This window comes from Lissotriton helveticus, chromosome 6 (assembly GCF_964261635.1).
Source record: "Lissotriton helveticus chromosome 6, aLisHel1.1, whole genome shotgun sequence".
Lineage (NCBI taxonomy): Eukaryota > Metazoa > Chordata > Amphibia > Caudata > Salamandridae > Lissotriton > Lissotriton helveticus.
This window is the reverse complement of record NC_136067.1, coordinates 132,432,059-132,504,147: the sequence shown is the minus strand read 5'-3', so window position 1 is coordinate 132,504,147 and position 72,089 is coordinate 132,432,059.

The window sequence follows — 72,089 nt, the reverse complement described above, 5'->3', positions numbered from 1 at the left end:
GAGTCGCTGATGGGCCCCACGCTTGGGACGCCAATAGATGAAAAGCAGCCCCCTTTGAGACCCCTGAAGCTGCTTGGCTTATCACCTTTAATTCACTTTGCAATTGTATTAAAATAACGAGGCAGGCGCTGGAAACGGGAAGGCAAGAACAAGGTTTATTTACTCTAGAGGAGAGCACGTCTACCGCAGACACCGGGATGTCTCTCAGGGAGGTGTTCTAACTTCAACTCTTCAACAGGCTGCTTTTATACAGTGTTTCGACAATATAATCTTTATGAGCGATGTCATGTAGGCTTGGTACCCCGCCCCGGACAAGATGCCATACATTTCGAACAAGTTGGTTCGTACCCTCCCAATCATAAACAGTCGGACATATGATCTTTATCAGGCAGCTGGCCTTTGCCTCAGGGTCGGGAACATGTGAGACTGGTCAGGGTTTAACGTCCTTTACTGTTGATGGGAAAACAAGTTCCATTGTCTATCGGGAGGTACATTCTTTGGGGTGCAATAAACCAGGTTAGTGCGGGACCTTTTGGTGTCTACAATCTTTGGTTACATGCACAGGGATGGGCAGGAACAAGGAATGCAGAGGTTTGCGGCGGCAATAGAATGTCGTTCTTAAGCTAACATCAAACGTGGGCATGTCCGCTAGATTATGACCCTTAGCACACATATCAAGTCGGTCAGAAGGTTATACAGATACTTGTGGAAGTGCAGGTGAAACATGGGTGAACAACAGAACACAAAATGGTCGCGGTCGATCAAAATGGCTGCGGCCTATGTGTGCGCAAAAAAAAAGGGACCATTGGGCATGATGGCGCAGGTAATGTTCACGATTATTGGCCCAGGTTTCACATTACTGGTGTGATTGTACCATGTGGGGTATTCTTCCCAATCAGGAAGGGAAGGAGCATTACACTTTTTAGACGTAGCCAATCCAAAGCAGGTGGTTTGTGAAATAGTCTAATTCAAAAACAACATATGGTTCGGGATGAGACCTCCACGTTGCAAAGCCTCAGTGCTTTGCACTTGCCAACATTTAGAATCCCAAACATATTTAAGATCAATAGTATCTTTCCACAGCTCATAGCCCCCTAGTGCTAACTGGTTGATAAAGGACTTTGAATACAATCATTTTGTGTGGGTGAGTCTAACTTTGGAAGAAGACTTAGCAGTCATCTTAAAATAAAATGCGTCTTGATTAGATTGAATAAAATCAGTAAAATAAGTAAACTTTTTCAAAAGAGTTTTTGAGCTGCCTTCAACAGGAGTGGGACAATGCTCCCATTGTGTATAATTAACCACATTACTAAACGTGTTTGCTTTGTGCAGAAAATGATTGCCATAGTGTTGGTAGCAAAATAAGTCAGCATAAATTGCGGAGTCTAAGTACAAATCTTCAGTATCAAAGGCAGCATAATATTTCAAATCAGAAAACGAAGCCTCTACGGCTTGTACATCCCAATCATCAGAGCGAATGTTTTGTTTAACCACATCCCCCATTGAAATATGAAGTATATTAGGGACATTAATAACCTCTGTGGGTCCGTGGATTTGAGATTTAACATCACCTCACACAATAGCATCTAAGACAGGCCAAACAGTGATATTCACAAAGGTCTGGTCCCTCTTCATGATGTGTGATGAGGAGTGGGGTGCCAACATTCCATCAATCAGTCTAATTGTAGATCTTTCTTTAACATAATGTCCATTTACAAGACTAAAAAATACACCACAAATCCAATTGACATGAACAAAAAAATAGTAAATAGCACCAGCCAAATGTAAGTCCAACGGGGAATCAAACATTTTTTTTTAAACCAAACAGCAAAAATTGAAAGTTTAGATGGGGACTTTGATGAGGTAGAGTCAGTGTCAAATGAAAAGCGAGACTGATTAGCCACACATGTCTGCAAATCGGGCATCAACAAATCTGTGGGGTAAGTATACTCAGTATCATCAAGAGGATCACCAGCCAGTGGATTCAATAAAGGATTCGTGACTGTATTCATTTTGATGGCAACGTCAGGCCTGGTGGTAGTTGCCGGAGCCAAAACAGAATTTCTCAGCATTGCTGGACAAGAGACCGCAGGTGTCATACTAAGAAGAATCGGCCACTCTGTGTAGATTGACATTGTCAATGGAGATGTACCTGTTTTCCTTGTGACCAGGAAGTGTAGGTAAAATGACTGTTCTTGTACCCTGCACACTAAGCACAGGAACTGAAGCACTTTATGAGGGGTCGAACTCCTTCTTGTTCTCAACCTTCTCTCGGACCAGCTCACCAACTCGGGGTAGCCAGCCATCCACCAGAATCTGAAGCGCATCATAAGCTGTGGAGAGCAAGTGTTCCTTAGCAAAACTGTCACACGTCTTTTCTAGATTTTGTAAAACAGCACATTGTTCATCTACGTCAAAGGGTGCGGCAGTCGCCACCAGGTCTAGACCCTCAAGGTCCGGATCAAACATTTTGATGCCAAAGAGCATTTTGTATGGGGTCCGCCCACCCAGAGATCTTCTAGGGAGACTATTAAGTGCACTTTGTACGCTATTGAGATGGGCTAGCCAGTTCTGGCCAGTACCTAAAACGCTAGCTGTCAAGGATTGCTTTAAGTCATAGTTCATTCGCTCCACAACACTATTGCCCTCAGGCCTATATGGAGACGAAAATTTGACTTTGACCCCCAATGAACGCATGGCATCCTTGTACGCCTTAGAGGCGAACGCTGGACCCTGGTCTGAGTGAAAGGTACCACATGCAAAAATTCTCACAAAGACACGCTAATCCCTTACGACAGTTCGAGCATCAGCACTCCTTTGCGGCCACACCCTAATAAAGCGTGTGCACGAATCAACTGCAAATAAGATGTACTTATATGCAGTATCAAAGGAGAAAGGACCGCAGTGATCTAAGTAAATGCACTCAAGTGGTTTTTTAGATATGTAAAACTGTGTCTGGGGTGGGCATGCAGCAGTTGAAGGTTTAATCTGCTGGCAAATGTCACAATGAAAGACATAATCACGCATTTCTTTGTACAATCCGCACCACCAGTAACGCTGTTTTTTTTTTATCCTCATTTGCCTCCTCAAGAAAGAAAGAAAACCCATTCCACTTACACCAGCAAAATGAAGAATTACCAGAGGGGAAGGAGAGAGGAGACACCTGCTTCAGAGTTAATTCCGCCCTGGTTTTTAAAAGCTTAGTCTTGCTATCACTCCTCTGCAATCCCTCGTGAGCCGAAGCACAAATTGGGAAGCAAGAAAGGAGAGCAAACCAGACCAGCCGTACCGGGCTGGTAAGGCATAATCATTGGATATCAGCATTTGTTTGTTGCTCACACCACTCAAAAACAGGAGACCAAAAGTTATGCGTTTTAAAAACCTTCATGTCCAGACTGGCCACATACTTAACAGAAGACAACCAGTCAGAAAACCTGGGAGGGGATACGATAGCCACTGCTTGCAAATTTCGCTACGTTCTAATAACATAGAGTAAAAAAACAGCCTTGACTTGTCCTCTGTGGATCCTACAAGGGAGTCTTCACAGCCAAAAATAATCGAGAGAACGCTTACCTTAATGTCAGACCCCAACATTGAGGACAGAGCCTTACTTGCATCAGACCAGAAAATCTGGATCGCAGGGCAGTCTACAAACATGTGCACGTCGTCTTCTTTTGCACTATCACACTGTGGATAGGCCACATCACCTCCTCTCCCGAACTTTGACCTCTGCAGCGAGCAATACGCTCTGTGGATGGAGAAAAGGAGATTTCTCCTTAGGTGCGCAGGTTTTACAATTTTCAAAAGCGTAGACATTGATTCTTGCCACTTATTTTCCAGCGAAAACTCCGGCAAGCATCTTCCCCATAATTCCGTGGGTAGTGTAAAAACTCCGTCCTCCAGCTCAACCAGCAGCCAGTAGATCGTCCTAAGCTCTTCTTTATTAGGTGTCTCATCCAGAAGTCTATCCTCCAGTTCATTCATATTTCCTATTCCCAGGCGTGAGTCCTAAAACCAACTCTGCATTTGTATATATTTAAATCTAGATACTTGTTGATATGACAGGAGGTTGCACATCTCCCAGCTAATTAATTGTGTAGCCATTGTGATATGATTCCAGTTCGTTAGACCTGCCTCTCTCAATGGCCTGGCCAAAGCATTTTTTGTCCATTCTGGTGAGCCTGGTGAGTGCCTGATAGGGGCCATAGAACTATAATATGGTATTTTAAGCGCTTTTCCGAACCCTCTACCAGGTCTCCACCAGGCCTCTCAGGATCTTCAGCCTAACTTTCTTGAAGTATTTGGGGTCCGCATATTTAAACATAAAATCTTGGCTGCGTCCTGGCTCCTGTCTTGACATAACTCCCAATTTCTGATAGTGTGGGTGTGTTTAATAACATTTTCCCATTCTTTAGTAAAAAAGCTCAAGAATAAAAAAGCAGGTCTGGCAGTGCTAAGCCACCTTGCTCCACCCTCCTTCTTAATTTCTTCCAAGCTATTCTTGGGCCTCTGCTTGACCAAATAAAACTGCTGATTTGGCCTTGCAGTTTTCTAAGCGTTTCACTTTCAAAGGGGAGAGGGATGGTATCAAACAAGAATTTTAGCTTGGGGAGGGTCATCATTTTTTAAAAATTAACTCAGCCTAGCAGAGTGAGTTGAAGATGTGCCCAGATTTTTAAAAGCCCATTAATCTCTTTTTTGCCTTTTCCAAATTTATTTTTGTAACTTTAGAAATATCCTGTGGGATCATAACCCCCAGATATCTCATTACTTCTTTTTTTAGCAACTTCCCCTGAATCTAAATTCCAGGACATAATTTCAGTCTTGCTTTTATTTATGTCATATCCTGATACTTTCCCAAAATCGGCTGTTAATACCATCATTCGACTTAAGGTGTTTTGGATATAGGTTGTGTAGATTAGAATATCATCTGCATATAAACCCAATTTCCTACTCCATCCTGAAAATTATAATGGTATAATCTCCGGGTCTTCCCTGATTTTACTGGCCAGGGGCTCTATGTATAGTTTGAACAAGAGTGGTGATAAAGGGCACCCCTGCCTTGTACCTCTGCCAATAAAAACCGGTGCCGTCAAAGAACCGTTGATCGATAGTCTAGCTTTTGGGGACCTATATTGCTTCCAATACTCTACAAAAACTTCTGGCCCAGGTTGGCTGATCTTGCAATCGCCTGCAAAAAAAGCACAATTAACCCGGTCAAAAGCTTTAATAGCATCTAAAGCTATGACCGCAAGTAGCAGCCCATAGGTAGATGCAAGATCTATTGATCCTATCAGAGAAAACAGTAGCTCCTTCAAAAACCTTCCACAAATAAAACCTTTTTGGTCTGGATTGATCAACTCTGCTATGGAACCGTTCAATCTATCGGCCAGTACCTTCGCAAAAATCTTATAGTCACAGTTTAATAAAGATATTGGCAGATACGAATCACAGTTAGTCGAACATTTAACAGGCTTCAAAATTAGGGAAAAATTTGCATCAGTCCATGAGGCTGGCATTTCTGTCCCATTAATAAAAAAGTCATTAAAGATTTCTAAAAGTATGGGTTTTAATGTATTAGCCAGAGCTTTATAAACTTCAAGGGGTAGACCGCCGGAGCCTGGAGCTTTCCCTTTTGTTCCCTGTCTCAATACTAAATCAATTTCCCCTTTCTTAATTGCCTGGTTCAAAAGCCTGTTCTTTTCGTCATTGAGGAGCTTTCTTGAGCCCTGTTCTAACCAAGCTCCAACTTCATCTTGAGAGGGATTTTGATCTTCCTGGTACACCCAACTGTAATACTTATGAAAGGCCTGCTCAAACTCCTCATCGTCCCGAGTAAGGACATCTGTGCTATCGCATTTGACCTGGTCAATTTTGTTCCTCACGTGTTCTTTTTTTGCCTTCTAACCCAACAATTTACTACAGCCTTCACTGTATTCGAAGTGGGCCAGCTTACTTCCATACCATTTTGTTCTCACCCTTTCATGTAAAATTGTAGCCAAGCTAGCTTTTACCGCCTGCAATTTTTGTAGTAAGTTCTCCCTGGCTTCTTCATCTATTCTAGGGTAAGTCAGGTCTTTCTCTAAAATCCGAAGCTGTTTCTCTGCTCCTGACACCTCCTCATAGTAACATCGCCTTCTTCCAACCGCTATTATCCCTAATCTGCCTCTAAAAGGCTTTATAAGCGTCCCAGATGATTCCAAGTGAGGCTGACCCTTGATTAAAATGAAAAAACTCTTCTATTTCTCTGGTCAGTGTTGCTATCTCGTTCTCATCCTGTAAAATAGTGCGATCTAGGCTCCATCTAGGTTGGGAGGCTTTATCATATAGTTTTAAATGTAGGATTACTGCCGAGTGGTCAGACAAATGGACACCCATGTGTTCAATCTTGTCAATCCATTCGGTCAAATTGCTATCAGTAAGAAAGTAGTCTATCCTAGACTGATGTCTATATTTTTGGTTATAGAAAGTGAAACCCTTTCATTGTCCCGCCTTCTGCCTCCAAATATCACAAAGGCCCAACTGGGTCATTATTTGTTTGATGAGCATTGACATTTTTGGATTAACATAGGCTCTACTGTGCGAAGTCCTGTCTAAATTGTGATCTAAAACTGCGTTAAAGTCTCCTGCCATGATGATAGGATCTGACGAATCCACTAATTCTGCTAATAGACCCTCCAAAGGGGAAAGGTCATCCTGATTGGGGCCATAATATCCTACTAAAATAAAAGCATAACCTGAAACCTTTGCCCTGCCCACTAACCATCTTCTGCTTTTATCCGAGACCTGGGCATCAAAAACCAATTGCGACCCTTTCTTTGCTGAAATGGCAACACCTTTTGTTACAGTCAAGTGTATTGGGTCTCCCAAGCTACTTGGGAGACCCATCTTTGGCGCCTAAAAAGCTCTAAGCCCTCCTTTTCTGGTAAATGTGTCTCCTGTAATATAATAATCTGGGCTGGGCAGTCTTTTAGATATTGTAAAATTGTGTCCCTCCTTCCTAAGACCATTCACATTCCAAGAAAGGATTTTTATTACTTCTCTTCTCTTTTCATCCATCTATCTTGAAGGTAAAAGAAATGTCACACAAGGGTAAGAGGAAAAAAGCAAGACAAGAAAAGAAGCTAATAGAACAAGAAAAAAAGAAAAAGGTCAGAACTTATCAATTCTGATGGAAGAGAAAAACGTTTTTGAGGCAGCTGAGGTTTTTTTTCCCATTGCTCCCCACCCTGTGCTCCCCTCAAACACCCGCCTCCACCCCCGGGAAAACCCACCTCCACTACTACATGGCTCATGGCCATATGGGTGTTCCCCCCTTGGAACGAACGTGTGTAAGAAAAAGCAAAAGGAAAATAAATTAAATATTATTTCCACTATAGTATGAGTTTGCCTGTAAATGTACGTATTAGGAAGAGACTTTACTCAACATTAGTATATACACATAAGTTTTGCTATAAGGGTAGAGCCCTAGCAGTGCTTAAATCCCATAGTAGAGAGACCTAGCTCCCTGATTGGAGACTTTTAATAAAATCATCTAGTTTTTCTACAGAGTGAAAAATGTGCATCTTGTTATTTAGCATAACCTTCAAATAAGCGGGGAAACTTAGCTGAACTGACGCGCCGGACCGTTTCAGGCTATCGATCCTTTGCCCCATCTCCCATTGCCTGTTAGAGGTGATAACAGAAACATCTGACCTGACTCCAACCACCTCAATATAACTCATCCCCAGGGCTTTTGAGAGAATTTTCTCTTTTAATGAGTAAGTCAAAAAATGTAATAGATTTTTCCTGGGCTTTGGCCTATTTGCGTTGAGTCTAAAAGGATCCCTGTGAACTCACTTTAAGTCTCTTGCTATTTCCTCTTCTGATTCTTCCAACTGTGGTTTATTCTTAATCAGCTTTAAAACATAAGATTTAATATCCTCCCCTTCTCAGCCTTCAGGCACCTTCAAAATCATCAAGTTATTACGTCTTTGAAAGTTTTCCAACCTTTCCACTCCGTCCAGATCCTCCTTTTCAGCGACCTTTAATTTATCAATCTCAGCACAATTTGCCTGCACTGTTTCCCTAAGCTCTATGACCTCCTTCTCTAAGGTTGAGGTTCTGCAAGTAAGGTCGTCAATCTTTTTTTCCATATCTTTTTTTCCATTATTTCGCAGGCCTTTTTTTATCTCTAGCTGGTTAGACTCAGATATCTCAAATCTATTCTTAATTTCCTCTGATAGTGCTGCTAGGAGTGTGCTCACTGACAGATCTTCATAGTTGGGTGGCTTAAACTCTTTTCAGACTTTTTTCCTGGTCAGTGTTACCTTGTGGTCATCCTGATTCATATCCTATCACCTCTGGGCAAACTGGGGACCCTTCAGGAAAAGTTAGCTGCCTCTCGGCCTCATTCTTTGACCCCGCCATCTTATCCTCACCCAAAATTAATATTTTTAGTAGGACTCTGAAATAGGTTTTGAGAGAGGGAGTCATTTTAACTTTAAGATCTTACGATTTCTTCTTTTGTACGTGCTCTTGTGAGGTTTTCCTATGTTTTGTTTTGGAAGGGGGGAATCGTTTTCTTCACTATAGCTTTCTCAACCTCCTCACACTCCTCACACTCCTCCCCTTCTTCTCCCTTCCTCCCTTCCTCCCTTTCACGTCCTTTTGCCACCTATCTAGTTTTCGAAGTGCCTCTCTGCCTTTCTGAGCTTCACCTTCTTCCCACCTGTCACCTTTGGCCTCCGTCTTTACTGTGCTTCATAAGGCATACCTAGTTTTTGTTTCTGCTGACATGCTTGCCAGCACGCCTTCAAATGTCCCCTTCCTCCTACCTCTTTTGATCCCCTTCTCAGTACAGCTGGGCCGGGGTAGCACGGTGTCCTTTACTTTGCCAAATGCACTCCTTAACTCGCAGCCTTCTAGGAGACCTTCTTCGTCTAGAGTGACATGTCCCTTTGCGCTGGCACCACTATCTTCTACACTGCGAGGGGCTTCACCTCCAGCCCCCCGGAAGGAGATTTTCGCCGCAGCTCCTCTCCCCCTGCGGAGCTCCAGGGCCGCCCTCCGCCAAACCTGTCCCCACGCCGTATTGTCAGGAGAAAAGCACACTGAGCTCCTACCAAGCCCTCACCCCACCTTCTCTTTCACCCTGAGGCCGAATGCTTCAATCCATACGAGGGCCGGAAACCGAGCCGCGAAAAGATCCAGATAACAAAACCGGCAAAACCCTCCTGGTAGGAATTAATCTTTTTTTACGAGGTGCTTCGTCTCATCTCTTCCTTTTCTGGTGGCAAACCTCAAAATATTCCAATCCTATGTTGCGTTCATGCACTACCGCGACCTGCTACTCGCCGGCCGCCATGTTTTCCACCAGTAACGCTGTTGTAAAACAGATACAGTTGCAGAGATGCCGGCATGAGCAGAAGCCATACCCTCGTGAGCGACTGTTATCAGAGAGGACCTGCGGTCTGGGTTTGGAATCAATCTGTCACCAACGTCATTAATTCGAACATAGGGAACTTTATCAGGACTTAAATAATAAGAGTATTTGGAAGGGAAACCTCTAGGGTAATTACTTCCTTTCTCTGTTGCTGCAATAGCTGCCAAGTAGTCATCATCAATCATACTTTTGGAACGTGTAACTGCTGCTACTACATATGCCGCTACTGCGGTCTTTGCTCCCTCATCAGCAAGACTGTTGCCAACAGCGTGAACTCCGACGCGCTGATGACTAAGAGTATGTATCACAAACAAGAGTGGCAGCCGTTCTTTAAGCTCATCCACTCGAACACAGAGCATATTGTGTTTAATTGTGCCACCTTTGAATTCATGATATTCATTCTGAGCAGAAAAGAATAAATTGTCATTGCAAGATTGAACACAGTAGTAAGAGTCACTTACAATCAGAGTAGTCACACGAGGGTCAGAGTACTCCAGTGCAAGCAACAGAGCACATTGCTCTGACAGTTGTGCGATACAGTCCCCTAATGTCTGTGTATGCACGACATCAGACTTGAACTCTCCATTCACCATAGTACCAATCACTATTGCGCAGGTCGATGAATACACATGCTTTGAATCCGTCTCTTTCAGCACAGTGTGTGCGAAACTAGGGAGGATCACCTCCTCCCCTTGCGGAGAGGCTAAAACGAAAGGTGGGGGCCGATCGGCCTCCGCCAACAAAATGTCATAGGTAGTTGTTAGATTCTCCCAAAATACACCTTTTATAGTACGTTGTATGTCACCTTCAATTAAAAGGACTATTTCATAAAGCCTTTTAGGGGGAGCCACCCTGGTGTCAGTTGTTGCAACAGCAACAAACGTGTCAGTTGCTGTCACCTTCAGAAGCGAACGCAATGCTTCCTGCACTATGGTAATTTCCGCCGTGCTGTCTAGCAGCGTCAGCGCCCACTTCAGGTTCCGAAGCTGTGTTCTCACTATCTGTGGCATATCTCGCTGTTAAAGCTGCAACTTTCAATTTCTGAAACTGGGGTCTTTGACGTGGAAAGTCATCCTGCTTGCCTTTAGCGTCCATCTTGCGGGGCTGCTCACGGCTTTGTTGGGCACTCCGACCTCTGCCGCCGTCTCCTCCACCGGTGGGTGAGACCGATCTATCTTGCAAAGAGCGAGGAGAACGTTGAACAGGAACCTGAAAATGATCAAGTGACTTAATAGTAGCGCAGTCGCGCAAATCATATGTGCGCTCAGTATACGCAGGTATTGGTGATGCAGGACGGGACCCCTGTTTCTGTTGCTGTTTCCCCAGTTTCTTATTCTTATTCCAATTCTGCTTTGGAACATTGGGGTGTTCGTCTTTGTCAGATTTTGCCGCCTGAGTTTGCTTCTGCGCTGGTTTGGCAAAAGGCTTAACACCCAAACTATTTAGGCCAATGGTGTTATATGCCGCCGTAATAATTTTTGGTAACTGACGGGGTTGATCGGCATTGGGAACATCGCATAAAGCATTCGACACCTGGAAGCTCATCGCATCTCCCTTGACATTAGCAGGGATGAGATCGGAAACTACGTCAAACACTTCCACGAGTCTCATTCCCAATTCAACAGCAGCCTCCGCTCCGTGTTCATCTTGTAAACGCTTAATGACAGAGGGTAGGAGGACAGCCATGGACGGAGTGCCGAAGCACTTAGCACAGACTGTCGCAAAAATCTTGCCCCTGGTTTCACAATCTGGAACCTCCGGTATTAAGTCTTTCTGCAAACTAATGGTGAGAATCCTGTATTTTTCAACAGGAGTCGTGTTAGGAAATACCACTTCCATTTGGTCAAATTTCTCAGCAAGCCGAAAAGGCATATCATCCTTATCTTGGGGGCGCTTGCCCATAACCGAATTCACCATGACGGGATCCAACTGGACGTGCCGCAGCGCCAGGTGCCCCCACCTGGATATTGTGTGATACATATTGCACTAAAGCCCGGTGCACTCAAACCAAAGAGGTATAGAGCACACACAACTTTTCTATAGTGACTTGTTAATAATGCAGATGCGGTGTGTAACTGGCCAAAACCGGCAACGTGGCCCAGGAATAGACAAAGGGCTGAACCACCATTAATGATTGGGGAAGTGCGTCATCAAACCAAACGCGATGCTGCCAAGCAATTAATAGGCATCTCCAGAGTCCTATACAGGGTGTAGGGTGGACACACGGCTATGGAAGTGTAAATGTGAAACAAACCGGTACCTGCATCTACTGCAGGAAAGGTAACACATGAGTAGAAGAGATCACATGGGTATGCTGCCTCAGCACTCACCACAAAAACAACTGCCAAGCCATCCACTGTGATGCCACACGTCAGCCAGTGATTGCGGAGAGCCACCCTACTGTGCTGGGGGATGTCAACGTCAGCCATAAGGACACGGAAAAGAGCAAGAACAATGCAAATGAAATTTAGCACAACTGGGTAGTAATTCAATTAAAAAACGTTTTAAATTATCAAGCTTGAAAAATCTATTTAACTATAGGTAGGTTAATCCATCACCACTGTCAACCGGAAACAATAGTGAGGGCGTTGTGGACTGATGTAAGCACTACTCGAGAGTCTCAAAAGAAGACCACTGCGTTAGGTGCGCCATGTTGCAGGCATTCTGCACATACACAGAACTATGCACAGAGACCCAGGACCTCAGTGAATTGAGGTGGACCAAACAACTCACCTCAGTACCTAGAACCCCTAACCGACTAGCATCAGTGCCTCATTAGCTCTTCATCCTACAGCAAAGGTACCAATGATTAGGCAACCCAGAACGTCCGACTTAGGTTACTCTCAGGAATGGTGGGAATCAAGAACACTCTTTCGTTTGTTATTCTCATACCAGTCCACAACAGGAGTAAAAAGAGACACAGGAAAGTTTAACATTTTTATTTTAACGATGTGCTCTAAGAAGCAGTATTTTTGCTAACACAAGCAGACATACGATTAGAAATAATATGATTAGCATTGTTACAGTTCCATAAAACACAAAAGGAGAAATCATATTATAATGATAGTGGAAATAGGTCCTATAGTGACTAGTATGCCACCCTCCCTTGCTAGGAACTATGTTTTATAAGATATAGAAGGTCTCTTAGGCTTGAATAGGGGACCCTATACCTCCAAGATCAGCAGAAGTGAATCACATCAGGATCTGCAAAAGCTCTTTCTCTCTGGGAAACAGATTTTCTCCAAGTGCCTCAAATCATGCCTACAGTGCAATATTAAAGGCGCCATAATCTTCATTATGTGCAGCTGTCTGCATGGTATGTTTAAAACGTGAGCCGATCAGCCAGAACAACAGCTACATTGTTATGACAACCTTGGAGGCTTTAGCACACACTGTGCAGACTAGGGTCAAGATGTAAGTCTAGGGATGTTGAAAACTAGCCATTCTCATATGAAGACATTCACGAAGCCTAACTTACAACAACAGTTATATGCAATGCCATGTGCAAAAGCAGCAAAAGGATGAAATGGCATTTAAACTTCTAATAAGCTTATGCTAACATAGCAATGAGCACACATAAGGCCCTGCCTTCACTACAATACTAGGGCACCAGCCCTATGCCCATCAAATATGTGTCTACTTATTTCAGTCAGGCAGGTTGAAACACTTTTACATTTGCAGCAATTTTAATACAATTTTCTGTTTAGGAGTATTCACTGCAGGGTCTTCAGCTAAATCCACATACATAATGTGAATCCCCTTGTGTACTGCAATGCAACTCCATGAGAAGTTGAAATGCACATCAGCTTCCCTTGATGGTCTTGTCAGAAGCATCCATCTTCTGCCCTGTAAGACATTTGCACAAAAATATACTTGTCCTTCTGTGCTTAGCTCCAATTACAGTCGTACCAGAGATGATCACAATCACAGTTTCCCTCACATTTTTTACAATGTTTGCTCCCATTTATGATTTTGAGCATTCAATTTAATTCAGTTAGTTTCGGTGACCAGGCTTCACCGGACGTAATTCATATAACAGTCTAGAAGACATCACACATGCGTGTCACTGGTGAACTCTAAACTATTAAACCACCAGCAGCTGAATACCCTCATGGGTGACAAGTAAGGCTTAACAAATCTACTTATTGATTAATTAATTGATCCCCAGCCATAAGGGCCTTAGATAAGGGGATGAGAAAGGTAAACCCTCAAGATTAGGTGTCTGAAAAATAGTTTGATTTCTCCATTTGGCTCAAGTGTCCCAGGTAGCACCGAGGGAGGGTGTTCCCGGGGAGACGTATAATAAATATCATTTAGGGTTCCTTGAACCAGGGATCACTCAACCTCAACCAAGGGATACATTATTGGAAAAGAGGAAAAACTGATCAACTAAGCCATATGAAACTAATATCCAAGGGCTGCCATCCTAAACACATACAGCATAAGCATCTTGAGTTTGTGAATTATGCATTGTGCATGTTTACATACATTATGAATGTGCTCAGATACAAGTCAGTTTTACTCGTAAAATAAATATTGGAATGGACACAGTACTTTTCATCACATCTTACATGTATACACAGTGTACATTATCACACATGGTAAATGCATGCAACTGTTCAAGAGTAATGACATCAATTTAATAAAAGAATGCTGTGCTGCATTAAAAATTGGATAAGTATCAAAACAGTGATGGATGGAATGCTTAAATAAATCTCAGTCAATGGTAACCACCCGAGCTGCATCCCATTCATTCATTATTTTGCACATGAGTCTGGTAAAATTCTAACGGCAGAACCTTTGTGTCTGGGATACTGCCAATGGATGATAAAGCCACTCCTTGGGCTGAGGTACGGTATTAGCATATTACCGCGCTGAGCCGGTTATGATAAAAACATCCTTGTTTGCTGATTTTCGGAAGAATACGATTGTTTATTTAAGAAATGTTCGCACTTCGGATTTAAAAGGGTCAGAGCAGGGTGTTCTATAGTGGGAGTGCATCTATAACCACGTCAAAATGCTTATTGTGATTTGCAGAACAAACGGCTATTGGTGAAATGTCTATACCACTAGGACCCGTGGTTGTCCAAGCACTGCGACAAGAAATAAAGTGCTGGTTATCTGATAAAATGTACGGAGCAATCCGGCTATTGATGAACTGTGTATACAGCTGGGATCAGGTTTGATTCATTCTGACAAATTACGAGACGCCACTCCAGCCGGTAACGCGTATCTTAACATAGATAGCCGGTATTTTATCTTTTGCCACCGCACCTGGACAATTACGGGTCCCAGCTGTATACACAGTTCATCAATAGCCGGATTGCTCGGTACATTATATCAGATAACCGGCACTTTATTTCTTGTCGCAATGCTTGGACAACCACGGGTCCTAGTGGTATAGACATTTCACCAATAGCCGTTTGTTCTGCAAATCACAATAAGCATTTTGACGTGGTTATAGACGCACTCCCGCTATAGAACACCCTGCTCCGACCCTCTTAAATCCAAAGTGCGAACATTTCTTAAATAAACAATCGGATTCTTCTGAAAATCAGCAAACACGGATGTTTTTATCATAACCGGCTCAGCGCGGTAATACGCTGATACCGTACCTCAGCCCAAGGAGTAGCTTTATCATCCATTGGCAGTATCCCAGACACAAAGGTTCTGCCGTTAGAATTTGACCAGACTCATCATCACGGCTTTTTGTCTTCAATATCCGAAGATACAGGTATTGAAACATGATGGTAGTGTCCTGAGGAAGACACATTCAATGTGTCGAAATGTGACGGAAACCATCTCCCTTCTGTATCATTGGGAACATTATCAACACAAATTGCATGTACAAATGATATATCCATTGAAATAAATATTTTTATTGTGTTTTTTAATTCATCATTATGTCAATGAATTTTTTCATGGTACTTTTGTTAAATGTATTAAATTGAATTCTCTATGTTACTCCAGTGCCTTATTATTACTTATTATTGTCTTGTTTTTTTAACTTTGCCAGCACTTGTAGGTTGCCTGGGTTTTTTATGTGCCATATACTGTTTGCCCTGACCCAGGAACTGTATCCTTATCAGGGGGTCCTTGTTTTCTACACATTCATTATTTTGCACACCATGCCACCTCAGTTTGGACACAGCTATATGCAAATCGGTCTTGACCCAGCTCCCATAAGAACAGTCCAGCCCAAACTGCCAAGCTGGTCCTCCCTAAATTGGAACACAAGCAATCCAGGACACCTTTTTCCTCACTTATGGGCTCATCAGCCAGGAAAAGCTGGGCTCCAGTGACACAGTGTGCAGGGGCTCCATATCTGGGCAAACCCGTCCCACTTAGGGTGACAAAGTAGGTTTACAAAACAGTGATTGGTGGAATGTTTGAGCATCTTCACCGAGTGGATTGAGCCACTGGTAATCACTCAGGCTGTATTCCAATCCATCATTATTTTGCACACCATTTCACCTCAGTTTGTATTCAGCTATATGTAAATCAGGCTGGACCCTGCTCCAAATGTGGGCATTTCTAAATGTGCATGAGCTTGCTTATTCCAAAAAAAGCATTGCAAGTGGAACTGGAGGGTTCTCTGCCTGCAACAGCAATTGGTAAAATTCGTGGATCAGGACGGCACAACTCGTTATGAAGGATGATACATACCATGTGTATTTGTAAAGTGCATGTTCACCCCTAATGTGGTATCTTGATGCTGAATAACAGATGTTTATTGTTACCCAACTCAATGGCACTCATTTTATTGACCTCAGATGGATGCAAGGCTGAGTGGACCCACCGGGAGTTGAACCTGTGACCAGGAGGTCGAACACAGGCCCCTGCGGTGGATGCATTAGTCCACTGAGCCACCACCCACAGATGAGAGGGGTTAAGGGCAGATAGACCATTGTTCAAGCAACGCCTCATCATAAGTAACCACCTAGAAACTGGGCCCGAACTCAAGAGTGTCCACTCTTGCCCAACCCATGCCATGCTATTTCCCAGCTGAACTCTACCAATAATCACCACCCTCACCATTCCAGAACACCTCATGTAGCACTTTTCTTCTCTGCACTGTAAAGTGCCTGCATTGAAACTGTATCCCCTTCCCCCATCACCTTTTTTTGCGCTACCCACTACAAAACCTCCAGCAGGTGCAGCTCTCTGTTGCTTTGTAGCTAGGTTGCTGCTCTATAAGTCACATACATACATACATACATACACACATATTATGCAATATGATCCCATCAGTCCCAATCAAGGTCGAACTGGGACTGAAAATATGGCTGGTCTCCAAAATAAAAGTCTCTCCCATCAGCAAATAAGATAGTTCACAAAAGTGGCCCAATTTGCAGGTCGAATCAATTTTGAGCTTGTAACGAAACATTTTGTAGTTGTTTTGCAAGGTATGGGAGATTGCATGCATTTGCGATGGCCGCAGCCACTGTTTGTGGTGATATGAAGTCATTACCGGCACTGATCAATCAATTTCACCCTACATGCTATAACTATGCAGATGACATGCAAGTACTTCTTAAACTGGAAATCCCCAAAGACATTGGAAACTCACCTATTTTCAGTTCTCAGAGAAGTGGATCAATGAATGACATTGAGCAATCCCAAATTGAATGCTTCTAAAACAGAAAAACTCACATGTGGCGATTGGAAAAATTATGACCCACTCGCCGCTTGGCCTGATGATCTGGGAACCCCACCTAAAGTATCAAAGAAAGTGAGAAACCTCGGATTTACCATAAACTCAAAGCTATCAAATAAGTGCCCAAGTGGACAAGCTAGCAAGATCAAGTTTTGTTACAATAAAAACTCTGCATTGCTTCTTCCTATACTTGGGATTTTCACACAAGATCCAGGCTACTAGCTGCCTTGTTCTGTCAAAACTCAATTACGCCAATAGCCTCTACAACGGATCACCTTTAACAACTATGAAAAGACTACAGTTTACTTAAATATGAATTCTGCTGCCACACTACTCTTGCATATAAAGCCTCAAGTCCACAGCTCCCCTGCCTTGAAAGGCACTGGTTACCGGTTACCACAAGATCCACATTCAAGCTGCTTTGTATCACCCACAAAGCAATTCATGAAACAGGACCACTCTTGATCAGGAATAGAATCATAAAATACATTCAACAAAGGAACCTCAGATCAGATTGTCACCTTGCCTCAAAATACCACCATACAATAAAAAACCCATAGGTGGCACATCCTTCTCTGTTTAGCCAAACCATGGAACTCTTTACCCCCAAACATAAGATCCACAGATAACTGCCTTATCTTCAGAAGTCTACTAAAGGGCTGGCTCTTCCACACATAACCACCATACTCAAACATAAATATACAGCATATCCCTCTGTATATAAGGATTTATTTGGACTATAGATGTGTACCAACATATGTGTATTGTTTTGTATAAAAGTGCATAATAATTATGTTTTGGGATATTCGCCAGTCCTGCTAAACAAATGTACATATTACTTATAGTTATAATATTCCATGTTTAATATGTATATAGGTGACTGCATAGAAAGTAAATCTTTTATCATAACTATTTACCTGCAACTGCTTCACTACTGCATTACAATTTAAAAAATATATATATATTAACTTAAACTACAGCAACACTTGAAAGCATGAGTATATTAAATACAACTTAAATCTACATATACTCCCTTCCTTATACACACATACCTTCCGTGTACTTGTGTATCTTTATATTTATTACGTTATTAATTTGCTTCTAATTCAGCATCTCCAATGCACTACTCTATATCTTACCCTATGCCTCTCTCAATATATCATCTACCTCCACTCTGACTCATCTCTTTTACACTCTCGCCAATGCGCTACCCTATTTCTCACCCTATATCTCTCAATATATCCTCTTCCTCAACTATCTGACTCATCTCAAACCTCATTCAACTACTCTTTCAAAAGCACTACCCTATTTCTCACTCTATACCTCTCTCAAAATATCCTCTACCTCCACTCTCTCACTCATCCTAAACCCCATTTCACTGCTATGACCCCCAAAATAACCATATCTAGACTCTTCACTCCTCTACCTCTCCTTGCATCATCTACCTCTTTACTATTCAGTTCGCCCAAACAAGCCATTCTAAATCCTTCCCTCTCCTCCTACCCTTTACTCATCCCAAACCTCCTCCTACTGCAATGAACATTAACCTTTCTAGACCCTTCCCTAGTCTATCCCTCCACTATTCCTTTTCCAGCCATATGACAGACTAACATGCCCACTGCTCAAATTAATTTCATATTTCTCTATACTAATTCCCCACTAATCCTGTTTGCGTTCCAGAATAGCGTGCTACCCGCCAAAAAGCACTTCAATACCTCATCAGGGGTAGCAAGCACTATATAAATGCAAACCATTCATTCTTCTATCCCTCCACTATCCTTTTTAAATACAAATACCAACTCACATGTCCACCGCGCAAATTAATTTAATATTTCTCTATACTAATTCACCACTAATTCTTTTTGTGTTCCAGAACATCATGATACTGGCAGAAAAGTGCTTCAATACCTCATCAGGTGTAGCAAGCGCTATACAAATGCAAATCCTTCTCTCTACTATCTCGCTACTATCCTTTTCAATCCAAATAGCAGGCTAACACGTCCACCACTCAAATTAATTTCGAATTTTACCTATACTAATTCCCCACTAATCCTTTTTGATTACCGAAGTAGAGTGCTTCTCACCGAAAAGCGCTTCAAGACCTCGTCAGGAGTAGCAAGTGCTACATAAATGCAATAACAATTACAATATCAGAGAAAATCAAAAGAAAAAACGGCCCAGAAAACGACCCACTGACCTGTTAGACCAACCCTTCTGGCATATTGCCATATATGCCAGTCTAACCTTGATCCCAACACATTTGGACATCTAAGATTTGTATAACATTTTCTGAAAACGTTGCTTCTGCAGTGTTTTCTTCCTAAATCCCCCCGGAACTCATCTCCCAAAAAAGTCCTGAGAGGAAGAGGCAGCGTGTGGTAGATCGCAGCTCCGTGTTTGCAAGGTCATGCGTTCCCTTTGTTTCAATTTCTTTTAAATAACATATTGTATTCTCGCTGAGCTGGAACACAAACTAAACCCAGGCAGCTAAAGACAATAACGGTTCCAATAAAGCCTCGCCACCAATCCACGCTTCTTGTAACTTCTACAGCGCTGAGGACGAGACAGATGAAGCTACAGACTACCAATTACTGCCCGCGCTGTGTTCTTGAGCTGCTACCTGTTGATCGAGCACCTGGCTGGCTATGAAGTATGGAAATTGAAAACAGCCTCTCCTTCAAGCACAGGCCACCCGGAGCCCCATCCGTCAGTGACAAGATGGATAATAATGAAAAACATGATTGGTAATCAAGGCTGCAGAACGGAGAGGCCGTGAGGTCATTAGCCTTTCCAGCAGCACACAGAGATTAATGTGTTTTCTGCTGTCCTAATGTGCATCGCAGGAAGCATTAAATATTAATTTGTAAATCTTAGAAAATACGATCAGTCTTCCCTTTATCCTGTAACCTCCACTGATCGTATGTCAGTTTGCACAAACATATGAAACCAAATACCCTGACTAATTTTACTGAGACACGGTGCAGTTTCCTCCTTTTTTCTTTTTTTTTTTGTGTACCTATATACATTTTTACTATTTAATTTCCCATGCACAGTGGGGCCGGGAGACCTGATGCATGGGAACAGGACCCTGAAATGGGAGTTCCCACTGAATGAAAAATGCGATTATCCTTCTAAAGTTTGCCATACACTGTAAGAGGCACAACGCAAATGTTGGACACTCCACAGAAGGTGAAGAGGCTCCTCTGAGAGGGGTGTCTTACAGATATTCATCGAACTCTGGCTAAATGTAGGACCCCTGAGGGTTTGGGGGCCCATGCGCAGGAGGGGCAGGGGCCTGGGTTGCGCCCCTTCATGCAGTTATTAGGAAATAAGCGGCATATTTACAAGAACTGACACCGCCGCGGTAAGGGTAAGGAAGCGATGCGTCAGAAATACTTGTGCTGCGGTACGACAGTTCTAGACGGCTTGGATTCATCATATTTTTGATAAGGAACACCATGGAGTAAGGTTCTAGGCTTCGTCAAAAAAATGACGCATCAGTGGGAAGGATGTTAAAAACTGACGCATGTTCATCAAAAGTAATGCTAGGCTGGTAGCAGCACGTAGAGCAACGCAAATCAGCCTTGCTTCACATTTTAGTGTGCAATGCGTCAGAAGTCCCACAATACAAAAAGTGATGTATTTGGAAAAAAACATTTCCCCATACATCTAAAGGGAGAAGGAGCAGGCAGCAGCAGCCAGCGCAACAACCCCAGCAACCTGAGCACCAGCCAAGATGTCCAGACAGACCTCCAGGAGAAGAGGAAGAGTAATTTTAGTGAGGAGGATACTCAAATATTCATATTAGAGGTGACAAAGTATGAACATCACTTCTTTGTCAGTGTAGGGCAAGTTAAAAGAACAGTGCCACAGTGCAAGAAGCCCTGGCACCTTTTAAATGTCTGAGAGGCCAAACTATATATTGCTAGAACCTGGAAGGGTGGAGTTGCACTCAGACATGCCGATTGGGAATCAGACATGGACTGGTGCATGCAAGCGGAAAGGGCGATATACGAAAGCAGAGGTTGCCCTGGCAAGTGGACCAAGGTATGGGGCCGGTGGAACGAAAGTAGAGGTCTTATCTTCAACCCATTCAATGCTGCGTTTTCTGATGCTGTTGACAGTGAATCACCATAAGGATTTTGTTGCATGGATTGATGATATACTTGATGTATCTTTTGACCCAACTGTATTAATTTCTTGTATTTTTATTTTCTGTTGTCCACAGGAACTGTTTTTAAATTGAACCAGGTTTTGTTTATTGTTGATTTATGTTTCTTCTAAATAAAAAGAGTTAAAAAAAAAAACCCTATCACGATTAGAAGCACAGGACCAAGGAGAAATTGGCTTGCAACCCGAGGGCAGCCATGCGGACCAGAGGAAGAAGACCCGAGGTCCTGAAGGAGCTGACGTCCTTGGAGGAGCAGGTGACGGCAGTCATGCCAGCAGAGTTGGTGGCAGGAGTGGATGGACCCAACAGTGCAGTCTATGAGGACCAACAAGATCTACAGGGTAAGTGGCGACAAGGGACAATATTACTAAATACGTCATGCACTGCAGCACAGCATGCTACATCCCTGCGCTGAACTGTGCTGAGTGTAAGGGAAAGGGATGGAATTGGTCAGATGTCCAGTCATACATCAGACAATGTAGGGCAAAATGAACATTCACATGTTGCACAGTCTAGTCCAGCTCTGTCTAGTTTGCCTAGTCCATGTGTGATGTGCAGCACCAGTCCAGGTTCACAATCACATTAGTATACTGTGAATTTCTGAGCAATGTATAACATTACTAGTGACGAGGACTACAAGTCCACAAATTGCAAAGCTTAACATCTGGACTGGAACACCACAACATGCCAGGACACTGGAAGACTGCCTATCCTGACTTGGATAATGCATGCACACTTACACCATGAGGGTAGTGTGTTTGTCTTTGGGCCATGCAGCCAAATCTGGACTGTAAAGGATAAACTCCCCACCTAAGGGGGGGGGTTAAGGTATTGGGCATGGGAAGTACCATCACATAGGAACATATAAAGAGCCATGCCTATAAACAACATCACACACAGTTTGCCTGATGTGCCTGGTGGGAGCACACAAGTGTAGCCTTCAATGGTGGACACCACCCTAACTCCTGTTATGTACAGATTCTTAGGGGAGAATGCAAGTGATGCACACAGGTGAACTTGCATTTTTGTAAAAACAATAGATGGTGTATGCGCCTGGTGGAGACCTGGTAGTGGTGTGCAATGTAGGTGCACATTGAACTAGCACTCTGTCTAAATGGGGACACATAGCATAACAAGGAGGTGAAAAGTGATGTGTGGACTGCTAGGTAGCCTGAAAAAGTCCCATGCACTGCTGTGTCTGATAGTGTCACACATCTGTTGCAGCTGGGAGAGGATGACGTAGAAGAGATGTGGACCTGGGTGAAGATTTAGCATGTGTCAGGAGGAAGACATTTAAAGAAATCTATTACAAGGTTACATATGCCAAAGAATGAGGATGTCAAACTGGGTACTTGAAAGTGACAAGATGAGCTAGGTTTCCACAACTATGTGCTCAATTCAGTGATGGTTGGGTGCTAAGTATGGGTCTAGTTGAGTGGCGGACCAGGGTAGGAATGTTAATGATGATCTTAACTACTACCATGTGAGGGTAAAACTTGACACATAGCCCTCAAATACAGGCAGTCATGTTGGGCAATTGGAATTGGTGACTCATATTGTAGGGCTTTCCGTCACATGAGAGTCAATGCATGATCGGAGTGGCATCAGTGTGTGTCAGTAAATGGAATACCTGGGCCCAAATGAGGATTGCTAGAGGAGTAATGTACATGTACAAGTGAGTGGGGTTGAGTCAAACGATGGGTGATACTGTGCCAATTACCAAATCTTGCAATGATAAAATGGGGTGCGTGTCCGTGCTAGCAATCTAGCTAGGTTCACTGGACCTATCCCCTCAGAGTTACCACATACTGGCCACAGTTTTCTACTATGGATCCAACTGTGTGTTTAATGAAATCCCAGGAGTGTACACAGATAGCACAATCATGGTAAGGACATGCCCTTAAACAATCCTGCAGTGTATCAACGTTGCTAGATGTGTAGAGTAGAGTGGATGTGTGACCAATATGAGCCCTTGCCCACATGAATGCACAACATGCATGCGACACAGCACAACAAGGCAGACTACCGTGGTATACAGTGTGTAAGGCAGACTGCAGGATCCAATTAAACACATTACCAGACCCACATCGCTTTCACAGGAGCTGTTGCCTGAGTGGTGGCCAGAGGAAATGAATGGCATCCTGGTGATTTGGTGCAATGTGCACAGTAGTGCTTTCAATACCTGAAAACACACTCAATATAGCCATTTTGATAAAGAAAGCTAATCTCCAAAGCAGATGTGGACCACACCTCAACTTCACCATACTGGCAGCGCCAGCCAGAAAGCTGTGTATCTATGTTGCAATGTTTAGTATGGCACAAACAATCATCCTTGTCACACAGTGGTGTGTGAACAATGCAGGGAGACTGACATTTGAAAGGCAACTACAGTGCCACATGGCCTCGAAATAGACAAGTCACATAGGCACAACACATCAACGTTGAAATTAAAGTAAATGAGGATAAATACTGTATGTCAGCCAGATTCCTCATGTCAACATTTTACAAAGCTTACCATTGACATATCTCAATTTTATTGCAGAGGGAGAATCTACTTCTGCTGACCAGCTGCCTGTCCTGGATGACCAACTTGCCGTCAATGACACGAGTGCCCCCCATGGACGAGTGCATTTTTCAGGAAATCCTGGACTATATTAAATCACCTTCTCCAGCTGCAGGAGTGGCTTACAGCATCAATGGGTCTCCAGAGGAACTGCCTACAAGAGGACATACCGCATCTGCCAGCCCAACCCCAGCCATGGACTCCAAGGACCCCCAAGTTGTCTTTCTACAGAAGGTGGTAGGAGTAGCTTTTAGATGCAGTGCGGGCGGGGATGGAGACCATCACAGGTACCCTAGAGGGAGTCTCTATGTGTCTAAGTTTCAGTAAGGACACCTCTGAGGCAATAAGAGGCACCTACCCTCCAGAGATTGGAACAGTCCGAGGCTGACATTACTAGTGTCATGAGGCAGAGGCAAGTAGAGCAGCCCTGCCGATGTGCCATCAGTGAGGTTGGCACCCAGTTAGGGGCTTTATTCACCATTCTTGAATCTATGTAGCTAAAGCAGTACTTATATATTTCAACAATGGGTGCCTTTGACTGTTACATTGTTGCTGTGCTGACAAGCCAGCAGGACCTTCTCAGTGCTGTGCTGCTTTCCTTGTTGGCAAAGGTAAATGCTTCAGTGGACAGGGGAGCTATATCTTCAGCCCCTGGTGTGTGTGGGCCTCAGATGCCTCCTGCACCCACAGGGTAGGCACAACACACTTTAGAGGAAGAAGATGTGGAATGTCCGGCATAGAACTGGCCAGTAACATTTATCTCTAGCTCTTGCTATCACGCTTGTTATCTGATACATCTCATTTGTGTCTGGCCAGCTGTTAGTCTTATCTATTTATGGACTATTGATGAGGCCTACTTTCCTTAATGGCAATTTTGATCTCCTCCTCACAGGAATACTCCTCTCCTGCACATGCCATTTAACATGTATCCCCCATGGACTCTTTCTGGACATCCTTTACCTTGCAACAATGTTGAGGTTGTTGCTACAAGAACTGATACTGTGAATCAGCCTATTTACACACCTATAAATAAATGCACTATCTTTAACTTGCATATTGTATGTCTGTTGTTGATTGGACTAATTAGGCCATGGTGGATGCGGAGACCCAAAAGCCATTCCTGCTATCTAAAGGGAATTGTGCTACAGTCCCTATTACAATCTTATTTTGGACATGGTCAAGCATCATGAACCTAGAGTGGGGCACAGTTCAAAATACAACTCAATCACACATTTGCATACATGCACAATTTGTGTCCTGTGAGGCATGTGAGCAACTAACACATTCACATGCACATTTTGTTTCCTTTTTCCTAAAATCTTTCCATGAGTGCTGCATGGTGCAGCACAAACAGCAAGAGGAATATGCTTCAGGGGATTTTATGTGAGCAGGAAGGTATTCCTTCATGCACAAAAGCAATCCTCCTGCCACGCTGGCACCATTTCACTACACTGCAATGGTGCCTATATTGGCACTAGACAGCCAAATATGTGCCGGCACTGGGGGCAGAATAATGTGCCATATTTCTAAAATACAATGCATTCCTGCCCTTCCATCTTGGTATATGACAGCACAGCAAGAAGACTTGCTCCACTCCCCTACGCCAATTCCCCATACATATAGAAGAATGTGCTGCCTAGGACTTACACAAGCACACTTGCATTACAGTACTCGGGTGCTTAATTGGATGCAGATTTGTCTTTGTGCCTGGGAGGCACCTTCCTGCAAATGATGTACCCTCAGAGCCATGATCTTGTATATATGTTTACTGCTGGCTGCAGCTCTCATAAGAAGTGTTAGTGACTTGGCTGACCTCAGTTCAACTGATTGTCTCTCTCACTAACTAACCCACAGTCAGCAAGAACAACTTTCACGACCGGTTGAAAGCTGTCGCCACCTGGATGAAGAACAGCTGTCTTAAGCTCAACTCAGAGAAGATCAAAGTCCTCATCATGGGCTCCACTCCAGCTACCTTGGATGACTCCTGATGGCCCACAACACTTGGAACCTCCCCCACATCCACAGACCAGGTGCGAAACCTCGGCATCATCCTGGACTCCTCACTCACTGTGAACTGACAAATAAATGGCGTATCATCATCCTGCTTCCACACGCTATGCCTGCTCCACAAGATCTTCAAATGGACCCCCACAAGTCCAAAAAGATGGTCACCCACGCACTCGTCAGCAGCAGAATCGACTACGGCAATGCACTCTATGCTTGAATCACCCAGAAACTCATCAAGAAACTGCAGAACATCCAGTGACCATTCCTGATTCTTTAGTTGATGTCACCCAATTTTCTTAAATTGAACCCATCTTAAACTGGAATTCTGAATATTAAATGTGATCTAACAAGATGGAGCTCCCTAGATGGCCACCGGGACTGGGTGTAACTCTCTTGCTGGCTAAATTGGTCAATAACCTGGGGATCCACATTAATAGCCATCTCTCAATTGAAACCCGAGTTAATGAAGTTGAAAGCACTTGCCACTTTCCAACAAAGGTGGTCAGAAAGGTGCTCATGTTCCTTGAGTTCTATTATCACAGTCCTTTCATGCTCCTATTTAATTGATGCTTGACTACAGAAATGCAATAAATTTAGGAGCTCCTCAAAAACCTTCTCCCTCGGCATCAACTGGTACAAAATCCTTAAGCAAGAGTTATCCCGTGTGTGGCAATATGTGATCACATAAGCTACATCATTAGAAAATTGCATTGGTTTCCAAAGGACTTGCCCAATTCCACTGGCCCTCTTTCTCCTATTCCTGCCTTCCCCAAGCATTGGTCTCCAGCTTCCAAGGGGGGAACACAGGCATCCACACAGTGCACTCCATATCTCTTACTCAAACCTTCACCATCCGCTAAAGCCCCTGCCTCTCTTGATCTGGCAATTGGTAAAATTCATTTGCCACACTCAGCCCCACAGGTTTTGGTAACTTCAGCAAATTCGTCAGGGCAAAATCGGGGTTTCAGAATCGGGTATCGTTTTTCTCAATTCAGACAACCTGATGGCTGCCCAGATGCTGCATACCAGCAACCATCAGTAGTTTAGCGGCAGCGTATCAACAGATCACGCGCTCACAGGCGGTGCAAAGTGCATAAATGCGATCGGGATCATTTGGGACCGAGCGTAGCCAGTAGCGGTTGCATTTATGCAATTTGCACCGCCTGTGAGCGCGTGATCTGTTGACACGCTGCCGCTAAACTACTGATGGTTGCTGGTATGCAGCATCTGGGCAGCCATCAGGTCGTCTGAATTGAGAAAAACGATACCCGATTCTGAAACCCCGATTTTGCCCTGACGAATATGCTGAAGTAATAGCAATGAAACATGTTGACATCATCTAAGCATGGTATAATTTGAACCATTTTTAATTTGGACTACTTGCAGCATCAGAGTAAAGTTATCACAGACAGCAAGTGGTTCCACTTTTTAACAGCGGTGGCCATTTTTTTTTCATTCTGGCTATTGCAGGGGTTTTAGGTGCACACACTCACTTTTTGTTATTTTTAGATATAGATGAGTGGTTGATTAGATTGTTTACATACACGGCACTCTATATAAGTTGGTAACTTCATTTCCATAATCATTTGGGTGTTTTTCTCTGTTTGTTTTGTTACGACAAGGAGAGAGCGACCTATGATGAGAAGTGGGTAAACTGGCAATTCCAGGCCAGGAACCCCCTCGGGTGTTACTACCGTGAGGCGCTCTCTTTGTTCTCACATTTTTTGCACCTCTGTTTCACTTGTGGGAAGTAGGTATGACCGTAGTACATTGTGTAGCATATACACCACGACCTGCAGATTAGTGTTAAGTATACACTACTTGTGTGAGAGTGTGACCCTTTGTGCAACTCGACCCCAGGTCTGTTTGACATATTGGTGTTTGTTGGCGGAGGCATTTATTGTTGGATTCTGCGCCTCTAGCGTCTGGTGAGTGCTTTACTCCTTTTGTTCTTTGCAGCAAGAGAAGCACAGGGAAGTGCTTTCCTGCTGCTTTTGGGGCCCGAAGCAGGCAGCGTGTGGCTCTGCAGTGGGTGAGCTGCGCCCTGCAGTCTTTGCCATGCGTGTCAGGCACTTCACAGTATTTCCCCAGTGCGGCGCTCTCTGAAGTGAGCGAGGGGTATGGCAGGCACCAGGGAAGCCCAGCCTTGTAGGCAATATGGCAGTTTTGTGAAAATTTTGCAGAGATCACTGTTAGCATTTAGCAGAAGCCATCTTGTTTCCGGTAGCCATTTTGTCAACCATGTGCTCGCCATGTGCTCTTTCCTTCTTCTCTGTCATTTGCCCTTTTGCTTTTCTCATAGAACCAGCTATACTTAGCCTCTGCTACTCTGCACATACTCAGAAGAGTTTGTAGCTGCCCAAGCACCTGCTTAGGTTTGTTACTGTCAGGATGTTTCTACTAAAGTCAGCAACTGTTGGCTCCTCTTTCTTTGTTGACTGTGCATTTCTGTATGACCATTTATGTATGTAACTCTCCTATGTGTGCTTGTAATGCCTTCTTTTGAGCTCCTGTGTGGGTATAAAAGACCCATGGTTCTTTTACTCCTTGTGCTACTTCATACACTCCCGAAGGGTGTTGTGTGAATGTAGTTCCACCTCATGAGGTTAATAAAATATCTTTTTGCTATTTCAGTTTCCGTGCCAACTTCTATTTACTGGTCTGAGAACTTGTGTGCAGAGAAGGTCAAACCCATGGCACTGGTAGGCCTTGCTGAGGTCCACCTCTGCAGTTTAGCTTAGCAGGGACCACCGCCAAAGTCAGCAGTGGGCAGGACCCCACCCTGAAGAGAGTTTGTGCTGTGGGCTGCTTCAGCCTGTTTGTGCCCCCGAGGAGAAGGTGGATGAGCTCTGCTGTCGTCTTGCTGTGGGCAGGGCCAGTGAGTGAGGCTCTGGGGAAAGGCTGCCGAAGGGAGGGAAGCTACCACCTACGAGAGAGCTGAGAGAGAGCATGGTGCTCCTCTCAGCTGTTCATTGTCTTCCTGTGTATGGGTTGTCTGTCCAGCCCGAGTTTCCCCTTCCCTCAAAAGCATCGGCCAGGTGTTAAGAAACAGCAGCACCCACTGAGGGAGACCCACAGACATTATGGTGCTACCTGGAGGCCTACGAGGGCTAGGGGCAAGGTAAAGCCCTCTGCACCAGGGGGTGAGTTGCTCGAGATTGTTAGCAGCTGCAGTTGAAAGTTGATTGTGGGGACCGGTAAAGGTCTCCTCTGTGGTTTCAAAGCAGGTCCCACCTCCCCACTTTTTTTTTGTCACATACCTTGTGGGGGGAACACTTGTTCTATTGTGGCATTGGTCGGGTGAGCTTGTGATGGAGCATCTGCGTTGGAGCTGGCCACTTGTACGGAAGACCACACTGAAATTGCTGTATTGCCTGTTGTAGGTGGGCAGGTGGCCCAATAGCCTACGTGCAGGGAACAGGAGCCCCATATACCTTATATTAGGAGTGCAGGTGCAACTCCTTGTGAGTTTATGGTATAGCTTCATGATTTCTACGCTATGGGGGATATATGGTGACTCATGTGTTTCCTGTTTTATGAATTGGCACTCTATGACTTAAGTGTTTAACCTAAGCTTCCGAGGTGCGTAGGGGGATCTGTTGATGCTTCATATGTTTGCTCTCTATGACCTACTAGCTGCACTTTATGCCCTGATGTTATGATTTATGTTGTTTTATGCTTTGCATGATGGGAAACAAGTATAATTTCAGAATCTGCATAGTTTGAAAAGTGATGATGATTTTATGACGTGTGCAGACCTATAAGTCTTTACTTTTTTGTACTACCGGTGATGGTATGAGAGTTGCTTGGTTTGCAAAGTGATTTATCGTCTTCGATGCTGATGACGGAGCAGTTCCGTCATCAGCATCGGTTGGGCTGTGCTGATGACGGAACCGCTCCGTCATCAGCAAAGCCCCGGGGGGGAGCGCTGGCGCTCCCCCCTGGGGGCATCGATCGTGGGCATTGAAACAGGGATGGCAGCGGAAGAGTTTCCGCTGCCACCCCCGGGCCCCCCCACGCTTACTGATGACGTCACCGCGCAGAGGTGAGTTTGGGCCTCCAGTGGGGCGGGGGGGGGCATTTTGTGGGGCCTTGAGGCATCTCGGGGGAGGAAACAGTGTTTCCTATCCCCTGATGTCCCAAAGCAGGGAATTCCTGGTGCAAGATCGCGCACAGCGTCGCAATCGTGCACCAGGAATGCCCCACTAGACACCAGGGATTTGTTTTTTTTGTTTTAAATTGTGCACAGGGAGCGACCCCTTGGGAAAGGGTCGCTTCCTAAGGGGGCAAATTTATTTTCAGACTTTTCTGCCCACCCTGGGGACAGATCAACCATTTTTTTACCTATTCTGGACACAGGGGGGGGGGGGCAGAAAAGCCCACTAGAGCCAGGGAATTTGTTTTTAGTGAAATCGGAAGCGACCACTTGGGCAAGGGTCGCTTCCTTGGGACCACATTTTTTTAAAACATTTATTCTGCCCCTTCTTTATTCGGCCTGCAGAAAACCCCACTAGACACCAGGGAATTCTTTTATTTGTAAATGGAAGCGACCCCTTGGGCAAGGGTCGCTTCCTGGGGGCCCATTTTAAAAGAAATTATATTCTGCACCCCCCCTGGGGACAGACAGCCTGATTTATTTGGCGTCTCTGGCCCGGGGGGGGGGGGGGCAGAAAGGCCTACTAGAGTCAGGAAATTGTTTTTTTGTTAATTGGAAGTGACCAGTCGCTTCCAGGGGCCATTTTTGTTTTTGTTTGTATATTCTGCCCCCTCAGATCGGTTTCTTTATTTGGCCCTCCCCCTGGAGGGCAGAAAACACCAGGGAGTGTTTTAAATTTGAAATGGAATGCGACCCCTTGGGCAAGGGTCACTTCCTTATGGGCCTAATTAATTTGTAAGACTTTTCTGCCCCCTTGGGGATAGATTACCTATATTTTTGCCATTTCTGGCCCAGGGGGTGGGGGGGGGCATAAAAGTCCACTAGTGCCAGGGATGTAAAAATAAATAATGTGCTTTCTTCCAGGGGACATATATTTGTTTATGTGTATTCAGCCCTTTCTGCCCCCATTTGTGTAGTGACATAGCCTGTGAGCATAGCCTGTTATAATGTCTATTGTTTTTATTTCTTGTGAATTGTAATGTTTTATTTCCCCCTTTTTTGTTCTTGGTCAAGGCTTTTGCTCTTTAGACTGTTGCAGGTTGCGGTTTTGTTACTGGTGGTTCTGCTGTTTGTGTAGTTGCATGTGTTTGGTAAGAGACCTTTTTTGTACAATTTCAATTTAAATGTGTTTTTGCAAAGTGTGTAATAATACCAGTATGTTTGGTTTCTGTTTTTTGTGAGTGTAAAAAATGTTTTGCATTTGTGCTTGATGTGTATTTTGTTTTCTGTAGATTTGTGTTTTTTTTCTTCTTTCTAGTGGGATATCGTTGACTATTTGCTGTGTCTTTGCAGAGTAGGTACTTGTGAGTGTAGCTGCCTCTTGTAAGTGAATTGTATAGTTTTTCAGTATATAGATCTTTGTGATAAAGGCACACATGTTTTTTACTTACTTTGCACAGTGTTGGTTGTTGACTTGTTTGTGCAGACTCCTTTCTCAGTAAGGATAATGGCTAGCCACCGGATTACTGCTCAGCAAGTTGTTGGAATGCTTTTTGATTCTTCCTCTGACCATGGTCCAGAGACTGACTCTGATTCTGAGGCACAGGTGAGAGGAGAAGATTCAGGTAGTGAGTTTTCTCTCCATATGGCATCATCTGATGATGAAGCTACTTTTGGTGTGGATGAAGTGCCTGTATTTGAGGAGGACATTGCTGTGCCGATAGTGCGGCAAGAGGCATCTGGGCTGTAGCCTGGGGCTGCTAGACTTCCCGATGGTATAGTGAGACAAGAGGCATCAGGGCTGCAGCCTGGGGCAGCAAGACTTCTCGTTGGTATAGTAAATCAATAGGCAGCTGGGCGGCAGCCTGGGGCTGCAATGCTTCCCGTTGAAAGTGCTGAACTCTGGGTTGCCACAGGCATGGTGCAGCCGGCATTGCGAGACTTTACTGGTGTTCCAGGATATAGGGTGAACACTGAAAACTTTTTGCCGATTGATTTTTTTCAGTTGTTTATGGATGATGTGTTTTTGGCACAGCCATTGACGAATCAATGGCTGTGTAGTACCTTTTTTTTGTTGTTTTTTGGAAGCAGGGGGCCCCTTGTCCCTTTTTTGTGAATGTTGTGATGTGTTGCTTTCGTGCCTGGTGCTGTGAATGGTCTTCTGTGTATCAAGTATGAAAGGTGTGTGAATGGCCTGTAAAGCGATTGGTGCTTTGAAGTGGCTTTACAGCTCACGAGCTGCGAGTCATTGTTTTTTTTTTTTGTCCATGTAATTGACAGTGCATTTCATTTTTGTGAAATCTCTTGTTAACTAAATTTTATATACTGAACCATCACTCGCCCTCGTGCCAAATCCAACCAGTATGTGTGTGTGTTTGAGAAATAGATGGCTGTTCAGGAATCTTTGTCTTTTTAGTCTCTCTGCCAAGGTGTACATTCCACTTAAGAATAACCTACCAATTGTAGATATTGTTGAAAACCCATGGAAGTACATGGTGATGTCTCTCTGGTGAATTCTAACAAGTTATTTTATCCACAATATCCTGAAAAACTCACAATTTCTGTCACATTTTCCTTACAATATTGTGCCAAAATTTTCACGCTGCAGAACTAAACAACTCATTTTGTCAAAACGATCTGGTTTTGCTAGGGGGGTCACCTGGGTTTTTGCGCCTCCCGCACAAGTGAGGCACCATTTTTATCGCGAGACCTGGGGAAACGCTGGGTGGTAGGAAATTTGTGTGAGCCCGGTGATGCCACACTTTCCCACACAAAAAATGTGTGAAAAACAGATTTTTTTCAGCTAAAATGGAGGTTTGCAAGGGATTCTGGGTAAGGGGACTTTGGGGGATCCACGCAAGCCATACTTCCTTGGAAGCCCCCGGGTGTCTACTTTTCATAAATATGTGGGTTTGGTAGGTTTCCCTAGATGCCTGTCGAGCACGCGACCAAAAACCCAGGTGACCCCCTTGCAAAAGCCGGTGGCTTTCAGATAGGCTATTTTGATGTCGCCGCAATTCGTTTTGGGTCCTTGCCTGTCGCGGGTACTTGTGCTTCCCTTGATGCCCATCGAACACGTGGCCAAAAACTCAGGTGACCCCCTTGCAAAAGGGGGTCACCTGAAAATGTGTGAAAAAATTGATTTTTATAGCTAAAATTGACGTTTGCAAGGGATTCTGGGTAAGGGAACGTTGGGGGATCCACGCAAGCCATACCTCCTTGAAAGCCCCCGGGTGTCTTCTTTCCAGAAATGTGTGAGTTTGGTAGGTTTCCCTAGGTGCCGGCAGAGCTAGGGTTCAAAAAGTACAGCTAGGCACTTTGCCAGAAAAGGGTCATTTTTCACTGCGAAATTGAGGCATGACCACGTTGCATTTTGCACCATTTCCTGTCACGTGCGCTAGGCCGACCCACACAAGTCAGGTACCATTTTTCACGGAAGACTTTGGGGAATGCGGGGTGGAATGAAATTGTGGATACACGCAGATTCCAGAACTTTCCACCACAGATATGTGGGGAAAATGTGTTTTTTTAGGTTTGCAAAGAATTCTGGGTAACATAACCGGGTGGGAGGCAGTCAAGTCACCCCATCCTGGATTCCCCTGGGTGTATACTTTTCAAAAATGTATAGGATTGCTAGGATGCCCTAGGTGCCGGCAGAGGTAGGGTTCAATAACTACAGCTAGGCACTGTGCCAAAAAAGGGTCATTTTTCACTGTGAAATTAAAGTGTTACCACGTTGCGTTTTGCCCCGTTTCCTGTCGCAGGCACTAGGCCGACCCACACAAGTGGGGTACCATTTTTCTCGGAAGACTTTGGGAAACGCAGGGTGGAAGGAAATTTGTGGATGCACGCAGATTCCAGAACTTTCCACCACAGAAATGTGGAGAAAATGTATTTTTTTTGTCAGTTTATTAGGTTTGCAAGGGATTCTGGGTAACAGAACCTGGTGGGAGGCACTCAAGTCATTGCATCCTGGATTTCCCTGTGTGTCTAGTTTTCAAAAATGTATAGGTTTGCTAGGTTTTCCTAGGTTCCGGCAGAGCTAGGGTTCAAAGACTACAGCTAGGCACTTTGCCAAAAAAGGGTAATTTTTCACTGTGAATTTGAGGTGTGACCACGTTGCGTTTTGCCCCGTTTCCTGTCGCAGGCACTAGTCCGACCCGCACAAGTGGGGTACCATTTTTCTCGGCAGACTTTGGGGAACGCAGGGTGGAAGGAAATTTGTGGATCTACGCAGATTCCAGAACTTTCCACCACAGAAATGTGGAGATAATGTGGGGGTTTTTGTCAATTTTTTAGGTTTGCAAGGGATTCTGGGTAACAGAACCTGGTGGGAGGCAGTCAAGTCACCCCATCCTGGATTCCCCTGGGTGTCTAGTGTTCAAGAATGTATAGTTTTACTAGGTTTCCCTAGCTGCTGGCAAGCTAGGGTTAAAAAACTACAGCTAGACACTTTGCCAAAAAAGGGTAATTTTTCACTGTGAAATTGAGGTTTGACCACGTTGCGTTATGCACCGTTTCCAGTCGCAGGCACTAGGCCGCCCCACACAAGTGAGGTACCATTTTTCTTGGAAGACTTTAGGGAATGCTGGGTGGAAGGAAATTTGAGGATACACGCAGATTCCAGAACTTTACACCACAGAAATGTGGAGGAAATGTGTTTTTTGACATTTTCTTAGGTTTGCAAGGGTTTCTGGGTAACAGAACATGGTAGGAGGCAGTCAAGTCACCCCATCCTGGATTTCCCTGGGTATCTAGTATTCATAAATGTATAGGTTTGCTAGGTTTCCCTAGGTGCCGGAAGAGCTAAGGTTCAAAAACTACAGCTAGGCACTTTGCAAAACAAGGGTCATTTTTCACTGAGAAATTGAGGTGTGACCACGATGCGTTTTGCGCCATTTTCTGTCGCAGGGAGTAGGCCAACCCACACAAGTGAGGTACCATTTTTCTCAGAAGACTTTTAGGAACGCAGGATGTGTGATAATTAGTGGATCCACGCAGATTCCAGAACTTTCCACCACAGACATATAGTAAAAATGTGTTTTTTTCACAATTGTTTAGGTTTGCAAGGGATTCTGGGTAACAGAACCTGATGGGAGGCAGTCAAGCCAACCCATCCTGGATTCCCCAGGGTGTCTTTAAAAAAATGTATAGGTGTGCTAGTTTTCCCTAGGGTACAAAAACTACAGCTAGGCAATCTGCTAAAAAAGGGTCATTTTTCACTGCGAGATTGAGGTGTGACCACTTTGCTTTTTGCGCCGTTTCCTCTCGCGGGCACAAGGCCAACCGACACAAGTGAGTTACCGTTTTTATCGGGAGACTTAGGGTAATTCAGATTTGTAAATCAACTGTTATTACCTATTGAGCATTTGTCCCTTCCAAATGAAAGGCAATGTGCAAAAAAGAAGTAATTTTGAAAAATGATTGATAATTCTCATGCTAGTATGAGTACTCCCAATTTTGAAAATGTGCAAATATGTACTGTTTCTAAACTCTATAATTTTTACCCATTTCAGAAATACATAGGTGTCTTTCATACTGATTTTTCCATGTATACATTTTCCAAGAATAATTGCACTATACCCGCTACATAATAAAATACCATTGCAAGTTGCTGCTCAGTTTTTGACACTGGGTTCGTCGGGTTCTTGGTGAACTTACAAGTCTTATATATCCCCACAACCAGGAAGGTCCAGCGGATGTAACGGTATATTGCTTTCAAAGGCCAGTCATAATTACAAGAAGTTACAGGTGAAAACGTTGACACAAAAGGCTGTTTTTTTCAACTATTTTTCAAGTTTTCCTTAATTTAATAGTTAGTTTCTATGAAGAAACCTTCCTGGATTTAGACAAAATACCCCTTTCTGAATTCAGAATTTTATCTACTCTTCTAAAATGTGTAGCTTTCCAAGATCCATTATTGCTTTCATTCTCATTTTTACCATTAACTGGAAGGAGGTTATAAGCACTAAAAATAGCAAAAATAGGCTATGTCCCAGAAAAATGCCAAAACTGTGTGAAAAATGTTGGTTCTCTGACAAAAGACTGTCATTCCCTAAAAGCTGGGAAAATGGTGATTTCAGCCCCACAAACCTTTTTTTGATAACCCAGAGGCTTTCATTTGCAGCCCGTTTTTCTCATTTTTCTGAAAAAAACAAAAATTTGACTGTATTTTGCCTAATTTCTGGGACCCCTCCAAGGGAACCCACAAACCCTGGGTATCTTTAGAATCCCCTTGATAATGGAAGAAAAGGACGCAAAATTAGCGTGGATACCTTATGTGGTCAAAAAGTTACAGGGGCCTAAGCGTGCACTACCCCAAATAGCCAAAAAATGGCTTAGCACAGGAGGGGAAAAGGCCTAGCAGCGAAGGGGTTATGGTTTACATCACTTTGGTCTATGTGTTAAGTACATTTTATGAGATATTTTTATATAATATTGTGTAGAGTCTCTTTTGTGGTGTATTTATTGCATCACTGGTGTGTGTATGTGTGTATTGCACAACTGCTATACACCTTGCCTCTGGAATAAGCCACGCTACCAAGGAGGTGAGCAGTAGACCTGGGCAGAGCTCATGGAGTGACTGAAAAACTCCGCTAAATTTTAAAGAGTGGATGGAGTAGTGTGGTAAATAAATAAATAATACCCTATTTTTGACTAGACATATATCATAACAGATAGCTCAATAAATAAGAGTCAAGATTCGAGGTAGTAGGAGTTTTGCAGGTTTAATACAGCATAAGGACAGGAACAGGACAACCTGCATGGGAATAGGATGACAGGGCCCAGCAGCTGCTGGGGCTGGATCTGGGATGAGCGCGCTGACTTTTTTTAACAATACATGAGCATATATACATAACGCAAACACATAGCATTACATTGCAGTAGGCGTAGCAGTGGGTGGAGCAGAAGACGTGACGCGTAGCAGTCGCGAAAGATAAGGGGGAAAAGAGGTGTAACAGGGCGTATACATAGACATGTGATGCAAACGTAACAGAATATGTCATGAATGGGGCGGAAACCATGGAGGGGGCTACCTAAGGAGCCGGGACCTCTAACCTGATGGTGCGCGCAAACTAGCAATGACGTATCACTAGGAGAAGCTGGGGGCTATGAACTCTGTGCTAGGAGCAGAGACTGAAGTCTGGAGGGTCGGAGCGACATGTACCTAAACAGTATCTAGTATCTGATGTTTAGGGAACATGTTGATATAAACTAGAAGTTAGGAGGGGAAAGGCTAACTTGATTCTAAGACTGGACCATGCATTATTCTACATGTAGTGCGTGATGAAGAATATGAAGAATATGAAATGACCATTAAATGCAGTATTTCTCTAACGTGGAGACGTGAAGGCTAGACAATGACGGAAACTATTGATGCAGTTCAGTAGCTTAGGAATGCAGAGAAGGAGGACTGAACTGATAACTGGAATCATAACATACTCTTGGCAGACTCAGAGACTGAGCCAGGCTGGGCCGGGCACTGCGAGGCAGGAAGTAAGTGAAGGGTCGAGGATACAGGTGGGGGCTGTATCCCTCCTCAGCGAGGCTTCAGGAGACAGGAGCTGAATCTGGTGTCCGGGCCCTTTTGAGGCCTAGAAACGGGGACTTTATAATAGAATAACGTGCACACTGAGAAACGTGGCAACATAACTTTACATAGGCCTGATATTCGTAGTATTCACGAGGACTGGAAACTGACATACTAGAGGTGGACACAACTGTAATTGCGTCATTAATCGAACATGGGGAATGCATATGCATATTTAATCATGCACACATAACATATGATGGATGACACGTAGGGACACAGAACATGGCAAAATTTACTTTTCCACATTCCCTCCTTGTCACTACGTTTCCATCAGGAAACATCAATATTCATGATACCATCTATCATTTCATACAGTATCATTTGCTCATCTCGAATTCTCCTGGAACGGGATTTAGTACGGGGCTTGGGACTAGGAATACAAGAGGTAGCACAAATGCCGCAAATCGCAGGGCCACATTGTATACAGAGGCAGCAGCTGAATATGATCGCTACTGCTATACCTAGAAAGGACAATATTTTCCATCCCCATGCGGAAATTATATTCCAGAACCAACCGGACCATGTCCAGGTGCCTGGATCTTGGTGTATCAGATGGGCAATTTTATGGAGTCTGGTTATAGCTGAATAAACAGACGGCGCGTTATTTGGAATGAAAATGCAGCAACTAGATCCGATGACTCTACAGGCCCCGCCCCTATCGGCCAGTATGACGTCAAGGACGAGACGATTCTGCAAAACGACAAATCTCATAGCAGATTGCTCTTCAGTTTAATTACCTAGAGCGGAGGCAGTCTCATTTACTACAGCTTCAAGGGTTCTGGTTAATCTACGGATTAACTTACTATTCTGGATAGGTCCTATAAAGAAGAAGAAACCTTTATTGAAATCTGTATACTGTTCTAGAGCAGTTTCAGTATAATCGACAATTGGGGACTCCCTTCTATGTCTAATGTATACTAGATGTGTATTTCTATGATAATCAGGTGGGGCTAGGAAAACTGGTGGCAGTAGGAAGGCAATGTAACAGGTTCCCTCCCAATCGAGGGGCAGACGAACATATGCGGTTTGACCACAAATAAAATATGAATGACGTGAAGCTTTGAAAATAGATTTCCCACTGTCACTATACTTGACAACAGTAGTACAATCACTATGTCCTACATGTACGGAACCATTATTTCGGACACATAATTCGCCTTTGACTGGTAGTACTGAAATAGCAGGTAAGTCTGGAGTAGTGTCAGACTGAACATTCAGGACCATGAAATTCGACGAATAATTACCTAAATTATACACTTCATTTTCTAGATCTAAACCTGTTCGGTGAGGGAGACCTTGCTTGTCTGGGAAACATGTACTGTTAAGAAAAAACATATCTGTTGAGGATGACGTTAACGTGGACCATGCTCCACACGAACCATTATGTGAAAAAGGATAAGGAAAGAGTGGCAGAACTCCCTTCGGCATCTGGAAAGGGGGGAGTCGACCACACACCCAACAATTAGTGGCATTGCTGGTCTGGTGTGAGTAATGTAACATGCGGATAAATGAGTTATTACGCATAGCGAGGCGGTAGGACAGTTCATGAGGGGGCAGATCACTAAACGTGTGCTCTACTGTAGCATTAGCAGACTTATTTACATGTAAAACTGGGAAACATAGGTAAAATGCATAACTGGTGCAGGAAATCATAAGGCTGGAAAACAATATGAAACATAGAAAAACGATACATCGGATTGAGTTTTGACTAACTCTCTCACTATGGGGGTCTATTTTATACATGTCAGAAACAGTCTAACCGTTTCACCTAGGGGAGGACTTAGACAATCAAACTGGCTGACTTAATTTACTAGACCGTAGTTTCTGTTTATACTCCTGCTGCGGAGTTTTCTCTAACAGGGGAGGTTTTGAATCAATGTCATTTGCGGGACAGTCCTTGAGAACAATATTCTGGCAATCCTTTGAATCCTGGGAAATGTTCTTCAAGACGGGTTTTAGTCCATTAAAAAGTTTAACATGAGAAAGGTGCACCCAGCCCTTGCGTCCTTCCAACTTCACGGCTGTACGGGTGGTGAGGAGGACCTGTCGGGGCTCTTTCCATCGAGGCTCCAGCGGACTTGATCTGTCAAAGTTGCGGACCATCACCATGGATCCTGGGACGATTTCATGCGGTGCCACCTCGGTATTGTCTGGAAATGCTGCGGCAACCTGTGAACGACATGAGTTGAGGGCAGACATCAAGGAAGCTAGGTAATCTGTCAGCATATTACTTGAAACATCGGTAATACTTCGGGGTCTGGGAGTACCCCACATGTTTGGGGGGCGGCCGAAAACGACCTCGTACGAGGACAGACCTGATCTGGAATGTGCGACCATGCGCATATAAAATAGAGCAACTGGCAGAGCTACTAGCCAATCCACACCTTTTTCTTGACAGACTTTGGCGATGCGGATTTTCAGGGTTTGATTATGTCTCTCAACGAGACCGGCTGCTTCAGGATGGCGTACACAATGGAACTTCCACTGGTACCCCAACAAAAGGGAGACGTGCTTCATGAGTTCAGATGAGAATGGCTGGCCGTTATCAGAATATACGACTCTAGGGAGTCCATAACGGGGGAAGAATTCACGAACCAACTGCTTGGCAGTGGTCGCGGCTGTGTAATCTGGGACTGGATATGCTTCTGTCCACCTGGACAAAGCGCATACAACTACAAGGACATACTTGAAACCTCGACATCGCTCCATCTGAATATAATCCATCTGGAGGACTTCAAAAGGGTGGTCAGGAGGCTGGAAACCACCTTGTTCCACCGGGACACTTTTACCTGGATTAAACTGACAACATATCATACAGGTACGGACTTTCTGCTTAGCTGCAGCTCGTAAATGCTTGTTGAACCAAATGTTCTGGATACTGTCTAACATAGCTTTTTCTCCTAAATGTGCTGGACTATGTGCGGTATTAATAATGACTTGAACCATAGAGTCGGGGAGAAACCATGTGGCTTTACCCTTCGTTAACCATCCTTGATCTGTCTGGACCCCTCCTTGTTCGGACCATTTCTTGATTTCTTCGGGAGTAGCATGTAACTGGATATCTATGACATCTTGTGTAGGGTCCTTAACTGTCATGCATGTAGTCGGATCTGGAGTATGTGTCTGATTAACTTGAATGTCTGGAGTCTGTGCTGTAAGCTTGGCTGTGCGATCTGCTAGATCATTACCCTGGGAAATAATGTCAGTGACTTTTGTGTGTGCCTTGCATTTCATGATAGCGATAGATGTCGGTAAATGTATGGCATCTAACAGAGCTTGAATAAGGAGACCATGCTGAATCTTGGTTCCATGAGAAGTCATGAAACCTCTCTCCTGCCAGAGCACTCCGAAGTCGTGTACAACTCCAAATGCGTAGCGTGAATCTGTGTAAACATTAACTTTCAGGTTCTTGGCGTGTATGCAGGCTTGTGTCAGAGCAACTAGCTCTGCTGCTTGAGCGGACAGAGTGTCAATACGGTGTGTCTCAATAACTTTAGTGTCAGTAGTCACTGCATACGCGGCGACTAGTTCTCCTGTACTTGTTCTTAGGCATGAACCATCCACATAAAGTGTCAGGTCGGGGTCTGGTAACGGAGTATCTGTCAGATCTTGTCTTGGCTTTGTCGTAATGTTAACTACTTCCACACAGTCATGTGGGTCAGGATTCGAAGTAACTGATGGTAACAGTGTAGCAGGATTTAAAATGTTGCAGCGTCTGATTTCTACGTGTGGCTGGAACAGTGTCAATTCATAACCTGTTAAACGTGCAATTGTCAAGTGCTGAGTCTGCGTTCGGTTCAAAAGAACTTCCACAGAATGTGGAACTTGTACTGTCAAGGTATGTCCTAAGACTATGGAATCACTTTGTCTGATAGCTAGTGCTGTGGCTGCAACTGACTTAAGGCACGCAGGCAACGCCTGGGCGACTGGATCTAATGTGCTCGAAAAATAAGCACAGGGCTTGTATTGTCCTGCTTGATCTTGTGTGAGAACTGATAATGCTGTACCTTCACGTTCAGTAACGAAAAGCGTAAAAGGCTTACTGTAGTTCGGTGTCGCTAGAACTGGAGCTTGGCATAGGGCTTTCTTTAACTCGTTGAAACTCAGTGTATGTTCAGATGTCCAAGGGAGAACAGTCGATGCGGCTGCCTCCTGTGTCGTTAACTGTATCAGTGGTTTGGCTAGAAATGCATACTGGGGAATCCATTGTCTGCAGTAAGAAGTAAGGCCGATAAAGGCACGTACCTCCTTCTGGGTCTTGGGCTGAGGAAGACTCGCTATTAACTGGATACGGTCTGGTGTCAACTGCCTACCCCTCTTGGACAGTAAGTGTCCTAAGTAGACCACTTGCTGGACACAGAATTGAAGCTTAGAAGGGGACACCTTGTGCCCCATCTCGGCTAGGAAATACAAGACTGTAAGGGATGCTTGCTCGCAAGCACGTTCAGAACGGGCTGTGACCAGTAGATCATCGACATACTGGAGCAGGGCAGTGTCAGTTGGCATGTGAATGTTGTCTAGTTGTCTCTTAAGTGCTTGACTGTAAATACTAGGACTTTCTGTGAAACCTTGAGGAGCGCGTGTGAACATATAGCTCCTTCCATTTAAACAGAATCCGAAAAGGAACTGGCTGTCTGGATGAATTGGAACACTAAAAAATGCGTTCTTGAGGTCTATGACAGTGAAGAACGTGGCTTCGGAATCAATGGCCGTTAATAGGGAAGAGATGTCTGGGACAACTGGGTACTGCGGAATAATACATTTATTAAGCTCTCGTAGGTCGATCACTAATCGATATACTGGGGGTGCATTTGGATCAGTACGTTTCATGACTGGAATGATCGGAGAATTGCATACGTTGGAGTCAGTTTCTACAACCACTCCTTGAGCGATGAGCTCGTCAATAATTTTGGATAAGGCTGCTACAGCCTCGGGTGGCAATCTGTACTGTCTGATTCGTGGTAACACTACACCTGGTTTGAGAGTCACACGATAAGGTGTGATTTGCATATAACCTACATCAGTTGGACCTTGCGCCCATAAATGCTGCGGAACATTAGACAGTCTTGAATCAAAATCTCGTAATACATAGTGACCCTTAAAGTCACGTAGGAACAGACGTATTCCCTCTGGGGAACAGCATATAACTGCACCTAACTCTTTCAGTGTCTTAATGCCTAATAGATTTTCTGGACATGACTTAGTAAGTAACAGATCAGTAGTGCGGGACAATGGACCTACTTCTAGAGTAACTGGCTTTGAAATCTCATTTACGATAGGTTTTCCTGAAAATCCAAGGGAAACATTTCTTGAGCCTGAGAGCGGAGCCCCTGGAACTTCGGCATGACTAATTGTGGTCCTACTTGCCCCTGTATCGATCAAAAACTTTCTGTCTTTCCCTAATACTTGACTGTGAACATAGGGACCTTCTTGATCTACAGGTATCTCGATGAGAGGCAAGCCTACCTCCCTCTCTAGGCTGTTTCATGAATACTGCTGGTACTCTGGATACTCAGACTGTGCATACTGGTACATCTGCGATGTAACATGCTGTGTTGCAGCGATAGGCTGCGGTGCTGTAACTGTCTGTTGTGCATTCTGTGGCTGAGGAGTCTGTGAAACTTGCTCTTGTCTAGGCGGACGTGGTCTTTCTTTTGTTTTACCGGTAGCTATGTTGTGTTTCAGAACTGCACACTCATTTATAAAATGACCTGGCTGTTTACAATAATTGCAATTCCCTTTTACGGGAGCTGCAGGATGACTGACTTGATTCGGACCCCTCTTCTGACTGTCTTGAGGAACGGATTGTGCAACTAGTACTTTCATTTTCGTGTCTTTCATACGTTTTCTCTCGTGTTCTTGCTCTTCCCTGATTCTATTCTGGTGGTACTGGAGCATCTGGAGCATCTGGGACGGAGTATTAGCTTGCCAGGTACTTTCGACTTTCAGAACTCGATTTTTAACTTGTGGGCTTGAATTCTCGACTAATTTAGTAACAAAAAGGTGAGGGTATGACTCGCTACTTGTCTTGAGGCCACTGTTGATACTAAAACATTTTTCAAATCTAGAATAAAAATCACTAATATCCTCATCTTGCTTCTGTTTACAGGCTGAGATTGCATCCCAGTCTTCTTTTCTAGTTGTCAATAATCTGGGTAGAACTTGAATCAATAATTCTGGTAATTCTTTACATTTCTCTCCTAGACCGGTACCTGGTACTCGTGCCTTGTCTTCGGCTTCTAGAACTGCCCAATCGATCTTTTTCTCTCCCACCTCCCATTCTTTTTCCTTTAGCTTTTCATACACCCCTGCGGGCAACAGGACCTTTAACATTTTAATGATATCTGGGTAAGTGTATTCTCCCATACGGAGCATGTCTTTTAATTCTCTATGGAACCCTGCTGGATCTTTGTCATGACAGGGAATTAATTTCTTCATTTTGAGGAGTTCCATCTTTGTAATCGGGGTGTAAACAAACACTCGTTGCATTTCACCGTCCTCTGTCTTAACTGGATGCACTTCTCGTAACGGGTTCTGTCTTTCCATGTAAAATGGTTTACTTTCTGGGGGTGAGACATGAACAAAATGCGGGTTCAGAAACGTTCTATATTTGTGGCGCTGTTCTAGAATGACACTAATTAAATCGGTACCTAAACCTTTCCATCTATACTGGAGTAACTCGTTCAGGACATCATGTAACGGACCTGGATCAGAGTGCTGACCCTCATACAAAGTAATGAGGTGCTGGATCATATACATACCCACCAGTCGTTGCTCGGCTGGGGGCAATTTCAGAAACATTTGTGCCACTATTTCGTCTGGAAAAGTGGTAGAATCAGTAATCCATCGGACTGCTGATCGGGCTAGTTCTTGTTCATGCATGGTACTCAACTCACTGTAACCGATTCGTGATTTCAGAATGTGATCGGTAGCTTGGAATACTTGTTCTAGGGAACCTTGTTCTGGTACTGAATGATGGAAAGTTGACTTGTGTTCTAGGCGTAAATGGCGATCTGGAAATCTAGATTTTCCTACATACGCTATTCTGGCGGTATTCTCGTCGTCTTCCTCTTCAGGATCAGAGTTACTTTCTTTCTCGCTTACTTGTGCTGCTTTACGTTGTTCGTGTATCTTTATTATTTCTCTACGGATTTTCTTGTACATACTCTCCATGGCACTAATGGTATTGTGCTTACCCTCGGCTATATTATCACTCCACTTTGTCAGGGTTTTCATTTCGGCCGGATCTTTAGACGGGTAATCTTGTTCTCTTATTAGACAGTTAATTAAAAACTTTAATATCATACGCTGGATCTCAGCTTTCCTTTGAGACATGGCATCACTAATACTTTCTGGATCATCCCCTGTACGGATGAAACGATATATTCTGTCTAGATCTTCTTTCATATTGGGTAGGGTGACTAGATACTCGGTCACCCTCCTTACGCGTACTGAATATAAAACCATATTATTCTCGCCTGGGACTGGGTCATAGGCACATTCGCCAAGGGCTTGCCTGATTTCTGCAACAGACTTATTACTCTTGGGAGTACGCTGTGATGCTTGAGCATGTAATTCGAGTGCTGATAAACGCTTGCGTGGCGGCGGGGTTTGAGGAGGACCTCCTCCTGCGGCCCCTAGACTAGAATCATCGACTGATATTCTTCGTGGCGGAGCGGGAAATTGAAATGCTGGCTGGACCGGGGGTACCGTAACAGGTACTGCATGGGGTGCCCCGGTGTCTGGAGGAGCAGGATGTGCCTGATTTACAGGGACTGGCGGAGCACGAACAGGATTTGCATATTCAGGGACTGTGTCGTCCAGATAGGACGAAATAAAAATATCAGCTGCGGTCGGTTTGTGACGTAGCTTGGTCGGAACTAGTGGTGGCGGGAAATTACTGGATGCCTCTGGGGTCGCTTTTGGCAAACCCTCGGCAAGAAGAGGATACATACCCTTAATAAGGGCATGCCTCTGTCTGTCTGACTGTTGGGCTTTGACTTGTTCACCTATCTCGATTAATTCTTTTTCTTGGGCTCGCTCTAAGGATTCTCTACTTAATTCTGACTTTCTGATTTCTTTTTCAGTTCTTTTATGAGCTTCTTTGCGCCATAACTCGATGGCATCTTTCTGTGACTGTCTGGCTTTCTTTTTCCATAATGCTTCTTCTACTCGCATGATGCATTCGGCATCCCATGTACCCGATACGGGCCATCTATACTTTTCTTCTAACTGTTTGGTATACTCTACCCATAAATCTAGATACAATATGGCGCTTATGCCATGTTTCTGATACATAAAGTGACCTGGACTGTCCCTCGGCGGGACGGGAACTGCTGCTTCCAGCAGACCCTTTCTAGTTTTTAACTGACGTAACTTGGAAAATATGGGCATGACTGAACTGTAATCTGGACACAATACAATACACAATGAACACGATACTTATTCCCCATTCATACCACGACATTAAAATACATGAAAAACATTTAAAAAATAACAGTTCGAACAGAATACTACCTGGAAATACTGAGAACAGAACACATAAATTTTCTCGAGAACAGAAACTGACTAGAACAGAAACTAGATGCACTGCTGAAACAGTACGGAACTTACCGGTCTCATAAAGAGACACGTCAGGACCCGCATCCACCGAAGTGGACACTTCGTTTGTGGGACTGTGTACCACCAACCCACAGACCAGAGTCAATTAAATTGACCCTGTCTAGATACCACCCCAGTAACGGTACTCACCGGGCAGCAAGAACGGAAGGCCTCAGACTGGACTGGACTGCTACGACGACGGACGACGAACTTCGGACTTCGGACTTCAGTTACGGGTGGACCTCCGGATACCTCGGACCTTGGACTCTTGACTTGGGCTCTGGTCGGGACTCGCCGCGTTCCTCCACCGTCTCGTCTGGATGCTGGACCGCCTCCTCCGTCTCCTCCGTGGGCCTGAGGGATACTTGAGCAGAAATATCTGCCACTGCGCAGAAGAGTTCCGTCACGACTGCAGAGGGTCAGGGGGTCGGCGTGGCTTCACCGACGCGTGGGGAAAGGGCAAGTCCCTATTCGGGCGCCATTATGTGGTAAATAAATAAATAATACCCTATTTTTGACTAGACATATATCATAACAGATAGCTCAATAAATAAGAGTCAAGATTCGAGGTAGTAGGAGTTTTGCAGGTTTAATACAGCATAAGGACAGGAACAGGACAACCTGCATGGGAATAGGATGACAGGGCCCAGCAGCTGCTGGGGCTGGATCTGGGATGAGCGCGCTGACTTTTTTTAACAATACATGAGCATATATACATAACGCAAACACATAGCATTACATTGCAGTAGGCGTAGCAGTGGGTGGAGCAGAAGACGTGACGCGTAGCAGTCGCGAAAGATAAGGGGGAAAAGAGGTGTAACAGGGCGTATACATAGACATGTGATGCAAACGTAACAGAATATGTCATGAATGGGGCGGAAACCATGGAGGGGGCTACCTAAGGAGCCGGGACCTCTAACCTGATGGTGCGCGCAAACTAGCAATGACGTATCACTAGGAGAAGCTGGGGGCTATGAACTCTGTGCTAGGAGCAGAGACTGAAGTCTGGAGGGTCGGAGCGACATGTACCTAAACAGTATCTAGTATCTGATGTTTAGGGAACATGTTGATATAAACTAGAAGTTAGGAGGGGAAAGGCTAACTTGATTCTAAGACTGGACCATGCATTATTCTACATGTAGTGCGTGATGAAGAATATGAAGAATATGAAATGACCATTAAATGCAGTATTTCTCTAACGTGGAGACGTGAAGGCTAGACAATGACGGAAACTATTGATGCAGTTCAGTAGCTTAGGAATGCAGAGAAGGAGGACTGAACTGATAACTGGAATCATAACATACTCTTGGCAGACTCAGAGACTGAGCCAGGCTGGGCCGGGCACTGCGAGGCAGGAAGTAAGTGAAGGGTCGAGGATACAGGTGGGGGCTGTATCCCTCCTCAGCGAGGCTTCAGGAGACAGGAGCTGAATCTGGTGTCCGGGCCCTTTTGAGGCCTAGAAACGGGGACTTTATAATAGAATAACGTGCACACTGAGAAACGTGGCAACATAACTTTACATAGGCCTGATATTCGTAGTATTCACGAGGACTGGAAACTGACATACTAGAGGTGGACACAACTGTAATTGCGTCATTAATCGAACATGGGGAATGCATATGCATATTTAATCATGCACACATAACATATGATGGATGACACGTAGGGACACAGAACATGGCAAAATTTACTTTTCCACAGTAGGACCCACTCTTTAAAAGGCATGGCATTTTTCACTAGTAAGTGCACACATTACGTGTTAATCTCTCTTGTGCACCCTCAGGCACACTGTAACCACTCTTTAAGAAATTCATACTCCACATCATGAGCCCTCATACCTAGCGGCGTGCTATTCTCGCCTCACTGAGCGTGACCTCATTCTCAGCCACCTTCTACTGACTTTCATGTCACACACACAGTTTTCACGTGCTTTTTTCTCTTCATAGAACACTTGATCAACTTCAGGTGTAAAGGAAAGGCTTTCGACACCAGTAAATTGGATTTCTGCTCTGATGTTACTTTACGAGAATCAAAATACAATATATTTGATCTGGGGTACAGAAGTTAGCTTGCTTATTTTACTTTTATTGCCTTCAGGGATCTCTGCTCTACACTCTGGCTCCCTTCCTGACTCGGTCTCTGCACTATGCAACTCCTCCTCAGCTTTGCTCCCCTGTCGGTGGATCCGACTGCGTCTTTTTCACTCGGCGGGCAGTAGAAACACACGGGCTGGCCACAGACACAGAAGTTGCGCCTCTGGAAGGTGGAGCTATCAGTTGAGGTGCAGAGGTGCTGCCAGAGTGGTGCTCACTGCTCTCACAGCCTCAGAGTTGTGTCTTGATGCCTAACCCCTGGGATGGCTGCAGTGCCATCACATCTGCTCTCCCTGACACAAGCTTTCTCTGCCGCAGAAGGCTCCAGTGCAGGCACTTTATTATTTATTTTTAGTGGAGTGGTCGTCCGAGCTCTTCCAGTGCCCACCTTCTGTCTGTCACAAGACAGGGGCAAGGCTTGGATGAAACTTCTAGTGCTCGTACTGACTGTGACCAACTAATGTTCTTTAGCATTGTCATGCGCAGGAGTGAAACACAGCTCTAATCTTTGCCATCTGATTGAGTGAGCAAGGTGCCTCAGTCCCTAAGTTACTTGTTGTTATTGGTGAATGCACTCTAGGTTAGTTACTTCTAGTTGCTCCTGAGGGAGGAGATATCTGTGCAGTTTAGTGCTAGATAATGATTCTGCTGAACAGATTGTGGAATGTGGACGTACTGGTGAACTCCGCTTAACCGCAGTCAGTGGAGTTTTTTGCTTAACTCTGAGCTCCAAGCTGAGCACGGGTCAGCAAAACTCTGCAAACTCCAGCAGCGGAGCTGAGTTTTCTGCCCATCCCTAGTGTGCAGGGGTTATCTTGGGTGTATAATTCCCTTACCCTAAATAGCGTTGTGGGTTATACCTGGCTTAAGTGCATACCCCAGCCAACCAGCAACCCCATTTCTAACAGGCTGGTGATGGTAGGTCTCTGTAGCTGCCAATTTAAAATCTTGTATATTGTAAAGAGAGAGTGTATTGTAGTTCCTATATTCCTAATAGATTCTGCGCATTGGAATAATATATCTTGTAGTTTAGACGTAGGACTGAGCTCGAATAGGTCTCTACCGAATATATTAAACTTAATTGTGCGTGCCAGCTAGCTCAGAGGTCACAAGAAACGTTCTCGAATTCACAAGAAGGGATTAGTTTCTGACAACCGCATAAACATGACAACTTTGTTTCCCAAGAATAAGATATTAATCTCTAGAGTCGCTGAAACAATAGATCACTATTTTACTCAGTCAATCGTGCATGCTTCGTTTCACCAAAGGTGCTGAGAAAATAGAGAGACGGGCGTTTTCAATAAAAAGTATTTATTGAACAGTCTTCTTTCTCGAGCATAAGAAATGTACTGCTACAATCGTAATACTGGTTATAAAGTAAAAGGCATATAATACGAAGAGTATTAGTAGTACTGTAAAAGCATGATATGGTTTCTAAGCCATAAGTTGCCTAAAACATATAAAATATATACAGTGATAAAATAATGACTAAAAGTACTCAACTGGTGCTTCTAAAATACGCCTACCTCGGTGTACCTAACCTAAGTCTAGTACAAGGGAAGAAGTAAGTGAGGAGTAGCTTAAGTTTAGTATTTCTCTGCCAATAATCTGTCCAAGAATTCTCTTAAGGTCTAATCAGCTCCGTACCTTGGTTTAGAAGGAAGGAGGTCTTGTATCTCTATCTCAGGACTTGATTTCCCAGAAACCGGCAAGGGTAGCCTGAAAACACTGGAGCTGGATTTCTCAACAGGAGAAAAGACAGCGTCTCTCAGTGCGTCAGCTGGAGGGTCGGCTTCCTTCGGCACTTGCTGCTGCATGGCGTCGGGCAAGTAGTTGGTCGATCTGCTCCAAACCACTGTGTGTTTGCCTGGGCAAATCTAGGCATATTTATACTTTGAAGGTGCCGTGTTTGACGTGTGATTGGACTTAATAACATCATCAAAGACTCAGTTCTTCGAAAAGTCCATGATTTTCCTAGATAAATTAGTATTCAGGCAAGGGGAAGTCCCTAGCTGCTGAAGGTGGGTTTTTCTAAGAAATCGTTGTTGATTCTTGGAATTTAGTGGAAGTAGCCATGCCGTATTTGGGCTGCATAGGCTCAGTCTAAATATGGTAATGATTTCTATGCCTATATAATGATCGAACAATCTATGCCTATATAAGGGCATGAATCGGGAAAAATTACAGTAGAGTCCTAGATTCATTTACAAGAAGAGGCCCCCTGCTAATAGGGTGCCCGTCCTTAAGGCAGGGACTAATCAATCTAGTGTACAGACTTAAGGCAACAACATTAAACATTATTATGATTTCAACAATTGATAGCATATCAACATAAGTGAAAGGAAAATCAACTATATCTGATTTTGTTTTACAACATAGACATGATTTTTATTGATAATGATATTAGAAAATTCATTTCATTAAAAAAGAAGGTCCCATGTAAACTCATTCATTCATCTTCATTCATACAGCAGAAAGCTAGTGTACAACTTTTCTACATTTCAGGTGAATACAATGATATCAATTTAAAGTTTTAATGAAGAAAAGGCAATGTGGCAGACAAGTAATAATCTGTTGCGTTCGCCGCTCATTTCGGCACTGAATTGTGCCTTCGTCAGGAAAATGGGCCACAGTAAATCAGGGTTGGTTTTTTATATCTCTTACCTTGACAAATAAAACAATCCTCTTTGAGTTGCTGATGGCTGTGAGGTCATTCTTGCCTATTAGTCAGAAATAAAGCTACACTGAATAGTAAGTATCCTGGAACAGGGTGTTGTTCTTTAGTTTTTATTTTCTAACTTTATGACCCTGATTAGGGACAGACCTGGCATCCAGTAGCAAAATTGTCCTGTATATAGATTCTGATATATGTATGGAAAATGCATACATTTATTTGTACATTAGGTTCTGTTGTCAAATTAAGGGGTCCTCCGCACACTGTGATCGCCGCTTGAGGTCTGAACCCTTATTCAGTGTATCCTTCCTGCACAAAAACAATCATTTGAGGTGAACTCCTCTTCCAATGTGTGCTGTAAAATGCAGAGAAAAAAATCAAGAAGAAATTAAAAAAATTCTCCTCTTGCACCTCGCTACGCTCTCCCTAGGGTGGTGTAGCATTCTGACACATTTCCAGATTTACAATTGCTTGTAAATCTGGAAATGCACCAGTGGACATGGGTGATGCGTGAGAACACCCACAACAGCCTCCATGTCACGCCCCTAACACGCAAAGTATTGCACAAAAAATGGCGATATTTACAAGCACAGGTAAATTCACGCAGGGTGGCTATACGTGTGCCACAGGCGGCACAAGGAGCTTGTAAATCTGCCCCCAAGTCCAGAGTGAACCATCACTCCAGACAGGGGTCCAGTCTTTTTCAGGGTCCTGCAAACTCAATCTTCTCTCTCCCACTATCTCCTGTGTTCAGATGTTTTTAAGTGAGGATGGAAATTTCTAGAACGTATGAACCTCTGCCCAGTTCTAGGATGACACATCAACACTTCACCTCTGCCCCAATCCTCCTACACAGCATTTTGGGACATTCCAACATGGTGACTTGAAATGGTCTGTAGAAAAAACCCTTGAGAGCCTGAAACCACACCACAACTGCCACAGCTGCCTAGCCTCTTCCCTCCAATGCTTCAAAGGGGAGCACTCCTGGGTTTTGGGGCCAGAGGTCTGGCTGCTGTCCTTTATTCTACTTGTGATGAGCCTTCCCAGGCCTAAGTGCTGATGAAAGGGTCATCAGCACTTAGCACATCTGCCCTCTCCACTTTCTCTTCCAGTTACAGGGCCAGTGATGCCCCTCGTGTGTTGGGAAGGATTTGATACCGTGCTACTATTATGGACAAGAAGCCAGTGTCCTAGCTAGCCCATGTGCCGCCCGCGGCGTCATGCAAGAGTTGAGGAGGGGTGTTGGTGATACCCACAACGGCTGCAGGTAAGGGCGGGGGGCGTTGGGGGTGATGCTGGTGATTACTGCAACAGCCACAGGTAAGTGGGGGGAGTCCGCCACCCCCCTTTCTACGGCTCTGCAAGAAGCCGTGCATCAGTGACACCTGCAGACAAAATAACATAACAAAATCAATGCTCTTTTAAAACACCCATTCACCACATTTGTGAAAGATATTTCCAAAACATATTTAGAAAGGTTTCCTGTGCCAGTGCGCAAATATCAATTCATGTTTTACAAATGTGTTATTTGTTATCATGTTACTGTACTGTAGGCACACACGAGAAGCAGAGAAACATGCTGCAGACCAAACAAGTCAGCTGCTATGTCGACCCAAGGGAACAGTGGCACAGAGTTTTATGGCAATGTTTATACTGATTGGACTAACGTTTACACATGTAATTCTTTTTAACATAAGGACTGAAAAGATAAAACTCTCCCTCGTCTAGTTTTGCCTTTCAATTGAAACAGTAATCGTATTCTAACAACAATTTGGAGCCATTACCTGCAACATTAACATCAGTTAGACACGTTAAACCGGATACCATATTATAAAACAAGTTCTTGGATTGCCTTTTGTCAGTGGCTGAATGAACATCTTTCATATGCATCCATTGTAAAAGTGCTAAAGTGATTGTTCATGTGTCGCTATTTGAGCTTGCAATGCATTTGATTACCAAAAAAGTTATGTTTCACTCGAGTACATAATTAGCTTCTAGAGCTGCAGATGCAGTTCATTAATTAGCTTCTATGACACCACTTTAACTGCATTAATATTCCCTATGCAAACATATATTGAGATTGGACTGACAATCTCAGACCTGGCAACCTTTATGTCTTCACGTTTGGGCCATTTTGCTGTACAGCATTCAAAGGACTAGTACGCAAAGGCTTTCTAATGGCATAGATGTGGTCTCATGTATTTCTAACCAGAAGAGAGGACAACAATATATAGAAACTGTGATTGGAGCCTGCAGCACACATTCTGGTGTTCTCAGGTCACATGCTACAAAATTCCTCAGAGGCACAGAAACATAAAGCACACTTCTTAACTCTGTGCGACAACAAAAGAGAAGAACAAGGATCGAGGGTTCAGGCCAGGGACCTCTTACATATTAATGTTCTGTGTATTTTCAAAGGTGCAAAACTACCTGTAAGATTCGTATCGGTTCTCGGTGGGAATTACTGCTTGTTGATCTCCACAGGATGCCAGGAATGCCTTTGTTTTCATGTAAGAATGATTTGGTTTCTTTGGGCCTTATGTAGACTAATGTTCCTTTAAAGAGACTGAAAGAGTATGCACAATGTTTTATATAACCGCTTAACACATAAGAAAATACTAAATGAATCAGTAAATACAAGTACATTTTACAGGACTTCAGTGACATCATGCCACAGGAATGTGGAATGCATAGTGTTGTAGTTTAGGACTAGTACAGTGTGCGACACAGTGACTGTGTGAATCATCACTACCGTGGGCACACTAGATGCCAAATTCACAAAGGGCCTCTGTACTCGTGGGGGAGTCTCCGCCGTCATGAAGGGGGCTCGCAGTGGTTGTGGGACCTCGGCATTGCAGGTTCTCATTGTTGAGGTTCCGCCACGAGTGCTGGCCCACATAACTGCAGCGCCTCCGCCACAAGTAAAGAGGCCCCATGTGAATTGGGCCCTAGGATTTTGCTTTAAAAACACTGATTTGCCTATGTTCTGGGATTCCACAACTTTATGAAGAGATGCAAGTGTTGCTGCAGGCTATTTGCTTTCTTGGTTAGTGGGATCTTGTCTCCTAGAAGTGATTCGAGTTAAAAAAAAAAAGTCTAGATCTTACCAGTGCTTTGTTGTGCGTTTTTGCACCACCCACATCTTTTTATCCAGTACATGTGATGCTCTGGTGCCCTCTTGACTACTCAGCCAGGGTTATGTCTATGTTCTAAACAGATGTTGCTTTTTTATCAAGTCAAGTCAAGTCAATAAAGCTTTATTTCGGCAGTTTTCAACCATAAAAACAGAATAGAAAACACAATATAAAATTTAAAAACAATTGATCCACTGAATAATATAAAACTATACTAAAACCGAGTTAAAAGTGTAAATGAGGTCACAATACAAATATGACATATTGTGTATGTTAAAATACCAATAAAAGTAAGAAAAAAGACATAGAACGAATATAGTTTACCAAGGAGCAAGAGAAGCTTATCATTCATGGCAGTTGTTTTGCTGGAACCTAACTACACAGGCTTTCTGTAACCTTAATCCTAGCTCTGCGAGTGCACCACATTGAGAACAGAAACCTTGAGGTGGCAAAGGCAATCAATGGAGAAAATCGTATTTCAGGATCCTGTGTACTACTAAGTATTTCCTGAGGCCCAAGTTGTTGCATAATTGCCGAATCCACCTTGCTCTAGCTATTTTATAAAGGGGGCAAAATAACAGTACATGGAGGTCAGATTCCTCTTTTTCTATGCAGCCCGGCCAACCCAAGGGAGTGGTTGTAATACCTCTCCATTTATTAGTTAAAGCCGTTAGTGGAAGTGTTCCATGCCTGAATTGGAGATAAAGTGGAGATAAAGGGCTGGATGTTGTCCAGAGTCTGCTCGAATTTATAGATGTGTTTGACCTCCAAAAAGCTGTTCTGCTTTAGGCACGCCAAATTGGGTTCCTTTAGTACCAGGCAGAGGGATTTCTTTGAAATGAGGGGGCATATGTCCTCCGGCGAATTCCAGAGGTTAGGTCTCCCAATTTTAATGCAGAGGTGTCTGATATGTTGGAGCCATGGTAGCTTCCCCGCTTCCAGAATGGACAGGACGTTCTTTAATTCCTCCATGAAGGTGATGAGTTCAGAGGTGCTCCAGAGTCGTCGCCAAAAGAGAAGAGGGCGGTTGGCGATTATATCCTTTATGGGTTCGACTCCCAGATTGAGCCTCAAAGGAATAAGTGGCGTCTAAAAAAATTTTTCTCTGTCAGAGCCAGTGAGTTGTCGAAGCAGTGACCCCACAGTTCCACACCATAAAGGGCTCCCCCCCTGGCTTGTGTCTTATATATTTCTACCGGGGGGCCCACCGTTTTCAGACTGCATTTGTTGTGGACCTTAAGAATACCACCCGAAGATTGTGACAGTTTGAGGTTTGCTTTTGTTACTTGGGGCCCCCAGTCCATCTGGTCATTAATACTGACCCCAAGGTATTCAAAAGTGGACGTTCTCTCCAAGGCTATCCCATTCATTTGGGGATGGGGACAATTAAAAGTATCTGCATGAAAGACAATATATTTAGTCTTAGAGAGGTTAATCTCAAGGTCTCTATTTTAACAAAAATTGCAAAACTCTGTCAAGGTCCTCTGCAATCCCATAGGCGACTTGGATAATAAAAGCGTGTCATCCGCAAACATAAGTGCAGGGATCTTACGATTCGCCAACCGGGGGGAATCTAAATCTTTAGTGGCCAATAGATCGGCAATCAAGCTATTGAGGAAGTGAGAAAAGAGAGTGGGGGCCAGAACACAGCCCTGCCTGACCCCCTTTTTCACCGAAAAGGGGGGTGTTAGTTCTCCTTTTTTCCCCAAAACGTACCCTTGCAAATGTTTCCTTGTGTAGGCTTTCAATCTGGTCACATAGGTATGGTGGCACACCCATGGCTCTCATTATGGCCCAGAGCTTATCGCGCCGGACCATATCGCATGCAGATCTTAGATCAACAAAAGTAAGGTACAAGCTACCCCCTTCCAAAATAACAGTCTTCCAGTGTACCGTTTCGAGTCTAAATACCTGGTCGATGGTAGAAACCTTCGACCGGAATCTAGCTTGTAGTAGTGTAAGGATCTGATGTTCCTCCATCCAAGACTGTAATCTCGCCAGTAAAAAGCGTGCATATAGTTTCTGAGAGACATCTATTAAGCTGATTGGGCAATAATTCGCCGGATCTAAAGGAGAGCCCTTTTTAAATATGGGAACAATTTCCGCTCCCAACCAAGTTGGAGATAACTTCATGCCCTGAAGAAGGGCATTGAAGAATACCCATAGATAGGGGGCCCAGACCATACGTTCGCTACGATACAGATCGCCAGGGATTTTATCCAGGCCTGGGGCCTTCGCTGGCAATAAAGAATTCAGAGCCACCTCCACTTCTTGCATAGTGCATGGAGGAATACTATTATTTGTGCTACTACGAACAGATGTAACACTGGGGTTCGCAAGAGCAGCTAGAGAGTCTAAAGAAGTGTCTTCGATGCCTATAGAATATAGTTTTTTAAAGTGGAGGCTCCAGACAGCTTCACTAACATTGGGCTCGATTGCAGGTGCTCCTTCAATGTTGCCAGATTTAACAAGATTCCAAAAGGACCTTAAGTCACGGTGGTCGAGGGCACATTTAATGTTCTCCCATCTGTCCACCTCCCATTCCCGCTTCGCCTCAGCAATAGTTTTCTTGTAGTGGGCCCTAGCAGCTCTTATACTAGAAACTATTTCCAGAAGTAGGGCACGTTTGGCTAAACCGCATAGTTTATTATGCCATTGATTATTGCTGCAATGACGTGCCTTGAGATCAGAGGTGGTATAAAAGAAATCCGCTAGTTTATCACATAATCCCTGATGGATATTCTGATAGGAAGAGAGGTAGTCCTGGCTAAAGCTGTCATATTGTAAGCTAAAAGCATTCTCTAAAAAAGGAATGGCGAGATGATATAGTGTAGCAACTTTATCCTCTGCCTGTACACATTTGGTCCATCTTACTCTTCTCCCTCCATTAACAGCTGTTAGATTATCTTGGGGGTCAGACTCCTCAAGAAAGTGTTTTTTACTATGACCCACAAGAGGATTCAATTCCAAAAACAGTGAATTATGATCACTGTCGGGCCTAAAGCTTACCCTGAAGTTTTTATGCAGCTCCAAAATTCAACACTAACCATGATGTAATCTATGGTGGAGCTCCTTCCAGGTCTATTATAGGTAAAGTTACCACAAATGTCCAAAGGGAATCTGCCACTGCATGCTCTAAGTGAATGGGAAACTGTGAGCTTTTAGACCCCCTAAGGGGGTCCAACCACGAGCAGGATACATATTACATTCTGGGAAGGACCATACCGAGTCTTCATCGTGGGTAATAGAATTAATGCCAGACAATAGTTCATAGTGGCAATTGAAGTCTCCCCCTATGACTTTGTATGAAGAGTCAGAGAGGGAAGAGAGCAGGGTGTCATGCAGGGTCAGAGTGTGTGATGTTTGCGTGATTCGAGTAGGGCGAGAGGACACATTAATAAGAGCTACCTTGGTACCATCCACAAAAGATAAAAGAATACACAAAATATCTAGAGAGTGAGTATCTATCAGTTTCACGAAACAGCCTAGATGGGTGCCCACCCAGATGCAGAGGCCTCCATACGGTCTCCCCCTAGCACCTTGAGAGGCAGGGTTTATGAATGTAGTAAATCTCACTCTATGAGGAGCTGTCATGGCCCAAGTTTCCTGGAATAGGCACAGGTCAAACGTGTCTATATATTCCCCCCAATCAGGGGTATCCAAATTTGAACTGATTCCTGCGATATTCCAGGATATGATGCTAGTGTTGGGACACTCGACTGCCAAGGTGTCAGGGGCAGGGGTTGGACTCCGCACTAGTTCTGCTCTGGTAGGGAAATACCCAGTAGTTTCTATATTTTCTGGGAGCGATTGCAGAACAGGACAAGGACTCAAAACCTCCCTTCCATTGTGTCTGTCGTCCTTATTGATCACCTCTGGGCGCATCTCATGGGAATGTGAGTGCATCTCTGTTTGTGTTGCTGTCAGGGTTTGCAGTCAATCCACTAGTTCAAGGGAACTAAATCTATTATTAACAGCGACATTGAAGTTCCCAGCATACACTCCAGATTAAGATTGATGGTCCCTGTGGCCCCTGGGTGTACAAGATTCCCTTGTCGTATAGTCAGATCTTCCCATAAAGGTCATCGCTTCAGGTTGGTAAAAGTAAGCTAGTGGAAGTGACTGTATAGTGCCAGCTGTGTTCCCACATCCCCACTCGAGTATGTGGTTAACCACACCACGATCTCTAAAATTGATTACGACACGATCCCCCGAGACGTCTTTGTGCCTCGACCCGACCCAACTAGCCCTTTGAGCAAACAATATTTCTCCCTGCTCTGGTCCATTGAGTGGTCTATTCCTCTTCAACCAGAAAGTTATCTTGTTGTTTAGTTCAAGATAATATTCATCTTGCTTGACTCCCAGAAGCCAGATATATTGTGCTTAACGGAGACGTGGTTTGGCGACTCGTCCTTGCCCTCTCTCTTGGCGGCTCTCCCTCCAGCCTACGCGGCCCTTCGGGATGATCGCTCGGCAGGAAAAAAAGGAGGCGGCGTGGCACTTATCGCCAGAGCAGAATACAACTTTCAGCTTCTTCCTTCCGCCTCTATTGACTCGGTCGAGTACCTTGTGGCTCGCTCTGACACTTTTTCTCCTCCACTTATTTGTTTACTTACTTATCGACCACCCCAGAATATTCCGCATTTCACATCAGCATTTCAGGACCTAGTGGCCACGCTGGCGGTTAATTATGCCTCTATCCTTATACTAGGGGACTTTAACTATTGGCCCAACCATCCGTCAGAATGCCAGGCCTCGAAACAATTTACTGATTCGCTCCATTCGTTGAATTTTATCTCATGCGTCCATGTCCCCACACATACCGGTGGACATGTGCTGGACCAAGTTTGGTCCCTTAATTACTCTATCTCCTCCGTGTCTGTGTCCCCTTGTTCATGGTCAGACCATGCTTTTATTTTCTTTACTCTTCACCCTAGTCTACCAGTTAAGACCTCGCGGGAAAAAAACATCTGGGCCCGGAACTGGAACCGTGTCGATCTGACCTCATTGTCATCTTCCCTCCTAGCCTCTACACCTGACTTAGCTGGCTTACCATCGTCAGCACAAGCAATTGGGATTGACACCTGGCTTACGGAAGGCTGCGAGTCAGCGGCCCCCCTACGCCGGATCTCAATCAAAAGAGCCAAGGAGGCAAATCGATGGTTTGATTCAAACCTAAAGGAAAAGAAATTGGCTCTTCGGCGCGCTGAAAGACTATGGAGAAGGGAATATTGCCCCCTTCTGAAAACCTGTTATTTAACATTACGGCAGGAATACAAAAAAGCTATCGTAGAAACCAAAACCATCTATTTCTCAGCCAAAATCTTAACAGCAGAAAATCAACCGCGAGAAATTTTTTCTATCGTTCACGAGTTAGCTTTTTCAGAAAGAAGCATATCAAAACCCCTTCCCACTCAAACTTTCTGTGATTCTTTGAATTCTTACTTTCCTGACAAAATCATTAATATCAAGAATAACATTCCCCCTCCTTCTGCCTTATATGCTGACCCCTGCCCGCCAACCCTGCCGTGTAGTTTGACCTCAATTCCCCTCATTACGGAAGCAGGGTTCCGGGAAATACTACTTAAAGTCAAGTCAGGGTCCCCTGCTGACATTTGTCCAGCACGCATCCTACAACAAATTTACTCAGTCTGTACACAGCCCCCGATCACCTTTCTTAACAGTTCCCTCTCACAAGGGATTGTGACCCCGGCCCTTAAAGTGGCCACCATTGTGCCCATCCTGAAGAAACCAGGTGCCGATCCAGCTATCTTAACCAACTATCGGCCTATTTCTCTGCTGCCCTACCTGGGTAAGGTGCTCGAGCACCATGTCGCCGCGGTGCTCAGTGCCCATGTAGAGGCTACAGGAGCCTTGGCGTCCTGCCAAGCTGGTTTCCGCCCCAAGCACTCCACAGAGTCCGTTGTGGTGTCGGTCCTGAATACCCTCAGGGAGGGCCTGGACCAAAATAAACATCAAGCCCTGGTGCTCCTCGATCTCTCCGCCACTTTTGATACGGTGGATCACTCCATCTTACTTTCACGTATCAGAGCGGCGGGAATCGGGGGATCAGCACTAGTCTGGCTCTCGTCCCTCCTGCGGGATCGTACACAGGCGGTCCGGCTGGGAAAGTTTATGGCAGCCCCTCGGAAGATCACTTGTGGTGTTCCCCAAGGTTCCTCTCTGTCTCCCTTATTATTTAATCTCTATATCTATCCTCTTATCTTTGCACTTCAGCAGCTGGAGGTCTCTGTTTATAACTACGCGGATGACCTCCAGCTGGTTTTCAATCTTTCTTCCTCCCCTCACGCTATTTCTAATTTTCAATCTATTATGATCTTTATCAGGGATTGGATGAGCCACAACCATCTGAAGCTGAACCCAGATAAAACCGAATTGGTGCTCACTGGTGGCTCCTCCAGTCCCTGGAACTCTTCCTTTTGGCCCTCCACCCTTGGTTCTTCTCCTGTTCCCTCTTCTACGGTCAAGACCCTTGGCATAAAAATTAACAATCAGCTTACCCTCCACTCACAAATCAGTTCTGTCGTCTCTTCTTGTTTTCTGATGCTCCGTACTGTCCGCACTGTTTCCCGGTTTTTTTCCCCTCTGGCACTTAAACTTATCATGTCTGCCTTGGTGATCTCCCGGCTAGACTATGCCAATGCCCTCTACAACGGCATTCCGGCATATAGTCTACGCAAACTCCAGCTTGTGCAGAACCAAGCAGCCCGGCTGGTGTATGGCCTTCCCCGTTTCCACCACTCTACGCCACTGCTGAAGGCGCTGCACTGGTTGCCTGTTCTGCAACGATCTCTCTTTAAGATTGGGTGCATGGTTTTTCAGGCACGACAGGGATCTGCCCCTGCCTTTATCTCTTCCCTCTTAATAGATTATGTCCCCGTTAGACACCTTCGATCTTCTTCTCAGTCCCTTTTGCAGGTTCCTCGCTATACCAGAAAAAAATTGGGAGGTTCCAATTTCTCAGTCTTGGCCCCCGTATTTTGGAACTCCCTTCCTGACCATCTACGAGCGACAAAACAATACTCTCTTTTTCGCAAGGGCCTGAAAACCTTCTTGTTTGTTCAGGCCTTCCCAAACTAATGATTCCCTCCATTTTCTGTTCTGCATGCCGCTAAAAGCGCCAAGAAACCGTCATGGTGTATGATGCGCTATACAAGCTTTTTAAATTCAAATTCAAATTCAAGATTCTGAAAGGTGTGGTTTTGAAGTCGAGACCCCAGCTATAACAACTACATAGGGAGAAGCCGCAGGCAGCAAATTCAAACAGGGCAGATGGCTGTTGGTATCATTAGAGAGTGGTTTTGTTTTGGCCCCCGTAGGTGCTAATGTCAGTTGTTCATGCCTTTGTCTTGCACCCTGGATGTTAATGGGTGGGTTTGGGACATTGGCATCATTTATGCATTCTTTGTGGATGCTAGCCGTTGTTTTGGGCTTTGAGGTGCAAGGCAATTCAAGGGCGAGCTTCGCAGCAGAGGAGCTTATAGAAGATACGTGGGATACAGGGGGCGAACTGTTCTCTCGTTTAACAAAGTCTGTGGTAGCAAAGTTCTTCTCCATTACTGCTACACAGGAGTTCCCGCCCATACAACAATTCTTGGTGTTTAAGAGGGTGACAACTTTGTCAATCCGACTTAGCACAGTTTTAAACTGTGATTTAATAAAGGTCTCTAGGTGCGTTTGTAAATCTGCCAATAGGTGGCACGCCCATTCTGGGGGGGTTTGTGAGTGCTGGACTGAATCAATGCCCTCATAAGTTCCCACACTTTCCTCATTTGTGGCTGTTTGCAGTTTCTTGGTCATCCTACCTCTCCTCACTTTTGTTTGTCTCAAGCTAACTTTTTTGTTGTTTTTGGGACCCTTAACGTGTTGAGGCATTGTTGTTGGGGTATCCAGGGGTAGGAGTTGTGCACATGGTATCTCTGCGATAGAGAATTCAGTTGCAGTAGAACAAGTATTAGAAATGTGGGGAGACTCTAACCCTTGGTTCGCTGAGTCAGATGCAATCAGGAGGGTGAGCGACAGGTGCCTCTCTGTGCTTTCAATGGCACTGGATACAGCACCAATAGCTTGTTGGAGCATTTTATCAATCCCAGTAGGGTGAGTGGCCAGGCCAGGTAGTTTGGATTTCTGCCTTGTCATGGGTCGAGTGTTTGGAGGTGAGAATTTGCCCATTATTAAGACCGTGATACTGTTAAAACTATTATGCTCTAGTGTGTGTAATCAACAGCCTAAAAGGAGATACCACTTGACTGAAATGTTACAATCCCCAGCAGTACCCCCAAAACAAGCCCCCCCACTCTGTCCAACAGCAGATGACAGTACAACCAGAGTATAATCAATTACCAGAGTCAAATAGGGGGGCCCAGTCCAGTCTCTCCCAGTCACGGACAGACAGGTCCGCTCTTTGTCCGGGCTTCGTCCCGGTCGTCGTCCCGTGCCGCGGAGGGAGAGGCAATGCTTTTGAGTGCGATGGCAACGCCTCCCCCTCACTCGCGGCAGGTGAGTTGGTCCTGATGCAGCCTGGCTCCTGAAGTCACTTCAGATCGGACTGCTTTGAACCAGGACCGCCTCGACGTGCTGCGTGGAAAGATATAGACGGGACGAGACCTGGGAATATCCTACTCCCCGGGACTTGACGCACCGCTGAGCGAACCCACACCGTGGGCGAAACCCGGACCCCCTGGCATACTTAGGATTCAAACCTCTTTGAGAAGGTGTTTAACAGATTATTCGGCATCGTTACATCAGAACCTACAACACTGTCTCAACTTCCACGCAGCGCCTAGCGATCAACTTTAAGCCACAGAATCACCCTGAGGATGAGCCTCGCCTCACCCTAAGGCTGCATACGACCCAGATTCTGTTGAAACCCTGAATATTGAGAGGGATTTGGGATTTACCCACTTTCAGACTCCCCCAAGAGAGAAATACTGTGTTGGATATCTCTGAAACATACCCGTGTATCCCTGGCTTTTTTCAAATTTTCCCCTGTGTGTTCCCCTCCCTGATTGTACACCTCCGCCCTGAAGAAGGTGCGGCCTATCTTGGCCAACACCGAAACGCGCATCTGCGCAATCTGTATGGACGGCAGCTCTTTAGTTCTTGTCAACTTTTTTCCACCAGCTCTGCCTCCATATTCCATCTCCAACTCTTGCAACCACATTCCATCAACTGTTGCAGGCGCAGTTGTACTTGTATGAGAGCATGTATGAATGAATGAGGAAATGAATGAATATTTGAGTGATGATATATATATATATATATATATATATGAAATTCCCCTTTGTGTACGGGAGTGTGAGGAACATCCTTGTGTGTCTTATCTATTTCCTTATTACCCCTGGTGGGATATGCCTTTTCCCCCTTTCTTCTGTTTTAAAGTTCACCATATATTAGCTTGATATGTCCTTACATGTATGAGAAGAAAAACTGTGTTAAAAAATAAAGGTATCATGTACTAAAAATAGTACCGGTGAAGTCTTTTGGCTTTGATTTTCATATTCACCCCACCTTTAAGTGTATGGATCCTGTAAGGCACCTCTGATATCCTTGTGGCAGGGTTGTTTTGTTCTGTTTGATATGTCCTGAAGTCCTTGGGCCAGATACGGATGTAAGTTCTGCCCGTCTTCTTATGCTGTGGACCCGCGGTTTCGCCAAACAAACAGGAAAAGCACCCCAAGAAGAAATACACACTAAGCGCTTCAGCGCAGTGTTAATTCAATATGCTCATAGTGCCTTAGCGCACCAAACAATAAATGCTTCCACGCAGTTCGAAATATGCACTTTCGGCGCATCTTCACTGCACGGCAACAAATAATGAGTCCTGCCACCGCCGTCCACGCGGTTCAGAAGTCAATGTGTGCTCGGAGCTTCTGTGCTTGAAACAGCCGATGATCACAACCACTTTCCATGCGGTTTCGGGAATTAAAGTACCTGCAGTGCTTTTGCGCCTTGGTTGGTAAATGCAGCCCTGGGTTGTTGCGAGAAGTACTCACGGGAAAGCTCAAGGAAATTCCTGCCTGGACTGTGGTTGAATGTAGGTCCGGTGTCAGGACATGAGCCGAAACCTCACTGTGATTTTGTCACGTTTACTGTTGAAGTCCAATGTTTCTCAGCCTGTTACCAGAAATGGCAGCACCCTCTTCAGTCATTCACATGCATTTGTAATAACAAATGCTTGGTTCCTCCGCAGGTGTTCAAGGCTCTCACTGGGGTCCAGAGCTCTCACCGCTCTCCTCGGGTCTCCTCCACGTCCCTCCGCTCTATCCGAGGCTCTCAGCGTTCGATGAATGGTGTAGGAAAGTGTCTCTTTTGACATGGTTATCCCCCACTTTTTGCCTGAAGTCTGATGTAATTTCGAACTGTCAGTGCACTGAGTTCCTGCTAATCAGGTCCCAGTGCCAGATCTCTTTACCCAAAACTGTACCAAGATTGGCACAACTTCAGTTGCCCCTGCAAGTCCCTCATAAATAGTACCCCGGTGCTATTTGGCATGGGTACTTAAGAGTATCCTCTGGGGCTGCAACACTGATTGTGCACCCCCAGGGGCCCCTCATCAAGGCTACGCATTCTGCCATTTCAGAGAAATCCGAAGAGTCGTCATGGCACACAGCCCTTTGTGCCATGCCTCCCATGCACTACATGGGATATAGGTAAGTCACCCCCATTACAGCCCTTCAGCCATAAGGCAGGGTGCCCTATATCCTATGGGAGGGCATATCAAAAAGATCAAATATGCCCCTTCAATGTCCAGTCTATTCTGTGATCTTGTAAGTGATCTGTGAAGCCATGAGGAGTATATGGGGTGGATACTTGTCAAAGCAAGTTTCCTATCTTTATGATCGCTTTACTGATTTCTAAGTCTATACTTGTTTAAATAAATCCTCACTGATGCCAGTGATAAATGTATGAACAAATTCGCACAGGAGACCCTTTTAGAGGGTCACTTTAAAACCTACCAAGCACTGGTGTGATTCCTGACCTATTATCCCCAACCTGCCGCTACCAGCCATGTTGCTGACCTCCTGGGGTGAAGTACATTCAAAAAGGAGCTTTAGAGCGAAGAAAAACACAGGTCGCCCTCCACTCAACAGTCAATCACAAACAACAACACCTGCTTTTTAAGGCACCTATTGTCAGGCTACACAATTTCAAAACGGAGGCGAGGATTCACAAACTGTAAATTCAGTATAGTCCTCTCTTTCCTTTTATGAGGTAATCTCTAAACGTTTTCCACCTTTATTTAAGAATAAAACAGCTTTTACAACTGGCAGTCACCACTTCTTGTAATATTTCCATCAAATTGTAAAAATGTGAAAAGAACCCAAAGGTTTCAAAGAGGATGAAGAAAACGGTGGAAATACAAAATGGATGAAGAAGAAGATGGTTGTGCACACGTGAGGGGTCAATTTGGCTTTCCACACCTTTTCTTCATCCTCTTTGAAACCTTTGGGTTCTTTGTTATTCTCGGTGGAAATTGCAGCTAGCGAGGAGTATGTGACATACAACCTGAAGAGGCAGGACAGAGTCACTGAAGTAATTTGGATGCCATCAAAATCGACAAGCCATAAGTATTCTGTTGCCTATAAAGGACTGAAGGTTAAGGAGGCATTAACCTATATCTGTTAATGTGAAAGGAGGAATAAAAAAGGATACCATTTGGAAGAGGATGAAATAACAATATGCCATTATGGCAACCATAATGAGGGACATTCCAAACGAGAATGCTCAGTACTGTGTAGCTGTTCACTATGTAAAACGACCAATAGGACTGAAACTGATGTATTTTAAAGATACGAACTGTGCGTACAAGTTGCACTAAAACCTCTTCGCCCTGGGGCTAATTCCCCCGTGGCGCGGGGGTAGGGGGGCCGCGTGTGGCGCCGCGGTACTCATGACGAGATCAGCTCGTCATGAGGCACAGTTGAGCTGTGCCTACACAATGGAACGCCCCGCACAGGAGGGGAATTATCCCCACGTGGGCGTTCCACGGCAGTTATGATGAACTCAGCTCATTATGAGCACAGCTCCACTGTGCCTCATGACGAGCTGAGCTTTTTATAAGCGCCGAAGGCGAAGGAGTTAATTGAGAAGCATTGAGAAGGGCACACTGCTGAAAACCGTTTGATTAAATTAAAGGTTTAAACTACATACTTCATGAGTGCTCTTTATTTCTTTCTTTGAGCGGGAGATATATATTATATATATATATATATATATATATATATATATATATATATATTGTGCACTATGTTATGCGTTTATCCATTTTATTTTTGGTTTTAAGTTGTACATGCAGGCACTGATACTTGATCTTCAGTATCCATAATTTTCATTCTTTCCCTGTTGCCTTTTAACAATTCTACTTTGGCTACCAGAAAACTTCTTTTGAATTGGCTTCTGGTGGCCAATGCATATTTTTTACAAATTGCGTGAAGGTATCATTCTTCAGGGTAAAGCAAATGTGCTGCTGAGTTTCACATAACAAACAGTAGCAAGTGTTTAAGGGAGCAGCAAGAAATAATTGATTGTCATGGTCTAACTCTGCAACGTCAATGCATTTACTATTGACTGTATCTAGCTTCCAGGCCACAATCCCTGAAGTTTAAAATTGTTCATATATGCCAATAGAAATCCCGACTAAATTGGTTGAGTATGGTGATGCAGTCATAGATCATTATTGATTTCAATTCCAAATATGTTAACTTTATTTACAAAGCAGAAAGCTGACTGTCGCCATTAATCATATTCTTTACCTATGTTACGGTTTCCAATTGCAGTGAATAGAAAATCTTTTTCTACTTAGACTATTAACCTTTTCCATGCGTCGTACGGGCGCCGGCCGGCCGACGTCACGGTGGGCGTGTCGGGAGGATGGCCGGGGTCGTTCGAACTGCACACGAGTCATTTTTTTTCGCACCGCGGTTAAAAGTTCTGTGTGTTTAAACTTACGTAAATATATTTTCATTGAGGCTCAATGCAGTATTTGTTGCTGCTAAATGAATGCTTCTTGCCTACTTTTAGGGCTCCCAGTCATGTGTGCCAATGTGACCACTCCAGTGGTCTAAGTGGGGAAAAAAAAGTAGGGGAACTGTGGGTGGAGAATCAGGGGGCGGGAATAAATGAAGATTGGATCAGTGGGCGGAGTCAGGGATGTGGCTAGAAGTAGCAAAACATACCAATTTTTTGTACGTATAGCATTTCACTGACCAGTTACAGCTTATAACGTTATTTAATTCAACCAATGAATTAACATGTGTATTTGAGGTTTAATTAAGGAAAAAGTAAACACTCATATGGAATACAGGTTTATGTAAAGCGTGCAAAATATAAGCAGGAACAACATGTTACCTTAATGCCTTTACTCTCATTGTTCAGAAATCCATGAGTATGTTTTGTTTCAAACATTGAGGACATGAATACAGGGCTCCTCCTGTACACATGTATTAAGGAGGGCTCAGAAAAGAAAGGGACTCTTCAGGAGAATCTAGACTCAAGGAAACCCACAAAGGCTCCTTCATATTCATGTCAGCCAGCCAGCTGCTCAATCATAATATAGCAAAAAGAACAACTAGTGGATAGAATGCAGAATAATGTCATACATTTACCCCAGTACAGAGATCTGGGCCTGAATCCATAGTTTTTTGCTCACCATGCCATTCCAGTTTGGACCCAGCCATATGCAAATCAGTCTTGATGCTGCGCCCAATGGGAACAGTCCAGGCCGAACTGCCAGGTCAGGTCCTCCCTGGACTGGAAACAAGCATCCTATGACCCGTTTTGGGCTTTCAGCCCTCATCAACCAGGATAGCTTGATTCCAGTGGCATGGAGAGCACAGGACCCGCGTCTGGGCATACCCGTCCCTTCGGGATGACAAGCAAAAAGAACAACTGATGGGCAGAATGTAGAACGATGTCATACATTTACCCCAGTACAGAGATCTGGGCCTAAATCCATTGTTTTTTTGCTCACCATGCCATTCCAGTTTCCTCTTCTGCCCCATCACTTCTCCTGCCCCGTCCCTTCTCCTGCCGCATCCCTTCTCCTGCCGCATCCCTTCTCCTGCCGCATCCCTTCTCCTGCCGCATCCCTTCTCCTGCCCTGTCACCTCTCCTGCCCCGTCACCTCTCCTGCCCCGTCACCTCTCCTGCCCCGTCACCTCTCCATCTCGTCACCTCTTCTGCCCGGTCACCTCTCCTTTCCTGTTGCCTCTCCTGGCCGGTCACTGCTCCTGGCCCGTCACTGCTCCTGCCCCGTCACTGCCCTTGCCCCATCACTTTTCCTGCCCCATCACTTTTCCTGCCCGTTCACCGCTCCTGCCCGTTCACCGCTCCGGCCCGATCACCGCTCCGACCCGATCACCGCTCCGGCCCGATCACCGCTCCGGCCCGATCACCGCTCCGGCCCGATCACCGCTCCGGCCCGATCACCGCTCCGGCCCGATCACTTCTCCTGCCCCGTTCACTGCTCCTATCCGTTCACTTCCCCTATCCGTTCACTGCCCCTGCCCGGTTACCGCTCCTGCTCATGACTAATCACCGCTCCTGCCCCGTCACTTCTCCTGCCCCGTCACTTCTCCTCTCCCCGTAACCTCTCCTTTCCTGTCGCCTCTCCTGTCCCGTCACTGCTCTTGCCCAGTCAATTCTCCTGCCCCGTCACTTCTCCTGCCCCGTAACCTCTCCTTTCCTGTAACTTCTCCTGCTCCGTCACTGCTCCTGCCCCATCACTGCTCCTGCCCTGTCACTGCTCCTGCCCCGTCACTTCTCCTGCCCCGTCACTTCTTCTGCTCCGTCACTGCTCCTGCCCCGTCACTGCTCCTGCCCTGTCACTTCTCCTGCCCATTACTTCTCCTGCCCGGTCACCTCTCCTGCCCCATCACCTCTCCTTTCCTGTCGCCTCTTCTGTCCGGTCACTGCTCCTGCCCAGTTCACTCTGTGTAGAACATTGACAAATTACAAAAGGGGGCAAGTTCCCCACAGTACTCTGTTTGGGGAAAGCTCCTCTGTTATGCCCTCCTCTTTCTTGAGCTCACCCATGTGCTTCTCCTCATTACTTCCCCACAAGCGGCCTCCGTGTTGCTTTCCACCAATCCTTGAATTGCTTTTTCTCCTTCCTTTCCACTCTTGCTTTTGTGTCCCCTTCAGCTCTCTCCATCTGTTGCTCCTGCGTCCCTACTGTCTTGCTGCAGTGCCCCCCACCCTCCCGTTCACTTACAAAAAAAACACACCTTTGCACATTCATTTTTTTAGTTACCTGGTACAACTTGGATCAGCAATAAAAAGGTTTTTAAAGCAACACGTAATTTTTTAGGGGCTCACATGTATGGTGCGTGCGCCTATAAATATACACAGGTGGCCATGTCGAAGGCTTTCGTATTATTATTTTTTTACTTTAGCCACCCTGCATTGAATCACTGATGCTGTGAAGCGTTGCTGAAAACCATTGCCATTTATAATGGCTCACACAGGCGAGACCTAACGGCTTTATCTGGCATATGATATGCAAAAAGGCAGGCAGCGGGCGGGCGCATTGTCATTCCAAAGGGGATAATCAGCCTCAATCGGAATGACAATGGGCCTGCCCTCAGCCTGTGAGAGCTCAGGGAGGGGCTGCTGCAGCCTCTGGAGCTCAACAGAGACCTGCGAGCCGCCCCTGGGCCACCACACAAGCTGCATGAAAAAGTAATTTTTTAAATAAAGTACAACTATTCTTGCCGTCCCGGGATGCTTCTTTGAAAGAAAGAAGTAGGGGAACGGACTGAAATATTTTTTTTAAGTAGGGGCACGCCGTGCCCTTCCGTCCCCGCCCACTTCTACCACTGAATATATATGATCAAGGACCGAGGTCTCTCTCTTGAACCACGTAGTCGAGCTCAAGATCGGTGCCCCAATAATTGGTTAGCTTATTTCTTGTATAAAGGGTCTTGAAGGTAGTAATCCTGTTTGAAATCCCATCCGGGAGGTCCAGGGTTTGGAACATACTATTGAAAGATCAGCTATTTCACGCACCCCCCAGAGACGCACACCTTGCCCACGCACATCAGCGCTCAGATAGTGACAGAAATGGGGAAGGCCTTCGACTTCGAGGAGCTGGAGAAGGGGAACCTGGACGCACTGTCACAAAGGGCCTCTGTGCCCCAAGGGATAGGAATGGAGGCTTCTGGTCTGACGAGCGGAGGTGTGGAGGACATTGACCTGGAGGAAGAGGAGGGCCCAGAGCTCAGTGATGAGGCCGAGGAAGTCATGGACAAGGCTCGAGACACAGAGTTTGACACCCTGATGGTGGAGATCAAAGACAGTCAGAAGAGCAAGCCTCGGACGGACAGTGAACGAGTCGTTCCTCGAGCCCCGAATCTGCAAGAGATCTGGGCAATTGACCCCCTCCAGCAAGGCCAGGGGCTGCGGGCAGCAGGCAAGAAACGAAAGAAGATGCAGAAACGCGCAGATAAATTAGCAACTAAGCTTTCCGACACCTTGACGGCTGCCATGAACTTCGACTTCTTGGACATTTAGTCATGTGGGTGCCGTGTCACCACTACACCCAGGCCTCACGGGGAGAGTTTGCAACAGTGACAATCAGAGGACATATAAAATCTTTGAAACATAAAAAAATAAAAAATGAAACACTTATACAAACAAGGTTAGGAACAAAGACGGCGAGGGCAGACAGTGTCGAGGGCATGACTCACTGTATGAGGAGGAAGAGAAACTGAAACCGCGGTTGGAGCAAGCTGTGATGAGGAGAAGACGAGCCTGCTGCCGCTGCGGAGGGAGAGGGACATGCAAGAAGAGCCCGGTGAGTGAGGTGGGAGTGGGGGGGGAGGGGATGTGTGTGTAAGCGCGCGGCGGCGGGGGGCCGGGGTTCTGTATGTGTGTGTGTGTGCACGACGGCGGCGGCGGGGGGATGTTCTCGATGTGTTTGTGTGCGTGCGTGTGTGTATGCGCGGCGGCGAGGGGTCTCTATGTGTGTGTGTGCGTGCGTGTGTGTATGCGCGGCGGGGGGGTTCTCTATGTGTGTGTGCGTGCGTGTGTGTATGTGCGGCGGCGGGGGGGTTCTGTGTGTGTGTCTGCTTCCAAGGAGCCATGGGAGACAGGAAGCGCGCGCGACCTAATCCGTTTACACGCGCGTGCACATCGCTTGTCTCCTGTCTCCCTTGGCTCCTTGAAAGCAGAAACGATTGCAATAGGGTTTCGCAGGGACGATCGCTTCGCGATCGCTTCGCAGTGCGAAACCTATAAAGGACATTGGGAAGGAAATGGTTCAGCCACTTCAGATCCAGAACATGTTTGAGATCGCCTGAATGTATTTTTTCACCAGAAAAAGAGTAGAAAAACCTCCCTCTCCTTCCTGCAAACGTGGCACTGGAATAATGGCACCTTTTTCCAAGAGAGTGTGAATTCCATCGAAGAGGGCCTGACATTTTGCTCCACCTAGAGGACAAGGCGTGACTCGAAAAACATAGGGGGCGTCAAAAAACAATCCTGAAACCTTCTGCCACCACCTGAAGCACCCACTGGTCCATTACCGACTGCTGCCAGACCTGGGAAAGTAGAGGGAGATGCGACCACCCCACCCGGTTGCCCATCACTGCCATATAGTCAGGGTTTAGACAAGGCTGAGGAACCGGGATTTGTCAGTGGGGAAGGGGTACCTCGGCCATGCCCCCTGCCATGAAAGGGCTGGTGTGATTTACCCTGGCATCCCGGACCAAAAACCCTCTTGTTTCTAAAGAATTTAGGACGGCCAGCCTTTTCAGGAGCCAGCAGCTTGCAATACTTCACCGATTTCTTCACTGTGTCCTCCAAAGAAGGACCAAACAAATTTCCCCAGAAGAAGGGATTTTTATTAGCAACCTTTTTGGGCAGCATCAGCCTTGGATGACTGTAACCACATCTGGCATTTAGCTGCTATGAAGGACTCAGCAGCACCCAAAGAGTATAAAGAAATGTCTCACAAGAGCATGATCTGCTGCTCCATCACGGCCAAAGTAGGAGAGATGTCCTCCTCCTGGTCCATCAACGCCACCAGAGTTTGGAAGTCTTTGAGGAGGGATT